This window comes from Lissotriton helveticus, chromosome 2_2, assembly GCF_964261635.1.
Source record: "Lissotriton helveticus chromosome 2_2, aLisHel1.1, whole genome shotgun sequence".
Taxonomy (NCBI): domain Eukaryota; kingdom Metazoa; phylum Chordata; class Amphibia; order Caudata; family Salamandridae; genus Lissotriton; species Lissotriton helveticus.
This window is the reverse complement of record NC_136060.1, coordinates 129,526,871-129,598,959: the sequence shown is the minus strand read 5'-3', so window position 1 is coordinate 129,598,959 and position 72,089 is coordinate 129,526,871.

Genomic DNA, 72,089 nt, shown 5'->3' with positions numbered 1-72,089 from the left:
CAGGTCCGTTACATGATGTCCTGAACGAGTTACTCCAGTATAGATGGAAAGGTTTAGGTACCGATTTAATTAGTGTCATTCTAGAACAGCGCCACAAATATAGAACGTTTTTAAATCCGCATTTGGTTCATGTCTCACCTCCAGAAAGTAAACCGTTTTACATAGATAGACAGCATCCGCTACGAGAAGTACATCCAGTTAGGACACCAGATGGTGAAATGCAACGAGTATTTGTTTACACCCCAGTTACCAAGATGGAACTCTTAGAGATGAAGAAATTAATTCCCTGTCACGACAAAGATCCAGCAGGGTTCCACCGAGAATTAAAGGACATGCTCCGTATGGGAGAATACACGTATCCAGATATTATTAAAATGTTAAAAGTTCTGTTGCCTGCGGGCACATATGAAAAACTCAAGGAAAAGGATTGGGAGGTGGGAGAGAAAAAGATCGATTGGACAGCTCTAGAAGCTGAAGATAAGATACGAGTACCAGGTACCGGTCTTGGAGACAAATGTAAAGAATTACCAGAACTGTTAATACAAGTTTTGCCTAGATTATTAGCCACTAAAAAGGAAGACTGGGATGCAATCTCAGCCTGTAAACAGAAACAAGACGAAGACACTAGTGATTTTTATTCTAGATTCGAGAAATGTTTTAGCATAAACAGTGGTTTGAAGACGAGTAGCGAGTCATACCCTCATCTTTTTGTTACTAAATTAGTCGAGAATTCAAATCCACAAGTTAAAAATCGAGTTTTGAAAGTCGAAAGTACTTGGCAAGCTAGTACCCCGTCCCAAATGCTCCAGATGCTCCAGTATCACCAGAATAGAATCAGAGAAGAGCAAGAACACGAGAGAAGACGTATGAAAGACACGAAAATGAAAGTACTAGTTGCACAATCTGTTCCACAAGACAGTCAGAAGAGGGGTCCGAATCAAGCCAGTCATCCTGCAGCTCCCGTTAAAGGGACATGCAATTATTGTAAACAGCCAGGTCATTTTATAAACGAGTGTGCAGTTCTGAAACACAACATAGCCACTGGTAAAACTAAAGAAAGACCACGTCCGCCTAGACAAGAACAAGTTTCACAGACTTCTCAGCCACAGAATGCACAACAGACAGTTCCAGCACCGCAGCCTATCGCTGCAACACAGCATGTTACACAGCAGATGTACCAGTATGCACAGACAGAGTATCCAGAGTATCAAGCGTATTCATGAAACAGCCTAGAGAGGGAGGTAGGCTTGCCTCTCATCGAGATTCCTGTAGATCAAGAAGGTCCCTATGTACACAGTCAAGTATTAGGGAAAGACAGAAAGTTTCTGATTGATACAGGGGCAAGTAGGACTACCATTAGTCACGACGAGGTTCCAGGGGCTCCGCTCTCAGGCTCTAGAAATGTTTCCCTTGGATTTTCAGGAAAGCCAATTGTTAACGAGATTTCCAAGCCAGTTACTCTAAAAGTAGGTCCATTGTCCCGAACTACGGATCTATTGCTTACAAAGTCATGTCCAGAAAATTTGTTAGGCATTAAGACACTGAAAGAATTAGGTGCAGTTATTTGCTGTTCCCCAGAGGGAATACGTTTGTTTTTACGTGACTTCAAGGGTCACTATGTTTTACGAGATTTTGATCCGAGATTGTCTAATGTTCCGCAGCATCTATGGGCGCAAGGTCCAACTGATGTTGGCTTCATGCAAATCACACCCCATCGTGTGACTCTCAAGCAAGGTATGGTCTTGCCACGAATCAGACAGTACAGATTGCCACCTGAGGCTGTAGCAGCCTTATCCAAAATTATTGACGAGCTCATTGCTCAAGGAGTAGTTGTAGAAACTGACTCCAATGTATGTAATTCTCCGATCATTCCAGTCATGAAACGTACTGATCCAAATGCACCCCCAGTATATCGATTAGTGATTGATCTTCGAGAACTCAATAAATGTATTATTCCCCAGTACCCAGTTGTTCCAGATATCTCATCCCTATTGACAGCCATTGATTCTGAGGCAATATTTTTTACAGTCATAGACCTCAAAAACGCATTTTTCAGTGTTCCAATTCATCCAGACAGCCAGTACCTTTTCGGTTTTTGTTTAAATGGAAGGAGCTATAAATTCACACGAGCTCCTCAAGGTTTCACAGAAAGTCCTAGTATTTACAGTCAAGCACTTAAGAGACAACTAGACAATATTCACATGCCAACTGACACTGCCCTGCTCCAGTATGTCGATGATCTACTGATCACAGCCCGTTCTGAACATGCTTGCGAGCGAGCATCGCTTACAGTCCTGTATTTCCTAGCCGAGATGGGGCACAAGGTGTCTCCTTCAAAGCTTCAATTCTGTGTCCAGCAAGTGATCTACTTAGGCCACTTACTGTCCAAGTGGGGTAGGCAGTTGACACCTGACCGTATCCAGTTAATAGCGAGTCTCCCTCAGCCCAAGACACAGAAGGAGGTACGTGCTTTTATCGGCCTCACTTCTTATTGCAGATAATGGATTCCTCAGTATGCATTTCTAGCTAAACCACTGATACAGTTAACGACACAGGAGGCAGCCGTATCGACTGTCCTCCCTTGGACATCTGAACATACACTTAGTTTCAATGAGTTAAAGAAAGCCTTATGCCAAGCTCCTGTCCTAGCTACACCGAACTACAATAAGCCTTTTACACTTTTTGTCACAGAACGTGATGGTACAGCATTATCTGTTCTTACACAAGATCAAGCCGGACAGTACAAGCCCTGTGCTTATTTTTCGAGCACACTAGATCCAGTAGCCCAGGCTCTCCCTGCGTGCCTTAAGTCAGTTGCAGCCACAGCACTAGCTATCAGACAAAGTGATTCCATAGTATTAGGACATTCCCTGACAGTACAAGTTCCACACTCCGTGGAAGTTCTTTTAAACCGAACACAGACTCAGCACTTGACAATTGCACGTTTGACAGGTTATGAACTGACACTGTTCCAGCCACACATAGAAATCAGACGCTGCAACGTTCTAAATCCTGCTACACTGTTACCGTCAGTTACTTCAAATCCTGCCACACATGACTGTGTGGAAGTAGTTAACACTATGACTAAGCCAAGACAAGACCTGACAGATATTCCATTACCAGATCCTGACCTGACACTTTATGTGGATGGTTCATGTATGAGAACAAGTACAGGAGAACTAGTAGCCGCGTATGCAGTGACTACTGACACTGAAGTTATTGAAACACATCGTATTGACACCCTGTCTGCTCAAGCAGCAGAGCTAGTTGCTCTGACTCAAGCCTGCATACACGCCAAGAACCTGAAAGTTAATATTTACACAGATTCACGCTACGCATTCGGAGTCGTACACGACTTTGGAGTGCTCTGGCAAGAGAGAGGTTTCATGACTTCTCATGGAACCAAGATTTAGCATGGTCTCCTGATTCAAGCTCTGTTAGATGCAATACATTTACCGACATCTATCGCTATCATGAAGTGCAAAGCACATACGAAAGTCACTGACATTATTTCCCAAGGTAATGATCTAGCAGATCGAACAGCCAAGCTTACAGCACAGACACCAGACATACCAGTTAACAAGACACCGACATCCACTCTAGAACAGACTACTTGTATGACAGTTAAGGACCCTACTCAGGATGTCATAGATATCCAGTTACATGCTACTCCCGAAGAAATCAAGAAATGGTCCGAACAAGGAGGGGTCCAGACAGACCAGGGATGGGTGACGAAGGGAAAAGCCACATGGTTTCTCCCCGACTCAATGGTTCAAGTCATTATCAATACCGCACATAGTCCTGCACACTTAGGAGAAAAAGCCATGTTAGACAGTATCCAGAACATTTGGTTTAACAAGCATTTACGAGCTGCAGCCAAGCAGAAAGTCCGTACTTGTATGATATGTTGTCAATTCAATCCAGGTAAAAGTGTCCCGGTGGAACAAGGTGGGTTCCAACCCCCTGACCACCCTTTTGAAGTCCTCCAGATGGATTATATTCAGATGGAGCGATGTCGAGGTTTCAAGTATGTCCTTGTAGTTGTATGCGCTTTGTCCAGGTGGACAGAAGCATATCCAGTCCCAGATTACACAGCCGCGACCACTGCCAAGCAGTTGGTTCGTGAATATTTCCCCCGTTATGGACTCCCAAGGGTCGTATATTCTGATAACGGCCAGCCCTTCTCATCTGAATTAATGAAGCACGTTTCCCTTTTGTTAGGGTACCAGTGGAAGTTCCATTGTGTACGCCATCCTGAAGCAGCCGGTCTCGTAGAGAGACATAATCAAACCTTGAAAATCCGTATTGCCAAAGTCTGTCAAGAAAAAGGTGTAGACTGGCTAGTAGCCCTGCCAGTTGCGTTGTTTTATATGCGCATGGTCGCACATTCCAGATCAGGTTTGTCCCCGTATGAGGTCGTATTCGGCCGCCCCCCGAACGTGTGGGGTACACCTAGACCCCGAAGTATTACAGATGTTTCCAGTAATATGCTGACAGATTACCTAGCTTCCTTGATGTCTGCCCTACACTCTTGTCGTTCACAGGTTGCCGCCGCATTTCCAGACAATACCGAGGTGAAATTGTTCCAGGAAGCTTGGTTCTTGTCCGGAATTTTGATCGTTCAAGTCCGCTGGAGCCTCGCTGGAAGGAGCCGAAGTTGGTCCTCTTAACCACCCGTACTGCCGTCAAGTTGGAAGGCAGGAAGGGGTGGGTCCATTTGTCTCATGTTAAGAAATTTCACGGATCCCGACTACAAACTGTTTCCAAGAACTTTGCCAAGGATTGCATTTTACCTAAAGACTGTCAAAATACTATTCTCAAGGACTGTCCCGCAAATGACATTGATACCAAGCCTCCCCTGTTAGAGGAAACTCCGCAGCAGGAGTATAAAAAGAAGTTACGGTCTAGTAAAATAAGTCAGCCAGTTTAATTGTCTAAGTCCTCCCCTAGGTGAAACGGTTAGACAGGTTTCTGACATGTATGAAATAGACCCCCATAGTGAGAGAGTTAGTCAAAACTCAATCCGATGTATCGTTTTTCTAAGTTTTATATTGTTTCTCAGCCTAATGATTACCTGCACGAGTTATGCATTTCATTTATGTTTTCCAATTTCTCATGTAAATAAGTCTTCTAATGCTACAGTAGAGCACACGTTTAGTGATCTGCCTCCTCATGAACTATCCTATCGTCTTGCTATGCGCAACAATTCATTTATCCGTATGTTACATTATTCACATCAGACCAGCAATGCCACAAATTGTTGGGTGTGTGGTCGACTCCCCCCTTTCCAGACACCGAAGGGAGTTCTGCCACTCTTTCCTTATCCGTTCTCACATAATGGCTCATGTGGAGCATGGTCCACGTTAACGTCATCCTCGACTGATATGTCCCTTCTGAACAGTACATGTTTTCCAGACAAGCAAGGTCTTCCCCACAGAACAGGGTTAGATCTAGAAAATGAAGTTTATAATTTAGGTAATTATTCTTCGAATTTTATGGTCCTGAATGTTCAGTCTGATCCTACTCCAGACTTACCTGCTATTTCAGTACTACCAGTCAAAGGCGAATTATGTGTCAGAAATAATGGTTCCGCACATGTAGGACATAGTGATTGTACTACTATTGTCGAGTATAGTGACAGTGGGAAATCTATTTTCAAAGCTTCACGTCATTCTTATTTTGTTTGTGGTCAGACCGCATATGTTCGTCTGCCCCTCGATTGGGATGGAACCTGTTACATTGCCTTCCTGCTGCCACCAGTTTTCCTAGCCCCGTCTGATTATCATAGAAACACACATCTAGTACACATTAGACATAGAAGGGAGATCGAGTCCCCGATTGTCGACCAAACTGAAACTGCTCTAGAACAGTATACAGATTTCAATAGAGGATTCTTTTTCTTTATAGGACCTATCCAGAATAGTAAGTTAATACGTAGATTAACCAGAACCCTTGAAGCAGTAGTGAATGAGACTGCTTCTGCCCTAGGTAATTTAACCGAAGAGCAATCTGCTATGAGATTTGTCGTGCTCCAAAATCGTCTCGTTCTTGACGTCATACTGGCCGATAGAGGAGGAGCATGTAGAGTCATCGGATCTAGTTGCTGCATTTTCATTCCAAATAACGCGCCGTCTGTTTATTCAGCTATAACCAGACTTCATAAAATTGCCCATCAGTTACACCAGGATCCAGGCACCTGGACATGGTCCGGTTGGTTTTGGAGTATAGTTTCTGCCTGGGGATGGAAAATATTGTCATTTCTAGGTATTGCAGTAGCGATCATATTCAGTTGCTGCCTCTGAATACAATGTGGCCCTGCGATTTGCGGCATTTGTGCTACCTCTTGTATTCCTAGTCCCAAGTCCCGTCCTAGATCCCGTTCCAAGAAAATTCGAGACGAGCAAATGATACTGTATGAAATGATAGATGGTATCATGAATATTGATGTTTCCTGATGGAAACGTAGTGACAAGGAGGGAATGTGGAAAAGTAAATTTTGCCATGTTCTGTGTCCCTACGTGTCCCCCATCTTATGTTGTATGTGCATGATTAATATGCATATGTATTCCCCATGATCGATTAAAGACGCAATTACAGTTGTGTCCATCTCTAGTATGCCAGTTTCCAGTTCTCGTGAAAGCTACGAGTATTAGGCCTATGTAAAGCTACGTTGCCACGTTTCTCAGTGTGCACGTTATTTCATTGTAAAGTCCCTGTTTCTAGGCCTCAAAAGGGCCCGGACTCAGATTCAGCTCCTGTCTCCTGAACCCTCGCTGAGGAGCGATACAGCCCCCACCTGTATCCCTGACCCTTCACTTACTTCCTGCCTCACAATGCCCGGCTCGGCCTGGCTCTGCCTGCCAGTCTGCCAAGAGTATGTTATGATTCCAGTTATCAGTCCAGCTCTCCTTCTCTGCATTCCTAAGCTACTGAATTGCATCAATAGTTTCAGTCATCGTCTAGCCTTTACGTCTCCATGTAAGAGAAATACTGTATTTATGGTCATTTAATATTCCTCAACACACACTACATGTAGAATAATTCATGCACCAGTCTTAGTGTCTGTTAGCCTTTGCCCTGATAACTTTTGGATTCTATCAACATGTTCTCTAAACATCAGATACTAGATAGTGTTTAGGTACATGTCGCTCTGACTCTCCAGACTTTCGTCTCTCCTTCTAGCTCAGAAGTCATAGCCCTCAGCTTCTCCTAGTAACACGTCATTGTCAGTTTGCGCGCACCACTAGGTTAGAGGTCCCGGCTCCTTAGGTAGCCCCCTCCATGTTTCCGCCCCATTTATGACATATTCTGTTACGTTTACATCACATGTCTATGTTCACGCCTCCTGTTACACCTACTTTCACCCTTATCTTTCGCGACTGTTACAGGCCCCACCCACTGTTCCGCCTATTGTATGTACTGTAATGTAATTGTTTTGATATATATACTTGTGTACTGCTGTCAAAAGTCAGCGCGCTCATTCCAGATCATACCCGACAGCTGTCGGGGCCCCCTGTTGGCTAGCCATCCCAGATCTTGCCCGTGCAGGTTGTCCTGTTCCTGTCCTTTATGCTGTATTAAACCTGCAAACTCCTACTACCTCGAATCTTGACTCTTATTTATTGAGCTATCTGTTATTGTTATATCTAGTCAAAAATAGAGGTATTATTTATTTATTTACCACACCCCAATGTTGCAAAGTGTCAGAATCCCTCAATTTGGATTGGTCCTAAGGTAGGATTTGGGTAACACACCAATCAGAACACGCTATTTGGATGCCTACTTTGCATCTCTGGGTACCGCCTAGCGAGATTGGGGTTCTCATGAGAAAGTCCAGGGAAATACAATGACAAGTTTACATTGTTTCAAAATGGGGACACATGACTCCGTCCTGCTGAGTTCGCAGGTCAGTTTCTCAGGAGCATCTTGCCCATCCCTGCCAGCTGGCTGAGTTCCACCAGCCAAGGTTGACTTCTCCCCAGGCGGACGGTCCTGCGCAGTAAGGACCTCCAAGATGGTTTTCGGCTCAGTCAGACCCCCATTTCCCGCGGTACACGAAAAGTAAGCGAGAACAAATAATACATAGAAATGACGTTATGAAAACACATCATTGGTGTTGTACTTTCAACTTATCACTAAAAATATACTTATGCAGTCTAAATGTTAGCTACATATACACGGGCACAAGAGCAATGGCACGAGCAGTACCACGTTACTGCCAAAGCTATGTATTACGCATGCGCAACTATTTCCCTCCAAACCTGCAAACACGTCAGGACACGTGAGTGTGACTGACGCATGCGCAGACGCTATTTCAAAGCAGCGGCCATTTTAAGGACCCAAATTAATCGTATTAGAAATACACATAGGCAAGCTTCATCGACCTCGTTTCAAACATGAAATAAAGGTTAGTAAGACGTACAAATTATTACTTTGTTACACATAAGCGAGGTTCATGAATACGGCAAGTCGCAAAATGCGAAGCTTTGCTTCATCAATATGTATCTACAAACATATAACTATTTAGATTTAAATAAAGTTGCTCTAACATAAAATATTTAAACTATAAAAATGTATATTTCCCTAAAACATGTCTATATGTACAAATATTTGCATATGTATCATTCATTATACATCGCATTGTAGTCGGCCACATGAAATACTCACAACATGGGCATAAACAAACATTAAACATTAGATGCGATAAAACAAGACTTTTCATAACACACAAGACCTTTTTGCAAATAAATATGGTATGACTTACCACCTTGCCTATGATCCTATTCCTCTAGCTGAGTGGAGAGAGCCAGCCATGCTGTTCTTAAGCCCCTCTGGTACAGAGGGGAGAGTCAGGGTTACCCCTTCTGGGGCTGGAAGGGTACCCCCCAAGACATCCTCCACTTTCAAATGTGCCCGCCCTGGAGGTCCACTTAAAGCTTGCAGCACTCCTTCAGTTGTGGGCACTCACTGCACTACAGCACGTGGCTATGGCCTGCTATATCCCTGCCTGTGCTGCAATTCTTCTGGGTCTCAGGTGCCCCATAAAGCTAAAGATGCTATTTGAGGACGTCCTCACCGATGAGTTCTAATTTATCTTGGGAATATTCAGAGGAAAAGAAGCAACAAGCTGATGGTGGACTGTCTGGTAGGCTTTGGATACCTTACTTCCTGTATGTCATATCCTGTTGGTCGCTGTGATGGAGAACTCCGCCCGACTGCGGAGTTTCATGCCTGTACTTTGTAATTCACTGGATGCATTACAGAAAGGGAGATATCCTGCAGATAGGCAGAATACATTGATATAATACTAAATGTAAAGAGAAACCAATGTATGTCGAATTACAAGTATCCCTAATGTTGTATGAAAATTAAATTAGATGTAGTAAATGCATTTAGAACGACATGCACGTGTTAATGAAGATGCATGTATGCGATTTAACTTTTTACTTTAAATTTTGTATATGTTCACATGTGGGGTGTCTCACTGTGACATGATTATGTTATTGTACGCGAATGACGTATACAGTACTCTACATAAGCGATGAGTTAGTAGTTGCATATTATAGAGATTTGCTAGTTTGGGTTTGACATCACAATGGAGCAACAGGGTCTCATGGTGATATATGTGGAGAGTGTCACAGAATATCATCCATTAATCACTGACTCAGCACTGTCCAGCCACTGGTATGCAGCAATCACGGTAGCAGTTCAGGTGAAAAATTAAGCCACCAGATAGTCAAGCACCTGCAGACCTTGACATCCATTCTATATCACCAGCAGGAATCTCACAATACAGGAGTTAGGTTTACACGTTAGCCCCGTCATATGACGATGTCAAGCAACACAAAACAGGCTCCAATTATCATGCACACTACTTCTGGGCAGTACTAGAGCATCACCTTATGATCAAAATATCTGACGCACAACTTGAGGATTCCAAATCTAAGTTCAATGATGGCTCAGATATGTATATGTGCCCTTTAGTACCTCTGTTAAAAATATACGGGTGGACTTTGGAAGCGGTGAGAAGATGGAGAAAGAGGGCATACCCAATCAGCTCCAGCAAAGGCATGTAATACATGTTACAATGTGGTACCCTACAACTTGATATACACACTCTACACAACCATCTGTACAATATTGTTAGTATGGATGTGTATTGGGATACTGTGAAGTTGTAAGTGATTATGTTTATGAAGCCATTCAGAGTTATAGATGATATCCAAATGTGACTTAGTAAACCTTACGTAGCAGCCACGTAACCGAAATACCCAGCAACCACCTAATGCCCAAGAGGTGACTCTCGGAAAATGTAGCTGCAGTGCATGCTGGCAGGAAAGGCACTGTACACATCAGTGAAGCAGTCCCTGGGATCACAGACAGCTTGCACACTGATGGAGTGCCAATGTTGTCTGCTTCACAAATGACATTCCTGTGGCATGGTGGCTCAAATGCCACATGTGTGCATTCAGTGTCATCTAGTACGGTGGGAAGCAGGTAATGGCATAAAATTCCCTTGCTACCCGTTGTCTTTCTGTCAGTGACTGCGGCATGGTTATAAACTGGGGCACTCAGCTAGTAATGCATCTCAGTGTTTGTCACCGGCAACATGATTGACTGCCTGCAAGGCGCCCCACGGTGTTGCTGCAGACCCCGTGGACAGATTCAGGGTGCGGAAAGTCAAGTGCAGCCAGTAATTTGACTGTGTAGGTATGTGATGGGAATGGTCTGTAGGTGAATTGAGCTCCTTATCCCTTTCTGTAACCATGTCAAGGATCACTTCAGGTGAGAAGGAGTATCTAGAAATGACACTTCCCTGAACATGCCATGTTGATCCTCTACTAGTAAATTCTCTCTCTCCTCCTCAAATAATTGTTCCTCAAAATGCGGTTAAGGCAACAAAGATATTCAACAACATGGTGAAAAAAGTTTGAAGATCTTTGTTTTGCTTTCTTATGTGACCAGCCTGTGTGTGGTTGGCCAATGTTGTAATGACTTTCATCTGTTGATGGTTGTGATCGAGTACTGACTGTTCACTCCCCCTGCCTTTGCAATAGCAGAATGCGACAGAATCACTGTGCAAATATGTGCCCCTTATTGTTAGCATTTCTTTATGTTGGTTTCTAAAGTATGCTTTTGATTTTCCTATTCTTTCCTATGCCATGTTAGTGTTATCCTCTGACTCTGTTGATTTCTATGAGAGAGTACTGAAGTGCCAGTGATTTGTCAAATGTGGCAGTTGACTTACTCAAAGTACTCCAAGGCTTGACATGAGTAGATTTGAGCATGTTTTGCCAGTAGTACTGTTGTAGAAGATTTAGCTGTTACTTAGATGTTTTACTCTTTTGTAGGTGTGCTTTAATATTTGTAGGTCACTTTCTAATTCCCTTAGTCTTTTCCCTTAATTCCATCTATTTTGTAGTAGATACTCACCATTTTCATACCTTCCCCTATAAGCCCCTCCTTGATTTATGCCAAAAACAGAGACCTCCTCTTATGGAATTTTCCACACTAGGGTACATAAGGCAGGCGGAGGCTGAGATCTCTGGCTGGAGTTTTGTGAATTACATTTGAGAGTACGTAAAGTAGTTGTAGAGGAGTACTATATTATCTAATCTAAAATGTTTTTGTGAAAAGACCCCATTGAATTTAGAGTTTTTGAACATTTTTGCGTATGGTGGAATTTCTGCCATACTATTCAACATTTAGTTGTACGCATAGTAAATTGGTTGAAATGTGCCTAGTCATGCCATTTGCATAGAACTCTAGAAAACGTTTGAGTTTGTAGTAATTCATATTTCAAAAATAGTAGGCAGTTTTCTGCATGCAACAAAATACAGTGCTCCCCTTTTCAGCAGTAGAAGCTGGCTCTTTGTTTGCTGTGGCACGAAAGCACAGTCAATAACTCTATGACTAAGGCAAGTATAATAAGTGAAAAGAATAATGCCCTGACGAGTAAATTGAACAATGGTGACATTTGTTCATTTGTTTGAACTCAAAATGTTGGCTAGGTGTATGGTTGAAGGGTGCTTAGTGAGTTAAGAAATTGCTGCTTCTATATTCAGAGATCTGCAAGTAATTTCAAATACTAACACGGCTAGCTCAGCCTTCTGTCATTCTGAGATAGGTTATCTGAGTAACATTACATTTTTTGTAATAGTGAAAACTATTATTTACAAGACTTAAAAATGGCAAACGTGGTATAAAGTGCAAAAATAAGTATTAGTATAAGAGTTTACACATTTTAGTAATTCTTTTGCAAGGGCATTTATTGTCATCCATCGATATTCCCAATTAACAATACAAAATGCTTTATCCGCATCAATGGATCAACTATATTCCTGGACACTGGAATTATGAGATTCTGCGGCCATAGTGTTTTCCACATAACTATGGATTTGACGCATTTGCCACACAACCCATCATCTGGTGGATACTTTGCAGATTTTAACAAAACAAATGAACAAAAAAATGTTGCTAACTCAAACGAGTCAAAAGATAATAAACGTTAGTGGAATGCCTTTCGCAAACATTGACTAGTCACCTTTCAGTTGCTTATTCCCTTTATTTGGGTGTTAAACAGGTACTAATGAGGTGAAACCTTTGTCCAGACTGTGTTAAAATATAGAAAAGTGACAAATTAATAAAGAAATGCTTACACTAAATGTGCTGCATGACACTGGATAATTTACCTTTCCTTGCTGCATACTTTAGTCAACCTTGCAGCATAGTTTGGTCTGCCCCTGCAACATAGTTCCAGTGGTCATGATTATATTATATAAATATTTTTTATTATTGTGATCAACAAGCATTTTACTGATTATATTTGTTAAGTTATTAGTTGTTAATCGTTGAAGCATAAATGGATCTACATAATTCCAATACATTTACTTTATCTAATTTTAAAGGCGCAACATATTTAATGAAGGTGATTCTTCCATACTGCCCTATTTCTCGCTCTTCTTCTATTGCCTACATACCAGTACCCTTTCCCCTAGTGTATTTGTTTCTTGTTGTCTTGTAAGATTTGTGTGAATTCACTATTAGCAAATGAATACATTCTAGTCTTGTTGGACAAAGGGAGCTACTCTGTTAGCCAATACTGCTAAGTATATATATTGTCGATAATATTTCTATAGCTTGAATGGACAACTAGATCATTAAGATCCTCCCTTTAGAACATCCGAATGTCCTCTGAAAAAGATGCAGAAAACACAAACTATGTGTAGCCCACAGTATCTATATGGAGAATTTTGACTTAACTTTCTCATACACAATGTTTGACCTTCTAACACTGGTAGCAATATATTCAACACCCTCGGCCCCCACCCTCATGTTTAGTCAATTTCTCCTGTTTTAGTGGCTTAATGATACAGCTTAATCCATTCTGCGCTTCTGCTTTTTGTGTGTGGTTGTTCTAAAAATGTTCATCCTATTTGTATAATTGTCTATATTGGGGCAGAAGGATCAGCATATGCAGTTGATCCTTTTCTTTAAAGATTATTGATTTCAAATAAAAAGAGTTAAACCTAAAGATTATTTATGCTACAAGAATGTCAGATTAAAGTTTATGGTTTTTTTTGTTAAACAGAGGTTTACTTAGAAAAAAATCCACGTACCATGCATACAACTTTACACATAACGCCACAATGAAAAGCAGGGCAAGACCTGTCGAAGGGGCAGGGTGGTTGATGTTGTATGGAACCTCCTGCTCTAGTCCCTGGTTTTTCTTGCAGTACCAATGCAATAGTTTCTAATTTAACAGTTCAACATATGGCAAACCTGGAAAGGATAGTCCCTTGGATGCACTGCTCAGTGTGTCCAATACAGCTTCAGACTCGTCTCTTCAATGACACAACTTCAGACTTATTCTTTCAAAATAAAAATAGATCTTTATTCAAACTTTATGAATTTTCTTTTACTAGATTTTGATTCAAATCCACAATAAAACTCTTACTTGGTCCTTTGATTTCTCGTCTCACAAATGATTCCCTCAATTCCACTGCATTTCGATCGATGGGTCCTTCATCACTGAGAAATGCAGTGTAATCTTGACAATCAAACTGGGGAGGATAATTAAACCAAAACACCTCGCTATGGGACTCCAACTGGTGAACTGTTGATCCGGACCCACACCCAACCCAAGTACCCATGCAAAGAACCTTAATAGTCGCCAACTAGCTCACTACGACAGGCCAAGTGAACACAGTCTCCCTCTCCGGTTTCCCCACATTTAAGATGGTCACCTCTTCAACACCTGCAAAACCATCAGCCATGCCCTCATCGCCAGGACGTTGGTGTATAGCAATGTGCTCTACGTAGGAATCAACATGCAAATGAGCAGAAGACTCCAAACCATACCTAATTCAGCTTCCATACTCACATTCAGACTCCCCCCCACTGCACCAAACCTGCCTGCAGCTCAGAGACCTCCACTAGCACCCCATCCACAAACGGGTACTCCTCAAAAAATGCCTCATACACACACAAAGCCTTGCACAACATCAGCCCCACCTACATTAACAATTGCTTTAACGTACTGCTAGAAATTGAATTCCTGGCTGACTGAGATATGCACCCAAGCCAGGCAAGAACCACCACTCTAATCAGGGTAAGCTAAGTACACATGAAAAGATAACCTGTGCTCACCCTCTTGTAGCTTGGCACAGAGCAGTCAGGCGTATCTAAAGAGGCAATGTGTAAAGTATTTGTGCAACACACATAGTAACACAAGGAATACACCACAAAAAAGACTATACACAGTTTTATTAAAATAGTTGTCTATATTATTAGCCAGAATAATAAAACAGATCCCTATAACAAGATCTAAAGTATCACTAATATAGCATTACCGTCTGCTATAGTAAACATATAGGAGGCAGTAAGCAACAAATACCTGAATATAGGTACAACAACCCACCAAATTAATTGATCACACAAATCCCAAGGTTGGATAATCAATAGTGCATTAATGTGAAGAAAATACACAGAACGTCAGAGGAGTACTGTAAAATACAATACACTAGAAAGATAATTCAAAGTTAAAAACTTCAGTTATTTATTATTAAAAAAACACAAGGCATAGCCCTGTGGACAATACATGAACAACACAATATACAAATTATTCGTAGAAAAACCAAAAAGTCGACGCAGCGTTTCTGTACTTGTGTGGATGAGACACCTTCAGGAGGGTTTTCTCTCTAGTCTCTGGGGACTAGTCTTAGTATTGAATAAAAAGAGGGGAAGACAAAGCTGCTTAATCATTTGCGCTGTTATCTGAAGTTGGTGTGAGTCTTTTAAGCATCCACCTGTAGTTGAAATTTCATTGATAAAAACGGAAGCTGTACCAAGGATGACCACCGTATAAATGGTTGCATGGTAATTCAAGAGCACAAAGCTTTTCTTGGGGTAAAAGATACAATCCGATCATGGGATCTGGCAGTGTATTAAATTCATACTGCAACTGGGCTTGAGGTCGGGAAACTTCTTTTTGTTTCTCGTGTCCTGACCGTCTGTTTCTTATATTCAAATAATACAATGGTCTTAAGTTAAATGGACGGCCTCCCTGTCATCAATCATCGGTACAGCTTCCTGGTATATTATTAGCCAAACAAGACCAAAACAATAAATGTATCACAAGTATTTCTCACGATATGCACATTTAAAGAATGCCAAGAATCTCAGTGTTCAATAGTTCTTGAGTGTCGAAAAGACACTTGTGTTCAAAACCTTTTGTTTACAGTAGGCAAAAATGCAAGATTAGTAATCTCTGGAGTGCCAAAATAACACTAACGTTCAAAGCGTTTTGTCTAAAGTAGGCAAAAATTCAATGTTAGCAAACTCTGGAGTGCCAAAAAAACACTCACATTGGAGCAGTCACGATATCGCTGACCGGTTTACAGTACCAGGCGCAAATAACAGAGGAGTTGGAACAGCACGGCCTGCTGCTGAGGCAGACGCGGCCACCTGTAAGTGGGAGCACTGAAGCTGCCGGGACCTCCGAGGTCTGATGTGAATCCGTACCTGCCCTGGCCTGAGAACAAGGGAAGCGGGTCTCAGGCATTGCATGGCCTAAGGCGGCTGGGAGAGGGTTGATGTAGCTGCACTGCGCATTGCCCAGGCAACATGTTTGAAAGGAATACAGCTGATCCACTCTGGAACCAACCAGAGGCACTGCTCTCATCTGGAGTCTCTGCTTACAGGGCACGGACAGGAGAGGGCATGGAGCATTGGCCTTCCAAGGTGGAGCACTGGTCTTTAGAGAAGGGAAGCATGGAGTATGAGGAGGTTTCATGTGCCGGACTCCGAGTCCCACGTCAGCACCGGTATATCAAAAAAGTCTTTGATGACCCTGAGATTTTTTTAGGAACAAGGGGCAAGCCAACAAGCCTTCGGAGAACACTCATAGCACAACAAAAGGTAGCAGGCCAGTACACAAAAGCAGGTCGCAGAGTGGCAGTCCCTCCTGCAGCACAGCAAGCAGCAGGACAACACAGCAAAGCAGTTAGCAAAGTAACAATCCCTTCTGGCAGCACAGCAGTCCTTCTGGCAATGTGCAGATGTAGAGCCAGCAGCATCTGGTTACAAGTTTCACACAGTGTCTGATTGTTAGGGGGTCAGTGCCCGGTACTTATACCCAAAAGTGCCTTTGATGTAGGAGGTGACGTCATAGGAATTCTCTGAAGTGCACAAGGGTCGCTTTCATCCAAGTCCTGTTTGCCAGGCTATTGGTGGTGGGTTATCAGTACCTTGTGTGTGGGCAGGACACTACCTATTCAAGTGGAGTGTGAGTCCCTACCGTCCCTCTCAGTCCCAGGAAGACCCATCAGAATGCAGATGAATGAAGATGCAGTTGAGTGACCTGTGTTGTGACTGTCTAGAGGGAATGCACAAATGTAACCAAACCAGACGTGTATTGGAGACAGGCCGTTGGGCACATAGAGCAGTTAGTGCTCTTTCTAAAAGTGGTATTTCTAAAATAGTAAAATGAAATCCAACCTCACCAGTAAGTAGGATTTATCAATACCATTCCAAACATATGAAACATCAAAATGATGCTCATCTCTGATAAGATATGACCACTTAAAAATGTATAAGGGAATTCCCAATGCTACCCAATGGGAGGGGTAGGCTTCCTAGTTGTGAGAAATGAAATAGGCTGATTGTTACTACCAGGACATGCAAACCACCATAGTACATATCCTACCTTTTACTTACATAGTACCCTGCCATTAGGGCTACAAAGGGCCTACCTTAGGGGTGACGTATATGTAATAAAAGGGAAGTTTAAGGCTTGGCAAGTAGTTTAAAATGCCAGGTCTAAGTGGCAGTAAACTGCACACACATGCACAGCAATGGCTGGACTGAGACAGGTTTGAAAAGCTACTTCTGTGGGTGGCACAAGCAGTGCTGCAGCCCATTAGTAGCATTTAATGTACAGGCCCCGGGTGCATGGTATACCACCTTACGAGGGACTTACAAGTACATTTAATATGCCAATGAGGTATACACCAATTGCACACATGTTTAGGGGAGAAGCACATACACCTTAGCACTGTTTAGCAGTGGTAAAGGGCTCAGAGTCCTAAGGCCAACAAAATGATACAGCAAAATGTGGAGTTGAAAAGCAAAACGATTGGTGGAAGACCCTCTACGGATGCCAGGTCTAACACTTACACATACCTACCTGACACCTCCACTCAGCCAGACTACTACTCGCTCACATAACATAACATAAAGTGAGGATACATAACTAATTCCACCAGGGTGTGTGGAAATGTTGCACCCTTAAATATCACCTAACTCAGCATCATTCCACATTCCAATATTGACTATGAGTTTCTCGCTACAAATCTGTGCACTGCGTCAACATTTTGCACAGTCATGGCACGTCTGTATATATTTACAAAACCGAAAACATAAAATAAGAACATTGGCTCGTATCAATATATTTGTATCGTGTTTTTGAGAGAGAGACCTATTAGGCAGCAGGAAGAAATGATACTTGGAATCTGCTTCCTTTTGCCCCTAGACTAAGAACTGGGAAAGGACTAAAGATCCTGCCCCTGAAGGTTCACTTCAGTTCTCAATTTTCCTGGACAAGGACTACATCCTGTTTCTTTTTTGATTTCTAAGACACAGGAGTACTCTTTCATAGTCTGCAAATTCAGACAATACAAGAACGATTTAGAAAAGAAATTGAAATGCCTTTTCATAATGTCGGGTGTTCAGATCAGCGTCAGTAGCTACAGCTGCAAGGAGCAGCAGGTGAGCAGGAGAACACACTAAACAAGAACAAATTCTCAAGCTCTGACAAATGCTTCTGAGTCAGTCCCACCCACCTCCCTGCGCCTGACAGTGGGCGGGTGAATGCTTCTCCCCACAGCAGCCAGCATCAAAATAAACATTTCTTTAAATAAGCCTCTTTTTGTTCCACATCTTTTTAAATTTTAGTTAGCTCAATATATCATTCATGTCATAAAACCAAATACTTTAAAAATACTATATTATTCGGCACTCCTGGTGTGGATCCACTATGAAACGATCGCTGGAAATAGCCCACTTTCAGATAAAAAATAACTTCAAATATGCTTTAGCCAGCACAAGCCATCAACATAGTTAGTACAGACTCGCAGCTCCCATGCTCCCTTAGACAACAGGTGAAGTTAAGTGGTCCCTCATTATTTTCACTTAGGCTTAAGGCAGCCATCTTAACCCGGGCAGTACTTCATCTGGCTCCAGATCCCACAGATACATAAAGTGTGTCACAGCACAGAGATGGACTGAGATGCCTAGAGCGACCCTGCCTGGTTTTCACCATTATGAATAGCATCCTCCTGCAGAGCAGATCACATGCATGAGGAATTGGGATGAATTTTATCTACCATGAATCAATCCACGGCGGCGTGGCTTGAGCCACCGCAAGATGGCCGCGACTCAGTGAAGCTCCACGCCTCGACCGAGACCATTGTTTTTGCATTATTCGGAGCAGCAGCAGACGTCTCCTGGCACCATGAAGTGGAGGCTTTGAGTGCACGGATACGGGGTCACAGGTAGCGGTCTTTTTGACTTCCAATTAGTCCCTGTTTCCCCCACGCCACGTTCTCCTCAGAGGTTCCGGTTGCAGCCGCCATTTTACCTACCGCGGAATGCGGCGGTGAATGGTTTCTTCAGGCACTGATGTGTAATCCTGGGGATTAGGGTATGCCCTGGAATTTACGGAAAATAGGCCTTAAATAACTTCTGGCGGCACTTTGGCCAAATTAACCCTCTTTCTGATGGCTTTATAGCCTTTCAGTTATATTGGGTTATCAGTGGTGTTACTTCATAGACTGCTTCTGCTTTTTTTCTGCCTTTCACCTGTTCTTTTTCTTAGAAGAAGAAGGAAAAAAGGAATAAAAAGGAAAGGAAAAATGGAAAGGAAAGGGAGGGAGGGAGTAAAAATTGAAGAAAAAAAGAAAGGAAGGGAGAAAGAAAAGGAAGGAAAGAAGGGGAAGGAAAAATGAAAAAACTTAAATTTTTCTTCACAAAAGTTTGCAATTCGGTTCCCAGCTGAATTATTGTCATTTTTTGGATTTCCTCTGGTGTTTTTTTTTAAGGTGCACACTTCATAACTGAGTGACTTTTCAGGCTGTGGTGCATTGTGGCATATCTTCCTTTTGTCTTTATATGGAGCCTCCCACCTTCCGCAGTCAAAAGGGTGCTTCTGTGAACATGTCCTCCCTCCACAAAGACTCCACTACTGTTACATCAAAAAGCCAAAAGAAGGAGCTTTGTTCTCCTGCAAAATCTCCATTACCCATAACGCTGGATGACCTCATGGAGGAAATAAAGCTTTGAAACCCTTTGTTATCGAAACCAATGCTACTCTTCATAGATTAGAGGAGAAATGGTCTAATTTAGAGTCAATAGTGTAGGGGGTAGAGCAAAAGATCAGTGATGCTCAAGACGTGATCCCTAAAGTCGACGCTATGACGAAAGAAATAGCTCTTCTTAAACACAAAGTTTCTTTGACTTCGCTGACTCGGTCGTCTGTCTTCCTTTGCGCGTTTTCCCGCCTCTTCATGTTGTTTTCTTCACACTTGTGTGGAAAAATACAAACTGGGGGGGCACTACCAACCAGAATATAAGATCCTTAATTATTGCCCGGCGATGTCGCCTCTTGAACCCACAAAGAAGTTAAACTATTGAAGAGGCAGGCGCTGGAGACTGGAAGGCAGGAAACAAGGTTTTTATTCGCTCCGGAGGAGAACACAACGAAAACGGACAGAAGGTATCGTTCTGAGGTGCTCTAACTGCATCCCGGAGGCCTGGCCTCTTATACACGAGTTTATCTCTTTATTACATGTAACACATTCTCGTTGATACTTTGATGTACGGAAAGACATCCTCAGAATCCCCCCTTCCCAGCCCGTTCCCATGCAAGGCTACAGTGGAAGTCCCCGCCCCGTTCACAACAGGTGATGACCATTGCGCAGCTGGGTATTCCGCCGATTCACGGAGTGTGCGGGTTTCGATCGGATCTCGTGGGATGGGGGGGGCTTTGATCATCTCGGGGGTCCTTTGAGGAGGGAAGCTTCCTATTGTATGGGGAGGGGCAAGAGAATGGTATCGGCAGAGCTAGGTGTCGGCCTGGGAACGGGGAAGACAGACGGGCACACGGGGAAAAGGGGTTTGCATCAAAAGGGCCGGAGGTCATGACGGGGAAGCAGGGAGATGTCGCGCTGGGAACAGGATGAGGGCCTGGGGCAGAGCAGCGCCGAAGAGGGGTTTATGACTCAAGGCAGGTGCAGGCAGGGGGGGGGGGGGGTTTGCCAGCGAAGTTAGGAGAGAGAGAGAGAGAGACGCGCTGGCTCTCGGCGAGAGCAGGGAAGCCATGGTGTCCAAAATGGCGGCTGTTTTACGCGCACAAAAGGTTTAAGGAGAGCAAGAGGGCGCCGATAATGTTGACGGTTTTCAGCCTAACTTTTAACAGTCCTCCCTTTTCAACATATCTAGCCAACTTGCTTACTCAATGTCAATTTTCATCAAATTCCTAACTTCGGTATCATATAATGCCCTCATATGTTCGCTTCCAATGTCCACAGTTTTGGGAAAAATACAACTCGCACATAAAGAACACATAGGTGGCAAACATTGAATTCCTAAGCATAGGCCACATATTACAACTACGGGAATCAGGATAATGGTGAGCAGTCTCCAGCCCCAGCTTTTGACGGTGTCCCAGAACCAACCACCAAGCGACCATTCTTCTTGCTCTTGGTGGACTTCCGAAGAGAGTCTGTGAAGATGTTCGATGGCTTTGTACACTGAGGGTGAGTTGTCCGGTATGTATGTACAACAGCTGGCCCCAATAATGCGGCATGCTCCTCCACGGTCCGCCAGAACTACATCTAGAACGAGGCGGTTCTGAAGAGCCACCAAACGGACCGCTTGGAGCTCGGCAGTGTTGTTGGCAAAGATGCCCGCTGTGATGTTCATGGTTGTCTCGACTGCCTGAGTCAAATGTCGGATGGCACGGCTGTTTGCCATCGGGCCCCAGAGGGGGACGAGTCCTTTCATAGCATCGAGGAACTGTGCTCCTGTTGAGTCGGCTTGCTCAACGTCTTTTGCTCGTTTTTGCCTGTGGTGATTCGCTGGGGCCACATAAGTTGGAGGAAGGACGAAGGAGATGTAGCAAGTGCCCCCCCAGCCTTTGGGGAGCCAGGTGTAGGCCTTCGTGCCACAGATGAAATACATGTTTGGGGATGACACAAAGGAAGGTGGATCCGTGGAGTCCAAAGTTCTGGTAAAGCGGCAAGCGCTGTGACCCACCAGCTGTGTCCCAAGTCCTTCTACACACATGTGGCCTGTGACGTTGATGACCGTCAGGGCTACAGTCAGAGTGGCAGCCGTTCGTTTCCGCAGATAGGAGAAGGTGGGTCTGGTTGGATTGTGGAACACCTGCATTTCGATTCGTTCTTTGGCCGGAATGTCCATTTGGATTGAGTCGCTGGGGGTCAGCGGGCAGAAGTGTGTCTTTGTCTTGTTTCGCCCGGCCCCATGAGAAGAATGTGCTGCAGCTCTGCTGGAGGTGGCATTTTCCGTATAGCTCTCTTGCAGGAGGATCAGCCAGGCAAGGCAGGAGCCGTGGACGGAGAAGGGTGAAGGGATGAATGGTATTGAATGTCCAGTGGCATGGGGTAGCAACCCACAGATCCAGCAGTTGGTGGCGTTGGTGGCAAGATTGTGCTGGTGAAGTAGCTGCACGAAAGAGTTGTTCCAAAACTCCTTTCGCCTCTCTCTTAGTTGAGGAGAGAGCGAAATTAGATAATGTTCCTTCATGGTGGTAGGCTGAGCAGTGGTTAGGAATGTTTCGTGAGCAGGTGTGTGTTCTTCCATAATCCAGAGCGTAGTCATGAGGAGAAAACAGAGGAGGATTACGATGAAGAGTGCAATTGTCTTTGAGCTATGGAGTCTGTCTGTTCTCGGATTTCTGTAGTGGGTATTTCCTGTTGTCTCAGTCGGCTTCTTGTTTGGCGCTTCCATCATCTTCTTATCTGGCGCTTCCATCATCTTCGTCTTCAAGGTGCTCGGTAGTGGGCAGGACCACAGACTCAGTTTTAGCTTCTCTCCAGGTAACCCTTGGTAGTTTGGGTCACCGTTCTGAGATTCTTTAACCTAGTCCGTGGCCTACTTAGCCGAAGCTCCCTCCTTTCGACGCAGGAAATACCCTTCTCGAGATGGCACAGTGGGGTCAGGATGTTTTGAAAGTTCAAGTGTCTCTGTATCAGGGTAGCAGCTCAACGATGGTCGGTCCCGGTTCAGGAGCTCTTCTTGGGTGTTGACGGTGTCTGTCGTGGCCAGGGCTGGAGAGACCTTTTTGCAGTGATGAGCGTGCAGCCAGTGTTTCTTCCCCTCCACTCGAAGTGCGGTCCGAGTGGTGATCAGCACTTGCCAGGGGCCCGTCCACCGGGGTTCCAAACTCTTTGATCGCTGAAAGTTTCGGATCAGCACGAAGTCCCCCGGCTGGATGGCGTGACCCGGACCCCTGGAAGCATCGGGGATGGCCTGCCGCACCTGCTGATGAAGGACAGACAAAGTTTCAGTCAATTTGTACAGATAATCAGACATTAGGACATCCGGAACGTCATGAATGGACGTTGGTTTCGGGGCAGACCAGACGCTCATGGGTCGACCGAAGACAACTTCATAAGGGGTTAAGTGATGTCGGGTGGGGGTAGAGCGCATCGATAGCAATGCCAATGGGAGGGCGTCTGGCCATTTCAGGCCCGTCGTAGCCACTATTTTGGCCAGTTTAAGCTTTAGTGTGGCGTTGTGTCGTTCGACCAGCCCAGCAGATTGAGGGTGGAAGACTGCGTGGAATTTCTGTTTGATACCCAGCCCATTTAGGATGAGCTGGATAACGTTGGCTACAAAGTGGGGGCCATTATCACTCCATAAAACACGACAGAGGCCATAACGGGGGAAAAACTCTTTTAACAGGACCTTTGCAGTGGCCATAGCGGTGTTGTCACGGGTCGGATATGCTTCCACCCATTTGCTAAATGCGCACACCACGACAAGTACATATTTCAGGCCTTGGCATCTGTCTAGCTGGATGTAGTCCATCTGCAGGACTTCAAATGGGTGGTTTGGGACCCCAAATCCCCCCCGGGGTACTACAGTTCCCTTCCCGGGGTTGTGTTGCAGGCATATTAAGCATTGTTGGACCAGGCGTTTGGCGGAATCTGGGATCTTGTCATTGTGCCAAACCCTGGAAACAAGTTCGATCATGGGGGCTGATCCTATGTGGGCTGGGGAGTGTGCCATGGATAATATGGGAATCAAGTATGAATCAGGTAGCAACCATCTGTTCGTGTCTTTTGTCCGCCAGCAGCCTTCATCGTCTTTCAATCCCACCCGTGCCCATTCAGTCAATTCGTGTTGTGTGCTAGCCATTTGTATGTCTCTAATTGTGTCCTTGGCGTCAGTCCAGTTTTCTGCTTGTGACCTGGTCACGTACATACGTGTTGTCGTTCTATTTTCAGCTGTCGTTCGGGCGGTGATGTCGGCTAGTGCATTTCCCTGTCCAATAATGTCAGTCACCTTCTTGTGTGCCTGGCATTTGATAACGGCAAGTTTGTTGGGGAGGAGGACAGCTTCGATTAAGGCGGAGACTAAATCCCCGTGCAGGATGGGTGTGCCGTGTGAGGTCAAGTATCCTCTCTCCCTCCAGAGGAGCCCAAAATGGTGAACCACCCCGAAGGCATACTGGCTGTCGGTGTAAATGTTCGCCGTGGTTCCTGTTGCCAGGATGCAGGCTCTCGTCAAAGCAATCAGTTCCGCTGCCTGGGCAGATCGCTGGGTGATGCGGGCTGTTTCTACTACAGTTCGAGCCGTGGTGACTGCATAGGCAGCGGAAGTGGTACCATCGGAGAGTTTGATGCAAGAACCGTCCACCCACAACTCCCCGTCGGGGTCAGGGAAAGCTGTGTCTCTGAGATCGACCCTACTCCTGGTCTGTTCGTCCGTAAGAGTCACGCAGTCATGTACGGGGTGCACATTGGGGTCGTTCTCTGGCAAGGGTAACAGAGTTGCTGGGTTCAGTGTGGTGCATCTTTTCAGGGTGATATGGGGGGCAAGCAAGGTTAGTTCGTATCCAGTCAGTCGTGCACTCGTCAGATGTTGCGTCTTGGTTTGGTTCAGGAGGGTGTCGACTGCATGGGGTACCAGTACCGTGAGGGAATTCGAGAGTACAATCCCCTCACTCTGTCGGATAGAGACTGCAGCAGCAGCTACAGCTCGAAGGCAGGCAGGCAAGGCTCTGGTGACAGGGTCAAGAGTGGCAGAGAAGTAAGCGCACGGTCGTTGCTTAGGACCGATGGCCTGGGTCAGGACAGATAAAGCGCACCCCTCCCTTTCGTGAGTGTAAAGGGAGAAGGGCTTTCTGTAATCAGGGGTACCCAGGACAGGGGCTGAGCAAAGGGCATCTAGAGAGAGCAGTGGTTTTACAACGAGGCTGAAGTTTGGCTGTTGCAAACGTTGCTAACCACTTCCTCTACCACTCCTGCGTCTATCAGTGACTGGATAATCATTACCAATGCCTTCTCGCCCTCTGGCGATATCCGATATTGTGGGAGTTTTGGGAGTGTTGCGTCTGGTCGGACAGTAATGTGCACTGGGTCAATTAACATACGCCCTACGTCCGAATCCGCTTTGGCCCACAGATACGGAGGCAGGGTGTCAAGCAGGGACGCGTCGACGTCGGTGATGGAAAACATGTGTCGGGGGGAACAATGTTTAAGCAGAACGGGGTTGTCGTAAAGAAACACTCGAACTCCATCTTGAGAACACCTAATCGTCGCTCGGAAGTGTTTCAGTAAGTCAAGTCCCATAATGGCGTCAGGGCTATTGGAGGAAAGCAAGAACGTGGTGTCGGTGGTGTTGTTTTCTACGTCAAAGAGAATCGGGGCAGACAAAGGGTTGGTGGAGGGCGTTCCATCGAAACCTGTCGATGTTATGAGTGAGCCAGACAAGGGTGCCCTTGGAATCAGTCGTTTAGATAACGCACTACGTGTTGCGCCAGTGTCTACCAGAAATGGAGACTTGGTACCCAGGACCTTAGCAGTGACATAAGGGCCCTGCTGGTCAACATAGAGCTCGACTGGATCCCTCCCTCGCCCTTGGCTGTCCTATGCAAAGGTGTGAGTGTCGTCATAGTCAGATTGTTGATATTGGTTCTGTCTGGGTCGATCGAACGTATTCGGTCTGCTTGATCTGTCACTAGTCGCGTCATTTGGGGGCCCTCGTTGTGTTCCCTTAGGTCTCGGTCCGTTTGCTACATCCCTGGGGTCTCTGTTCCTGATCATTTCCAGGAGAACTGGGCACTGGGATTTCCAATGGCCAGTCCCTTTGCAGAAAGCGCACTGGTCATCTCTAAGGTCTGTGCGTCCACTGTAGGGAGTCAGAGTGCGGTCCTGGGGAAATGCAGTCTTAGGGGCGTTTGTCTGGTAGTTTCCCCGGTATTGGTCTCGTCCTATAGTCACCCCTTGCAGTTTGGCAATCATCACCCTCTCTTTTAAGTCTTTCTTCTTTTTCTCTGTCGCCCTATCGTTTTCATTTTTCTGATGCTCATAATATTGGGCCATTTGAAGAATCGCTGTAGGTTTGGAGGCTGCCCAACTACTCTCGCTGGCCTGTAGTTTCTGGGAGATGTCCAATGATAGGCCCTTAACATAATTCTGGACAAACAGATGGTGTCCGGTTGCAGTGGTCATGTCCTGGCCGCTGTAATCGGAGAACACCGTTTCAAACCGGGAGAAGTATTCCGATACATCCTCCTGGGGTTTTTGGCGACAGGCTGTTACTATCGACCAGTCCACTTTCTTTTCTGGGATCAGGGTTTTTAATTTCTCTACAATTTTATCTGGGAGGTCTAGAATGGATTTCAACGGCTTTTGTCCTGGTCCCCGTTGTTTGTCCAAGTCATCGAGTTGTGGCCAGGTATGTCCGAACAGCTCAAGGTGGTCGACTTTCCGGATTTGCTTCCACACATCAGCTGGTAGACATAACCCGAAGAACAAGTCGATGTCAGCCAGGGTCATGATAGTTGAACCCAGGGCTGTACCCAATTCAGTATAGAAGGCAGTGGGGTTTTTACGTAGGTCGGGTAGAGATTTCCGGAATGTCAGTATCTCTTGCCGGTCCCATGGCTGGTAGACCCAGTTGTATACTACCCTTCCCTTCGCATCTTGGTTGTTTGCATCATCGTGAGTCCCTGTACCTCGAGGGGGAACCCAGTAAGGGGCAGCCTCACGTATCGGCATCATGGTGTTAGATTGCTTGGTTGGTGGTTCGGTCACTACGGGGGCCGTGGATTTAGCTCCCGGCTTTCGTTCAGTGAGGTGGCGGAAAACCTCAAGCGTACGCGTAAGGAGGTCCGACACATCACACTCGCCCTCATCCCCGATATCGACCTTCCGGTACAGAGTCCTTAGGCTCTCGGGACCTTTGTCTCGATATCGGTCCTCGTATGCATTCAAGACATGATAACACAGTCGTACGGTAAAATGTCGTCTGTGACTCCCTGTATACGAGCTGAACATATCTGTGATGTACTCTTCATCATCCTTCCTTTCTACCAGTGTCCTTGCTATTTTGTCGATCCCCGCTCGCTCATCTTTGTCTAGTCTGTTTGTTCTTGCAAGGCCAGCCCCTCGAGTCTCATGCTCGTCTAACGTTGCCGTTGGTGCGGGTTTTAATACCAGGGGTTCGGCTGGCACAGAGGCCATTGGGGCCGACGCTGCGGCGGTACCTTCGCTTGTACCTGGGGATGGCGCGTGCTGCGCCAAGGGTCGAGAAGGGGCATATGGAGGGGGCATGTAGATGATAGGGGGACCTAACAGCAGGTCCTCATTGGCTTGTCGTTTCGAGGGTAAATCAGGGTAGAGCATGGAGGGGGTTCTAACCGGACACTGGCTTGGCGTTTCCCTTTCTAGTTTCTGTTTAGCTTTCTCTCTTTCCTCTATCTCCCTTTTTAGTTTCTGAGCAGCTAGGTGGGCTGCTTTTTGCAGCTCTTTTTCCAACCTACTCTCAGTTTTCTTTTTACGCTGTTCAGTTTCTTTTCGCCACATGCCGAAGCTATCAAGCATAGTGGGTGTTGTCTTGTTTTTACCTAGGGCAGTTTCTAGCATTTTTATTTTATCATCATCGAAGGATCCTGTCAGGGGCCATTGACTTTCTTGACCCTGTTTTGTATATTTGTGCCATAGTTTACTATAGGCAATAGCGGTCAATCCATGCTTCATGAACATGTCCTTATTAGGGGTGCCCTCCAGTGGGGCTGGATGGTCCATCTCTAATAAGCGGTCCGGGCTAAACAGGCTACCAATCAGTGGGGAGAAGACAGACATGACGGCTCGTAACGAGGGACTAAAAAGTCAGCACTGCCTATCTTATCACTAGGTGCAAAGACTAGACAGAATATTTCTATTCTACGTTGTTTGCAGGCAGTGAATACCTCATGGATCACAATAACCAAAGACCAACAAATAACAATGGGGAGAATGAGTAGGTCCGCAAAGATCTGCGTTACCTACCTTTTTCACTATCTGCAAAAAGGGTGGTCTCTTCCCTGTTTGCAGACAGGGAATCTCCAGGGAACAATAATTTTGCGAACAACAGTTCAGTTTCAAGCAATTATAGGGTGAGGGGGAAAAAAATAAGCACGGCTGCTACCCTACCTATCCTCCACTGCTTGCAAAGAGAGAGACCTTTGTTCCTCCGTTTGCAGACAGTGAATCCCTCATGGATCAAGATAACAAAAGACCGACAAATAGCAATGGGGAGAGTGAGTAGGTCCGCAAAGATTTGCGTTACCTACCTTTTTCACTATCTGCAAAAAGGGTGGTCTCTTCCCTGTTTGCAGACAGGGAATCTCCAGGAAACAATAGTTTGTGAACAACAGCTCAGTTTCAGGTGACTATTGAGTGGGGGAGAAAAATAAGCACGGTTGTCTGCCCTACCTATCCTCCACTGCTTGCAAAGAGAGAGCCTGTTGTTTCTCCGTTTGCAGACAGTGAATCTCCAAATAAACAAAAAAGAGCAATACTAGTATTTAATAATCAAGCAATTTTTTTCGCAATTTGTCGTGGTAACACGACCTTACCCGGACCGCATGGACAGTTTCCTGACTTCCGAATCCAGCGCCCGATCGTCCTCTCTTCTTCGTTATCCTCGCGGCACTCCTGGTGGTTCCCAGTCAGGACCGTAGATCACTCGAGAGAGGTCTGTTCGGAACCAGTGAAGTTCGGATGATCGGCTGTCAGACGAGGGTCTATCGGACAGACGCGTTCCCGATCGTTGCAGTCGTTCACTTTGTCGTCAGGACCTCTTCCACTGGATCCATGGGTCGCTGATGGGCCCCACGCTTGGGACGCCAATTGTGGAAAAATACAAACTGGGGGGGCACTACCAACCAGAATATAAGATCCTTAATTATTGCCCGGCGATGTCGCCTCTTGAACCCACAAAGAAGTTAAACTATTGAAGAGGCAGGCGCTGGAGACTGGAAGGCAGGAAACAAGGTTTTTATTCGATCCGGAGGAGAACACAACGAAAACGGACAGAAGGTATCGTTCTGAGGTGCTCTAACTGCATCCCGGAGGCCTGGCCTCTTATACACGAGTTTATCTCTTTATTACATGTAACACATTCTCGTTGATACTTTGATGTACGGAAAGACATCCTCAGAATCCCCCCTTCCCAGCCCGTTCCCATGCAAGGCTACAGTGGAAGTCCCCGCCCCGTTCACAACAGGTGATGACCATTGCGCAGCTGGGTATTCCGCCGATTCACGGAGTGTGCGGGTTTCGATCGGATCTCGTGGGATGGGGGGGGCTTTGATCATCTCGGGGGTCCTTTGAGGAGGGAAGCTTCCTATTGTATGGGGAGGGGCAAGAGAATGGTATCGGCAGAGCTAGGTGTCGGCCTGGGAACGGGGAAGACAGACGGGCACACGGGGAAAAGGGGTTTGCATCAAAAGGGCCGGAGGTCATGACGGGGAAGCAGGGAGATGTCGCGCTGGGAACAGGATGAGGGCCTGGGGCAGAGCAGCGCCGAAGAGGGGTTTATGACTCAAGGCAGGTGCAGGCAGGGGGGGGGGGGGTTTGCCAGCGAAGTTAGGAGAGAGAGAGAGAGAGACGCGCTGGCTCTCGGCGAGAGCAGGGAAGCCATGGTGTCCAAAATGGCGGCTGTTTTACGCGCACAAAAGGTTTAAGGAGAGCAAGAGGGCGCCGATAATGTTGACGGTTTTCAGCCTAACTTTGAACACTTGAAGTATATTCTACCTACTTTGACAGAAGTCTCTTGACTTCCTGTCAACTTATCTTCCTCTATCATTCACACCCTCTTCTCTTCTATTTTTCTTTTTCTATTCTATCCTTGGTCTTTTTTTCTTATTCTTTATTCTTTGAATTGTAGTTCTCCTCTTCTCTCTTCTTTTTCCAATTTACTATCTCAAATTATTTTCATCTATCTTTCTTTTCTTGCTTTTTACTTCTTTAGCATCGTTTTTTTAACTTATTCTTATTTGCACACTGTTTTCCATGTTGGCCTAATATTCTTGCATGCTGAAATTCAGGGTATTACCAATATTAGAATGCTCATGGTTGCGCTTACTGCTCCTCTCTTCTCATTATGATGCATAATATTCGTATTGTGTCTTAGAATGTGAATAGTATAGTATACTCCAACAAGAAACAAAGAGTATTTACCCATCTATCTAGACTACATTGTAAGATTACAATGCTACAAGAAACCCATCCTAATGAAAATTATATTAGCTTTCTTAAAAAGCACTAGGTGGGACATGTGTATTGCTCCCCGGCTAGGGAAAGAAGAAAACGGAGTGGTGACACTATTTCATAAGTCCCTTTCCTTTACTATAGAAAAAGAGGAGAGCGAAGCTGATGGCAGATAGCTTCTTCTTCATATAGTTATTAATGGGTCCCCTATTTCTTCCCTGAGCATTAACGGCCCACTCGTACAGATTCACAGTTTTGGCAATCCATGTTGCATGTCTTGCATTCCTGTTCTAATTCCAACCTCCTGGTGGGTGGAGATTGTAATCAGGTTGTGGGCCCCTTCATTCACAGGAAACCCACTTTTAGATATATCCCTAATAAAATGTGAAAAACCTTTACAGGCACTATCCATTCAAAATGTTTGGTAGATACATGGAGGATTTATAATCCAGACACTTTGGAATTCACCTTATACTCTCCCACACATAATTCCAAATCTAGAATTGATTAAATGTTTTGTCTCCTTATCTTCTCACCAACCTACATCACGCTGAAATTGGATCCATACTTATTTCTGACCATGCGCCTGTTTATATTAATTTAGATCTCCCTTTTGAACCCTCCAAAACCCATAAATGGCGTTTTAACAACTATTTACTTAAAGATCCTATTTTTATAGAGCACATTAAAGCCTTTTTATCAGAATTTTTTCTCACTAACACCAACCTGGACATACCTTCCTATACCATTTGGGACGCTTTTACAGCGACAGCCAGAGGTTTTATTACTGACTACGTGACTGCTAAGAAGAAAACATCTGAAGGAATCTGCTTCCTTATTATCTTCCATTAAGCAACTCGAGCATGCTTACTATTTCTCTAATAATGAAGTTACTCTTAAACAACTAGTCCAGGCTAAATTCATTTTAATAGGAAATTGACTGAGGAAGCTTCTAGGGTGTTACTAAAAAATCAACTCTAAATTCTACGGTGGACGCAGTAGAGCTGGTAAATTGCTAACAAAGTATTTGAAAGTGAAATCTCAAATATCCAAAATAGTTAATATGATTGATGATAAAGGTATTAATCATTTTAAAGATGAAGAGATGTTAAAATGCTTCACAGATTTTTATAAGAATTTACATACACAATCACCTATCCTTTATCATGTCTACCTGTCTTGCTGGTCGATATCTAAAAAATGTCTTCTCTTGCACAACATATACCACACAACTTGCCTGTAACTATGAGGGGTGTTTTCCAATTTTGGAGCCAGCCTCAAGTCCATGGGTTTTAACTGGTGCTTTTGATCAAATGTAATTAAACTATTCCTCTTCAGACATAACCATATAGTGAAACTCATTGTGAGATCTTCGCAACCTCCCCTGTAAAATGACATCTAAAGTCTATTTAGTTTTCACCATTGTTGTACCCCTCAAATGTTTAAATTACACTGTTCAGCACTCATTTCCCCAAATGTTCTTGATGGATATGCTCCAAGCTCTCTGAAAAGTTATTGTAAATTAGTGTTGAGTGAAATTTTTTCTTCCCTTACGGCGGAACTATGAAACTTCACACTTCACGCAGCAGATGAAGTTTCATAACTTTACGCGAGGTAAGGTTTATTCCGGTGTGCCTTCCAGGTGTGATGATTTCCTAATGCAGAATGTCTCAGGTAGCCATCACCTAAGGTAAGAGGTGTGAGAGGGAGGGCTCGTGCTGAGGCCAGTTTTTTCAAAAAAGTACTTCATAAGCTTTGCATTTCACAAAAACAGTTGAAAAAATATACGAAGTTGTGAGTCAGACTACTTTACAACTTTACACCCTTCAACTCAAAACCCCATTTATATTGATAGAATTTAAAGTTGGATTGTGGAAACTTGATTGAGTGTGCTTTCATATCTACCTTAAAAATAATCCATGTATTCCTTCATATACAATCACATGGTGTGCACCCTGAATATCAAAACCAGAATATCGATGGCACAGAACATCGAGAACAGACTACTGAAACTAAAAAATCGATAGGTAAGTATAGATTTTCTATACCTTGCTCCAGATGTATGTACCTACGCAATATATATATATATATATTATCTACTGGCGGTCGCCAGTAGGGAGATATAGTTAGGACCTATTTTCCATAGGAAATCCGCAACATTCTATTTAGAATAACTTTGGCGCCGGTTGACGAATCTTCGCAAAATTTTCCGAAATAATTATCAGCTCCGGTCTGCTCCTATCCTGAAAGTCTCGGGGTGATTCGTCAAGCGGGGGCCAAGAAAAAAGGGGGATCCCAAAACGTGTTTTCCCCATGCAATTTTCCATAGGGGCCTTTTGACGCAGCTACAGCCCGAACTGCTGAATGGAATTGCATCAAATTTGGCAAAGAGGTAGTCCTCAGTTCAGACTCATGTCTTTTGCTTAAATGGTGTAAATCTGATCAGTAGTTCCTGAGAAAATGACAGTTAAAATAATTTATATATCTATGGCTGCGCAGGATCTGCATATCCTAAGCGCACCCTGCCTTGCACGAGCTGTATGCTAATTGGCTGTCAACACTCCAAATCAGGAAGTGCTGGGAGCCGTCTTGTGCCTCAGTAGAACCGAGGCACAAGAAACCTTAGAAACAAACGCGCAAAATGCAAAAAGGGGACAGGGTAGAAACACCCTGACCCCCTAGACCTGCTCAGGGGGTCCCACCAATGACCCCCAAGGCCCAAATGTATATATATATTTTTTTAAATCAGCAAAATCCGCACTTCAAAGTTAATTAGCCCCTGGGCACAAATCCCGGGGGCATTTTGGAAAACGAGTGTGATGGGGCCCCCACACTGCCCCGGGGACCGCCACCCCCGGGCTTATACTTTAATGTAGGGGGCCTCCCGAGCCCTGGGGACTGCCACCCGCCGGGGCTCAAATTCACTTTTATTTGCGGGGGCACAGTGCTCCCCCCACAGCACCGGGGACCGCAACATCCCGGGGCTTTTTAAAAGAAATATGTGTACCCTGTGTGTGGGGGGGAGGCTCAAGCTCCTCCACATGCCCCGGGGACAGCCACCTCCCCGGGGCACTAAATATTTAAATTGGGGGGTCCGCGACGGACCCTCCAGCCCTGGGGACCACCACCCCCCGGGGCTTTGCAGATGATGGGAGGGGGGCCATGCGGCCCCCCTCCTGGAGCCTTGTGATGGCCCTGGGGACCGCCACCCCCCAGGGCCGGCTCCTGCAGTGTCCCGGGGTGCCCACCCCGAGGACACTGTAGATTGCTATTTGGAAGAGAGCAGGAAACCTGCTGTCTCTTCCAAATACCAAAGCAAATTTATTTTCCACACGGGGAGTAGCATGTTAGCTGCTCCCCGTGTGGAAAAGCAATGCCGGCTCCCGCAGAATGCGGGGAACCAGCTGGGACCGTGGGGGGTTTGGGGACCCCCCACGGTCCCCAACGAAGAGAGCGAGTCCCGGGAGATGGGGTCCCCAGGGCTAGAAATGGCCCGGGAGGGTGGTCACGCCCCACCTCCCCAAAATGTAATTTTTATTAAAAAAATTAACTAAAAAAGGCCGCCCCGGGGATGGGGTCCCTGGGGCTATAAATGGCCTAAGGAGGGGGCAAGGCAGCCTCCCTCCTAGAAGTAAAAAATGTTTTTAAAAAAGGGTCATGCCCCGGGAGATTGGGTCCCCGGGGCCGATTATGGCCTCTGGAGGGGGTCCACGTGGCGCCCTTCCAGAATTTTTAATAAAAAAAAAATAAGAGGGCAGGCCCTAGGGGATGGGATTCCAAAGGCCAAAAAATTAGGAAAAGAAGGGGGGCACACAGCCCCCTTCTTAAAACAAAAAAAAGGAAAAAGACCAGCATTGTGCCGGAGGCCACGCTCCCTACCAGCATCACTCTGCAAACGCGTCCCTGGGGGCCAACTAGCCCACCAGGAATCTCCAGTATGCGCCAGGGGGCTGCGTTGCAGAGAGGTGTTATGAGGCCATGCTCCTTTTTACACCTCTCTGCAACGCAGCTCTCTGGCGCTTACTGGAGGTAGCTGGTGGTCTAGTTGCACCCCAGGCACCCTCAGTATTAAAGGGGAGTTAATCCCCCAATTTAAAATGCACCACAGGGCGCGTTTGAAACGTGATGAAAGGAGGGGGCGGACCTGCGTTCACATGTGTGCAAACACACCCTGTGGCGCGTTTAAGTTGGGGAATTCATTTTTTGTCAATCCTGAGGGTCCCTGGGGGCCAACTAGCCTACCAGGTACCTCTATTAAGCCCCACGGAGCTGCGTTGCACAGTGTTGTAAAAATGGGCATGGCCTCTGAACACCTCTCTGCAACGCAGCCCCCTGGCGCATACTGGAGGTATCTGGTGGGCTAGTTGGCCCCCAGGGACCTACAGGATTGAGGAGGAATTAATTCTCTAACTTAAAACGTGCCACAGGGCATGTTTGCAGACATGTCACCTCAGGCCACACCCCCTTCATTCACCACTGTGAAAATGCACCCCGTGGCGTGTTTTAAGTTGGGGAATTAATTCTCTTTCAATACTGAGGGTCCCTGAGGGCCAAATAGACCAACAGGTATCTCCAGTATGCGCCAGGGAGCTGCGTTGCTGACAGGTGTTCCGAGGCCATGCCCCTTTTTACACCTCTCTGCAACGCAGCTCTGTGGCGCTTACTGGAGGTACCTAGTCGGCTAGTTTGACCTTAGGGACCCTTAGGATTGAAGGGGACTTAATCTCTCAACTTAGAACAGTGACAGGGCGCGTTTACACAGTGGTGAAGGGAGGGGACGGGGCCTGACATGTTGTGTGCAAACACGCCCTGTGGCTCGTTTTAAGTTGGGGAAAAATTCCACTTCACGGCCTTGATTAGATGTGTGTATAGATCTAGGAATCACTGAGTGGGTTTTTAGAAACTTGTATTGGTGTGTCAATGGATTCAAATATGGTACTCTGTATTTTACAGTGAGTGATGAAAGGTTATACTAGTGTATGATGAGGTGTATCTGGTTGTCACGTGGATGATGTCATCAGTGATGCCATTTGAGATGTCATCAGTGATGTCACTGACCATGTCATGAATGATGTAATATGTGACATCATCAGCAGTGGATTGCTGGCGCGCGAGATATAGTTAGTACAACTAACTATATCGGAGGAATTTGAATGATTTTGTACGAGTGAAATGTCCACCCCTAAACCTTATGGTTTTTTCAGTGAATTTCTAAGGTTTTTTAAATGCTAATTACTAACTATATCAGGCCTGAAACCTATGGTTTTTTCAGTGAATATATATATATATATATATATGTATATATATATATATATATATATATATATATGTATATATATCCACCAACAAAGTTTGGCCTAATGAGGAGACTCCACACAACAGACGGTTGATGCCTTTAATTTGAAGAACCACAGTTCGGCAAAATAGCAGCTGCACCCCAGATTCGTAGCCCAACGCGTTTCGAGCACTCCTGTGCTCTTGGTCACGGGCAAAAGCAGGCAGACAAAGCGGCAGTGAAAGGGAGCCCTTGATAAGTAATTCAAGTCCCGCCCATGTGGGCGTATGCCAACAGGCATGCTGGTACTTGATGTTCCCTTAAAAAATGAAAACCAGGTGGTTGCCGTTGTTGTCCTTAAAATAAACGCAAAGTGTTACCCCAGTGGGTTAGGTGGAAACTGCACATATCGCCAAGCTGCATGTAGTACTTCATTCAAACTGGCCCATCTGTTTCACGGTGTTAGCAACATACCAACACCCGATCCGCATCGCTCTCGGCAGGGCGTCTCCGCGACCTAGGCCAGGCCGCTAAACATCCACCAACAAAGTTTGGCCTAATGAGGAGACTCCACACAACAGACGGTTGATGCCTTTAATTTGAAGAACCACAGTTCGGCAAAATAGCAGCTGCACCCCAGATTCGTAGCCCAACGCGTTTCGAGCACTCCTGTGCTCTTGGTCACGGGCAAAAGCAGGCAGACAAAGCGGCAGTGAAAGGGAGCCCTTGATAAGTAATTCAAGTCCCGCCCATGTGGGCGTATGCCAACAGGCATGCTGGTACTTGATGTTCCCTTAAAAAATGAAAACCAGGTGGTTGCCGTTGTTGTCCTTAAAATAAACGCAAAGTGTTACCCCAGTGGGTTAGGTGGAAACTGCACATATCGCCAAGCTGCATGTAGTACTTCATTCAAACTGGCCCATCTGTTTCACGGTGTTAGCAACATCCCAACACCCGATCCGCATCGCTCTCGGCAGGGCGTCTCCGCGACCTAGGCCAGGCCGCTAAACATCCACCAACAAAGTTTGGCCTAATGAGGAAACTCCACACAACAGACGGTTGATGCCTTTAATTTGAAGAACCACAGTTCGGCAAAATAGCAGCTGCACCCCAGATTCGTAGCCCAACGCATTTCGAGCACTCCTGTGCTCTTGGTCACGGGCAAAAGCAGGCAGACAAAGCGGCAGTGAAAGGGAGCCCTTGATAAGTAATTCAAGTCCCGCCCATGTGGACGTATGCCAACAGGCATGCTGGTACTTGATGTTCCCTTAAAAAATGAAAACCAGGTGGTTGCCATTGTTGTCCTTAAAATAAACGCAAAGTGTTACCCCAGTGGGTTAGGTGGAAACTGCACATATCGCCAAGCTGCATGTAGTACTTCATTCAAACTGGCCCATCTGTTTCACGGTGTTAGCAACATCCCAACACCCGATCCGCATCGCTCTCGGCAGGGCGTCTCCGCGACCTAGGCCAGGCCGCTAAACATCCACCAACAAAGTTTGGCCTAATGAGGAGACTCCACACAACAGACGGTTGATGCCTTTAATTTGAAGAACCACAGTTCGGCAAAATAGCAGCTGCACCCCAGATTCGTAGCCCAACGCGTTTCGAGCACTCCTGTGCTCTTGGTCACGGGCAAAAACAGGCAGACAAAGCGGCAGTGAAAGGGAGCCCTTGATAAGTAATTCAAGTCCCGCCCATGTGGGCGTATGCCAACAGGCATGCTGGTACTTGATGTTCCCTTAAAAAATGAAAACCAGGTGGTTGCCGTTGTTGTCCTTAAAATAAACGCAAAGTTTTACCCCAGTGGGTTAGGTGGAAACTGCACATATCGCCAAGCTGCATGTAGTACTTCATTCAAACTGGCCCATCTGTTTCACGGTGTTAGCAACATCCCAACACCCGATCCGCATCGCTCTCGGCAGGGCGTCTCCGCGACCTAGGCCAGGCCGCTAAACATCCACCAACAAAGTTTGGCCTAATGAGGAGACTCCACACAACAGACGGTTGATGCCTTTAATTTGAAGAACCACACCTGGTTTTCATTTTTTAAGGGAACATCAAGTACCAGCATGCCTGTTGGCATACGCCCACATGGGCGGGACTTGAATTACTTATCAAGGGCTCCCTTTCACTGCCGCTTTGTCTGCCTGCTTTTGCCCGTGACCAAGAGCACAGGAGTGCTCGAAACGCCTTGGCCTACGAATCTGGGGTGCAGCTGCTATTTTGCCGAACTGTGGTTCTTCAAATTAAAGGCATCAACCGTCTGTTGTGTGGAGTCTCCTCATTAGGCCAAACTTTGTTGGTGGATATGTATATATATATATATATATATATATATATATATATATATATATATATATATATATATATATATATATATATATATATATATATATATATATATATATATATATATATATATATAGTTAGGATTTTTTTCCTATGGGATTTTTGAAAATTCTATGTCGAATAACTTTGGCGTTTGAGGACAGAATTGGCTGAAATTTTCAGGAAAATGGAACATTTTGTTTCTGAGCAGCCCCTGAAAATTTGGGGGGGTTTCGTCAAGGGGGGGCCGAGACAAAAGGGGGGTCCCAAAACGTGTTTTTCCCATGCAATTTTCCATAGGGCGGTTGGCCTCACTTTTAGCCTGAACGGCTGAATGGATTTACACCAAACTTGGCAAGATTGTAGGGACTGGTAGCCCGATGTGCCTTTGCTATGTCTCAAGATATAGGCTCCAGTGGTTTTTACGAAAATTAACTTTGAAAAATATATATTGAGCTACATTGGGCTATATATATGTTGGAGCCCAAATGTAGCCCAATGTAGCCCAATGTAGCCCAATGTAGCCCAAAGATGGCCACCAGAGACAAAAAAAAACAAATGTAGCCCAAATATCAGCCAGATGTAGCCCAACTATAGCCCAATGACAGAATGTCCCAGAGTGTTCTAAAGAACAACTAGAGTGCTAACAGTCCTGCTTATTACAAAGGTATGGCACACCTGAAGCCATCTTGATTGGAATAAAGTGGTAACTCTTAAAACATTTAATTTAAAAAGGAACAAAATGAGGGGGTTCATTTTGCCATAGAAAGTATGATTAGCGAATATATGACGAAATCCCGCATACCATCAGTCCGCAAAAAAAATCCCGCATGTACTATTAGGCCGCAAATTAAAATAACGAAAACTTTTATAACGAATATGCCTTTAGCATACACTAAACAACTAAACTACCCTAAACCCTAAAACACTACCCCCAGCATGACCCTACACTACACAAACAGTACAACACTACCCTAAACCCTAAAACACTACCCCCAGCATGACCCTACACTACACAAACACTACAACACTACCCTAAACCCTAAAACACTACCCCCAGCATGACCCTACACTACGCAAACACTACAACACTACCCAAAACCCTAAAACACTACACCCCAGCATGACCCTACACTACGCAAACACTACAACACTACCCTAAACCCTAAAACACTACCCCCAGCATGACCCTACACTACACAAACACTACAACACAACCCTAAACCCTAAAACACTACCCCCAGCATGACCCTACACTACGCAAACACTACAACACAACCCTAAACCCTAAAACACTACCCCCAGCATGACCCTACACTACGCAAACACTACAACACTACCCTAAACCCTAAAACACTACCCCCAGCATGACCTTACACTACGCAAACACTACAACACTACCCAAAACCCTAAAACACTACACCCCAGCATGACCCTACATTACGCAAACACTACAACACTACCCTAAACCCTAAAACACTACCCCCAGCATGACCCTACACTACGCAAACACTACAACACTACCCAAAACCCTAAAACACTACCCCCCAGCATGACCCTACACTACGCAAACACTACAACACTACCCTAAACCCTAACACACTACCCCCAGCATGACCCTACACTACGCAAACACTACAACACTACCCTAAACCCTAAAACACTACCCCCAGCATGACCCTACACTACGCAAACACTACAACACTACCCAAAACCCTAAAACACTACCCCCAGCATGACCCTACACTACGCAAACACTACAACACTACCCAAAACCCTAAAACACTACCCCCCAGCATGACCCTACACTACGCAAACACTACAACACTACCCAAAACCCTAAAACACTACCCCCAGCATGACCCTACACTACGCAAACACTACAACACTACCCAAAACCCTAAAACACTACCCCCAGCATGACCCTACACTACGCAAACACTACAACACTACCCAAAACCCTAAAACACTACACCCCAGCATGACCCTACACTACGCAAACACTACAACACTACCCAAAACCCTAAAACACTACACCCCAGCATGACCCTACACTAGGCAAACACTACAACACTACCCAAAACCCTAAAACACTACCCCCAGCATGACCCTACACTACGCAAACACTACAACACTACCCAAAACCCTAAAACACTACCCCCAGCATGACCCTACACTACGCAAACACTACAACACTACCCTAAACCCTAAAATACTACACCCCAGCATGACCCTACACTACGCAAACACTACAACACTACCCAAAACCCTAAAACACTACCCCCAGCATGACCCTACACTACGCAAACACTACAACACTATCCTAAACCCTAAAACACTACGCCCAGCATGACCCTACACTACGCAAACACTACAACACTACCCTAAACCCTAAAACACTAGCCCCAGCATGACCCTACACTACGCAAACACTACAACACAACCCTAAACCCTAAAACACTACCCCCAGCATGACCCTACACTACGCAAACACTACAACACTACCCTAAACCCTAAAACACTACCCCCAGCATGACCCTACACTACGCAAACACTACAACACAACCCTAAACCCTAAAACACTACCCCCAGCATGACCCTACACTAAACAACCACCACAACTCTACACTACACTAACACAACACTACACTACACAACACTACACTACACTACACAATCACTAACCCACGAAAAAATTAACACAAACCCACTTACCTCTCTCGTCATCGTGGTTTTCACAACGCAAATGCATTTACCATACATGCCTTTAAAACGTAATTCTTTGTAAAGGCATGCGCGATAAATGCACATGCGTTTTAAAAAAATGCGGGATAATGGTATGCGAGGTCAATGACCTTGCGGGATAATGGTATGCGGACTGAAAGTCTGCGGGATAAAAAATGCGGGAAAATGGCTGCACACCATGATTAGCAGCAGACTTCCCTGGTGAGCACTAGCTTTACTACAGTGATCTAATGAGCAACTAGAGTGCTAACATTCAGAATTAATGGCAAATGTGTGACACATCTGAATGCCTTCTTGATAGAACCAAAGTAAACAAGCATTGAAAATGCAATAGATCTCGCCCTCGTTTAAGTTAAAGCCATTCTGTTTGTAATGAGGTGGCTTTTTAGCTTTGCTTTTATTAGTGTTTTTAAAACTTTCATGTAAATAACATGCATATGTATGCATATATGTATATGTATGCATGCATTTATATTTATATAGATATGCAGATTATATATGTTTATATATGTATATTACCTACTGGCGATAGCCAGTGGGTATATATAGTTAGGATTTTTTCTCTATGGGATTTCTGAAAATTCTATGTCTAATAACTTTGGCGTTTGTGGACGGAATTGGCTGAAATTTTCAGGAAAATGGAACATTTTGTTTCTGAGCAGCCCCTGAAAATTTGGGGGGGTTTCGCATTTTTCCCATTCATTTTTCCATAGGGCGGTTGGACTCACTTTTAGCTCGAACGGCTGAATAGATTTACATGAAACTTGGCAAAATTGTAGATATGGTTTGCCCAACGTGCCTTTGCTATGTCTCAATATATGTGCTCCAGTGGATTTTGAGAAATTAACGTTTAAAAAAATATATATATCTGTGACAGCGCTCCGGTTAGCGCCCCGGTTCGCGTACCTGACGCGTAAAGAAACTTCACGAAGCGAAGCTGATTGGCTCTCCGGTGTCTGTCAACATTCTAAACAGTCCGGAGCGGCCGCCATCTTGTCTCTCGGTACGATCGAGAGACAAGATTTGGTGAAAAACGAAGGGGGAAATGAAGGAAAGGGGGCAAGGTAGACCACTCCTGACCCCCTAGGATTGATGAGGGGGATATTAAAGTGCCCCGCGATTTTTCGCGGTAGAGGCGCTTCCCGGTACGCGAACCGGGCAGCTAACCAGCAGCGTAACGGGAGTCTGCCATCTTGTGTTTTTGGAGCGTCTGGTTCGCGTACCGGGTAGCGTCCCGGTAAGCGTAACAAGGGGAAAACCAAGAGAAACAGTAAAAAAAAAATTAAGGGAATAGATTTCCAGCAAAAAATAAAAAAAAAATTTTTTTGCGATTTTACGCCGTAGAGGCGCGTCCCGGTACGCGAACCGGGCAGCTCACCGGGCAGCTCACCGGGCAGCTAACCGGGCAGCTAACCGGCAGCGTAGCTGTCAACATTGTAAACAGTCCGGAGCGGCCGCCATCTTGTCTCTCGGTAGGTTCGAGAGACAAGATGTGGTGAAAAAAGAAGGGGGAAATGAAGGAAAGGGGGCAAGGTAAACCCCTCCTGACCCCCTAGGATTGATGAGGGGGATATTAAAGTCCCCCGCGATTTTTCGCGGTAGAGGCGCTTCCCGGTACGCGAACCGGGCAGCTAACCGGCAGCGTAACGGGAGTCCGCCATCTTGTGTTTTTGGAGCGTCCGGTTCGCGTACCGGGTAGCGTCCCGGTAATCGTAACAAGGGGAAAACCAAGAGAAACAGTAAAAAAAAAATTAAGGGAATAGATTTCCAGCAAACTTGGCAAAATTGTAGGGACTGTTTGTTTGATGTGCCTTTGCAAGGCCTCAAGATATGTGCACGTGTGGATTTTGTCTAATTAAGGTTAAAAAAAAAATATATATCTGTAAGCGTGCTCCGGCACGCTTACGTTACGGGTTTTGTTTGCGCTGCAGAGCCGATACGTCACGGTTATGCGACGCGTCATGAGGCGTCTCACGTGGCTACGTGATACGTCACGTAATAAAGAATATATTTTACAGCTATAGATATTAGCTTTTAAAAAACCAATGAAATTCACTGAAAAAACCATAGGTTATGGACCATATATAGTTAGGAATTTGCATTTACAAAACCTTGAAAATTCACTGAAAAAACCATAGGTTAGAGACCATATATAGTTAGCTGGACATTTTATTGACATAAAACCAATGAAATTCCATATATAGTTAGTTGCACTAACTATATATCGCGCACCCGCAATCCACTGCTGATGATGTCACATATTACATCATTCATGACATGGTCAGTGACATCACTGATGACATCACTGATCAGACCCTCCAGGATATCGCGATTTCGCGATTTGCAAAAAAATCGCGAAATCGTCACATTTGTAAAAATGCCGCGATTTTTACTAAAGTGCCCGCGAAATCGGCACTTTTGTAGAAATCGCTGCATTGTTACAAAAGCAAATGCATGCCGCTATATCCTGGGGGGGGTCTGTATTGTTAGTCTGAGTCCGGTAGCCATGAACAGCCTGGTATTGTGAGTCCTGACGGGGTGTTAATGTCCCAGCGGATGGCCGGGCGGTGCTGCTACACAGGAGGATTAACCCTAAAGAGCGAGTAATTAAGCAGGCCATCCGCCTTCCAATTTGCCTCTGTTTGTGTGGGTGACAGGCGCCGTATTGGAATGTGCCCAAAGCCAGCCATTTATTTGTTTGTATATAGGTGAAATGAGTACTAAATTAATCCGGCAGTGAGTAAGGAAAAAGTGTGTAGATAATCCTCTTCAGCAACTATGTTAATTCCACAAATGGAAGAGGCTGATTGAACAAGCCATTCTGCTAATCACAGGCCTGCAATAGTTGCCAGTCACTATCTTTAATTTATTTCGTACTTAAACTGCCATTAGCCTAACCTTGATAAATATTTACACACAACGCACTCATCGGTAGCTAGCAGGTATAAATTTTAACAAGCACCCAGATTCTATTGATTATGGATCCGTAGTCATTTCTGTGCATGCAGACCCCGCTACTTAATCTTAAGGGCAGCACAACACTGTATGCCCCCCGCCCCCCATGCATATAGGCTTTGAATTACAAAACTGCCCGCCTAATGCTTTCCTGGCTGCCCTATCTAGGCCTCACGTCACCTGCGCACATTGCACTTTAATTTCTGGCTTCCAGCAGGCCCAAGACACCCAGGTGCGAATTTTAACAGCTTTTATTTCTCTTTATTAATAGCGTTTCTTTTTTTTTTTATCCTGGAATAGCCACAGTTGCAATGTGTTATTACGTACTTTTACTATGAAAAATTGTGAACTGACGGATGTTTGTAATGGTTTTAATTAACTACAATAACATTACCTTACCATAAATGGTTAAACCAAGGGGTTAAGTATCAAAAGTAAGCAGCCAAAATTATAAGCCACCCAAGGAATGGAACCAGAAAGAGGGAGGGCAAACCTTCCCTGAGGGAACGCTCAGTTTAGGAACCTGCTCTACCAAAAATCTTCCACAAGTAGAATAATTTCAGATATTGTTACATGCTGAGTTAGTTAAAGAGTGCAGCTGCAGTCACGATGGGACACAGTTAGGCCATAATCATTAAATAGAAACTCAATCACCGGGGACCGCAGGTGCATTTATCTCATCTGAATAGGTCCCCCATGCAACGTGGGACGCTTGTAACGCTGTTTTGCTGCCCTGGGCTGCTGACGGGCAGTCTTTTGCTTTTCGAGGGAAACAAAGTGTCTACATTGTAGATAAACCAAATATACATAGCTTCAAGTTGTTAAATAACTAAAAAACTAAGATATCTGTGTTTGTTGTAGGAAAAATGGCCAAATACAATGCCGCAAAATTGCCGCTAAATTTCCATATTTGTGCCGCTAAATTTCCATTTTTGTGCCGCTAAATTTGCTAATCCATGCCGCTATATCCTGGGGGGTCTGACTGATGACATCTCAAATGACATCACTGATGACATCACTGATGACATCTCAAATGACATCACTGATGACATCATGACACACCAATACCAGTTACTACATACGCACTCACTGATTCCTACGTCTACACACACATTCACTCATTCACCCATACAATCACTCATACATACAGTCACTCATTATTACAACACTATCATATGCACTCATACACCTATGCAGACACTCACACACTGCCATTCATCCATGGAGTTACTCACACACCTAGTCAGTCCTGTAAAGAATCAATCACACTTCCATTTCCTCATCTATACAGTTAAACACAGAACACCATACTTCAGTGACATCACTGATGACATCACTGATGACATCTCAAATGACATCACTGATGACATCTCAAATGACATCACTGATGACATCATGACATACCAATACCAGTTACTACATACGCACTCACTGATTCCTACGTCTACACACACATTCACTCATTCACCCATACAATCACTCATACATACAGTCACTCATTATTACAACACTATCATATGCACTCATACACCTAGTCAGTCCTGTGAAGAATCAATCACACTTCGATTTCCTCATCTATACAGTTAAACACAGAACACCATACTTTTCACACATATACTAACACATACTTACTCTCTTATACAATCACTGATACAAGTACACATTGATATGCACAGAGTCACACACCTCCCAGCCAGCCACACACACACTCAGTCTTCCATACATCCACTCATTCTTCAATATGTAAAACATATTTAAACTTTACAAAAACACACAGACACTAGATGATGTCATCAGTGATGTCATTTGAGATGTCATCAGTGATGTCATTTGAGATGTCATCAGTGATGTCATCAGTGATGTCACTGACCATGTCATGAATGATGTAATATGTGACATCATCAGCAGTGGATTGCGGGTGCGCGATATTTAGTTAGTGCAACTAACTATATATGGAATTTCATTGGTTTTATGTCAATAAAATGTCCAGCTAACTATGTATGGTCTCTAACCTATGGTTTTTTCAGTGAATATATATATATATATATATATATATCTTCAAGGTATCTAGATGTGGAGTTAGGAATAGTAAAAATATAACATTCTAGATGCTCTTATCTTTCGATATTCTGTCCTTGATATTCGTATATTATGATATCCTGGGGTAAATATATAGTAGCACAATCAGTATTTGGGAAAGGATGCACCTATGGACCACAGCTTTAATGTTTGATCATAGCTGAGGGCCATGCCCCCTAAAAAGATACTTCTACCTACTGTCCTGCTCTCTCCGTTGCCCGCTCCCCACAAAAAAGGACTCTTCGGGCTTCGAGAGGGAAGAAGGGCGGCAAGACAATGTGATTCCACTACAGAGGTAGAGGCCAAAAACACTAGCAACATGGATGGACGCCCGGCAGGTCTGTGACAGAAGGTGGAGTTGGAGCATGACCACGTCCACCCAGTTCCGGAGCATCTGCAAGCGACCGTGAATAACTGCAATCCAAGGCCCACATTCAGATAATCAAATTAGAGGTTTTTTTTGTCTTCTTTGTTTACAGCAAAATGCCACACCTGCATCAGACTTTGAGGTTTTCCGCATCAAGACAGCAAGAACGCAACACTGAAATTAATATGTAATCATTAGTGATTTGCTACAGTGATCACTGCTAATTAATCATGCTTCAGAGTTATAAGATACGCACTCAACGTGTGTTCAGCTTAGGGTTACTGGAAAGCTGCAGCGCCGCTGCTCTGGTGCCACTCCCTGACAACCGCATGAGATGTGGTTAAAAGGACAGTGGTTCTTATCTGTGACTTGTTTTCATTAATGTTGATTTATATTCCAGGCACTCCCAGTGGCAGGAAGTTCTTCTTCTCTGTGTTGGGCAGATTAATAAGCACATCTTGAGATACGTTTGTATTTCCTCAAACGTGCAATTTGCTCCAGGGCCAGACAGGCTGTACCGGGCATTGAGCATTTCCCTGGGAAGCTGAAAGGGTGGGGTGCAGTTTTGCAGCGGTGGGGGGCGGTTTTGTTACTGGAGGCTGGTTTTGCCGCAGTACTGCAATATCGGCTAGCCGGGAAACAATAAGCATTTTCAATGCAATAGGTCTTGCATTATTAAAGTTTGAGCTATTGGCATTGCTAAATAATGCAACACCAATAGCTCAAGTTTTAATAATGCGAGATATATTGCATTGCAAATGCTTGTTGAGAATTGTCCCTTGTAAATGGATTTCCTTATTCTTAAAAATAAAGTTCATTAAAGCATGGTACAAGGACCCAAAACTATGTAATAAGCAACTAATGAGACCAATAAAATACAAATTAACATTTGAGTAATTAACATCTCATATAAGTGGACATAATTAACATTTACGTTCGAGAAATTATTTGGATGGAGTGAGAAGGCCATGTGATAAAAGTTGTACTACATGACAAATGAAGGATATGCACAGGCGTTTAGTGCGCTTTTCGAAGCACCTGGGCCTTGCAGCAGGGAACCGAGATTCTGAGGCGGCAGGAAATCTTCTTACAAGGTGCTTGTGTTACTGGAGTTCTGTTTCTTCTTGCCAAATCTATGGTGAAGAGAGAGGGCTGGGAGATGAGAAGTCTAATGCCTTCTCCCCAATAATCTGTCTTTGCCCCCCGCTCCTCCCCCCCCATGGTCAAAATTCGAATACTGGTAGATTCAATGAGCCTTTTATCCTTCTGAGTTTGTTAACCTGAGTACCACTGCATTTAATAACCGATTGCTTCATCATTTATTGGAGGCAGGAGTGGGGAGCAAGGCCTTAAACTGGCCCTCATGATTCTTGAGGGATCAAACCCCCTTGTTGCCCCTCTTGAGCTTTCACCCTGCTCTTCATAGAATGACTTGAGCCCTCCCCACCCAGCCCAACTTATTTTAAATCTTGAGTTGCATTTTTAGCACCCTGCATTGCGTCAACGCTATGATCCAATGCGGTCCACTGATTGGGAGCTGGCAGGTGACACCCGTCCTCGTACACATTTCCCGGGTACGGTCCTTGTTGGTCCAGAAGGGGGAGAGGTAAAGGCTTCTGGGAGCTGGAGGTTCTGGGAGACATGGAGGTCCTTCCACAAGGAAGTCCTTCCTCATGGGTCTGACCTCCAAGGGCACAGACCCATGAGTATTAACACTTCTATCTGTTCTCACAACAACTACATACACAATAAAATGAACATTGTTGTGACTAGGTGTGCCAGTGTGACTAGAGCCAATGTTTGGCAGACTTTGTTGAGCCTGATTTTCATGTCCCACTTGCACATTTCAATGCACCCCCATTTAATTTGGCTGAGGAGACTTGAATTTGCAAGACTTGTCCAGGGAGGAATGGCACGGTGCAAGTCGCCGCCATAGGATTCAGAGTCCATACCGCTCGCCAGTGTGTGACATCTCACTGGGAGGAACCCTCCTGGGAATCTGATTGTATCGTTTTGACTTTGGAAAGCTGGCTGTCATCCCAGGGACTGAGGCTCAGGCATTGCCTTCTTCTACCGAAGAAACACATAAATGTACTGGTTTTCAGCTCCGATCTTCTGGTGTATACGACAAAAGGGGAAGAAAATTAGTAATCAATCAAAAAAACACACAAAAAGTCTGATGTATGTGTTGTTTTGTGTCAGAGCCCTGCTCTTGTGCACGTGCAGCACTCGTGCAGTCCTGGGCAGCCCTGGTTTCTCTATTCTGGGCTCCAATCGCCTGTGGGTTGGAATGTTTGTCTTGGCACAAACTTTTATAGTGGTGGCAGAAGTCCCAATATATAGCGTAAATGGCAATGTGTTCCCACATGGGCACACGTTGGTGGCATAATGCCAAGTCATGACGTAGCATTTACTCCACCCTGTCATCCGGTTGACCGTCCAGCACCTACCTGAGCTGACTGGGCGCCTTGCACTGAACTTCAGTCACAAAAAGCACTCGATGAGATCTTTGGCATCGTGAAGGTTCATACGCTGTCTCTGATCCATCTGTGCACTGCGCCTACCACTGCCCCCTAGGCGCAGGCTCTCAGGGGCCCATGAGGGGCTAAGGAGAGGGCAGTGGTCGCTTGTGTCCAGCCTGGCTCGTTCTGGCCCTTGTGACTTACACCCACACTTTGTTGTAGAATCTCTCTTCCTGCTTTTACCGGATCGAGACAAAGTCTGCTCTCCCTGCTGGTAATCTAGGAGTGTCTCCAGGGTTGGATTGGGATTAGAATGCGGCCCAGGCACGATTAAAAATAATACCAAAGAATGCATTTTTAGGGCGAAACTACAAAAAATGGATATTAAGTTTAGATGCGGTTTCAGCAGTGATGATTAAAAAGTAGACAACTTTTTTTTCCTCCTGTTAAAAAGACAAGTTCGGACAAAAATTGTAACTTCCCTTCAAAATGAAATGATTAGTGGTATTGATTTCAATTGGTTTTAGTTACATTCATGAGAACAAGTCGTGAACACTTACGTGCACTAATAGTAATTGTATGTTAGGATCACGACAAGAGAGAGACTCATTACTAACAAGCAGCCCACCTCTCTTCCCTTCTTTCATTTAGTTGCTTCGCTGTTAAATGGATCCAAAAAAGCAGAAGCCCGAGAGTGGTGCGCGCGCGCCACAGTGAGCCGTGGTTTCAATTATCGTGCCCGTGTCTGGGCAGGGTAATTGAAACCACATGGCCTATTGGTGTCTATGAAGCACACCAAGTGCGTAATAGACACCAATAGGCCATGGGCAGAGCAATGCGCCCGACTTTGGCCACTTGCATGTAGTCTTTTTAAAAAAGACACACGCAAAGGCCAATCTCATAGCACAAAAGGAAAAGCACACGCACGAGCTTGTGCAATTCCTAGGTCAGTGCTGAAACCCCGTTTTTTCAGCTACTAAATGTCTCGCGATGCGCGACACTGCAACGCTAGGCGCCAGACCTAAAAACAGCAAGCAAGCTTTTCCAGCCTCCCATGGCCAGGTAGTGCTTCCTGGGGGCTGGTCCAAGAAAATTGCCAGGGCTGCTTTGGGCTGGCAGTCCGGCCCTAGTTGGTTCAGCAGGTTCCCTCATTTTCTAATCTAATCGAAGGCAACATGGGAAAACAATTATTTTTCTTCTGTATGTTATCAGTTGTTCAGTTTCTCAATCATCCTTAATGTGTTTCTGTAATAGCTCTCAAATCATGTTGACATCCTTCCCCACTTCTCCTGAAGAGTGTACTTCAGGGCTGGTCTTATTTCCACTTCCACAAGACACTGCAAAGTATTTTGGCGTTATAGAAAGGCGAATAACGTAACAGAGCATAAGGTTGCATTTGGTACAATTCAGTACTGTGAATTAAAGGAAATATACATTTGTGAACATTGTAGATCTGGAAAATAATTCAATTGGGGTGTTCATATTGAAACAATATTAAAAAAGTGACATAAGTTAAAAGATATGAGGGGCCATATTTACAAGGAAGTGGTGGAGGGCAGCGTTAGCCTCCTTGGCTTAACACCGCACTCTGCCACTTCTGAAAACGCAGGGCTGCACCGTCTTTACAAGGATATGGTGCAGCCCTGCGTCTCCCCCAATGCTGGTGCTGATTTAGCCACCTAGTGCCAACGCAGACTCCTTTGCACCATAGTGCAAGCATGCCTGCGTTGCACGGGAAGAATGTTTATTTGCAGGAAGGTGTCCCTTCCTGCACATAAACAATGTGAAATGACATTTTGTAACTTCTATGTGTCCTGCTTAATGCAGCACACACAGAAGTTCAAAAAGTCATTTTTTAATGATGGTTTATGTGCAGGAAGATTTCCCTTCCTGCACATAAACAATCATTAAAATATGGCCTTTTGCTGCTCCTATGTGTACTGCGCAATGCAGCACACATGGAAAGAGCAAAAACAAGGAGAAATTAAACATTTCTCCTCGTTTCGCCAGGGTAAGACCAGGGTTTCCGTGGTCTTAATTTTCGAGCTGACCCATATTTACCCCACCCTTGTAAATGTGGGGCAGCGTCAAAATCAATGGGTGTTGCAGTGAAACGCCCACCACAACACCCATTACCCACCCCTTTCACGCTAAGTATAGCATGAAAGGGTGCCCTATTCACAAGGCGGCGTGAAGCCACGTTAAGTGGCTTAATACCATCTTGTGAATAAAGCAAAGCCCCTATCGCCACCACAATGTCAGAAAAAGTGACTTTGTGGTGGCGATAGGGGCTTGTAAATATGCCCCTAAGTTTATGCATAGATAAGGTAGACAGCATCATTAGCCTCTCGTCCTCCTTGCAGCTCCAAATGTGGGACATCTGTGTCTAGAATCATGTATGGAATTGTCTATCACTTCCTCCCAAATACATATATATTTCAACAACAGGTATCAGGTAGCTCAAGTAAAAAAATATGAGCACAATCTTATTTTTAGAGAGGAAAAAGCAGACAGAGACAAGTTACTCTCTTAGGGCCTCATGCACAAAGCCCTTCTCTTATTGTTAATCCAGCGATTTGTACCATCACATTTGCAACCACAAAAAGGTTTTTCTTTGTATACAAAAATCCTTTCATGAGTCAGACAAGCATTGGAAAAGCCAATAGGTTGTGCCTTTGGGACCTATTGGCTTTGCAAATGTTTTTTAGTGATGCTGTACACCATGGATACTTGCATTTTGCCATGGGATAAAAAGTATGGTCTGCGTTGTCACATGATGCCAATAGGGCGGGATTCAGCGGAGAGGTGAATGTAAGGTGGGTGTAGGTGGAGCAAAGCATGTACATCATGGGTACTCACAAACTTTCTCTTGGGGGCCAAAGTTACAGTGTGGTTTGTGTCCGATGGCCATGCCGGTGGGGGCGGGGTCAGTAGGGGAGGGGGTGGAACTAGAGCAACAAAAAAACTGTGACCATGAGGTTGAACACAGGAACCTGCAGCGGACGCCTTCGTCCACTGATCCACCAGACCCGGCATACACACATCTCTCTCTCTCCCCCTCTCTCCATCTCTCTCTCCCTCTCTATCCCTCTCTCCTTCCCTCTCTCCCTCCATCTCTCCCTATTTCTCCCTCTGACTCACCCAGACTGTCTCACTCCCTCTCTCTCCCTCTCTTGGTCCCTGACTCCCTCTGTCTCACTCACTCTGACGGTCTCACTTCCTCTCTCTCTCTCTGTCTCCCTCTCTCTCTCTCTGTCTCCCTCTCTCTCTGTCTCCCTCTCCTTCTCTCTCCTTCCCTCTTCCTCTCTGTCTCCCTCACTCTGTCTCCTTCACTCTGTCTCCCTCACTCTGTCTCCCTCCTCACTCTGTCTCCCCCTCACTCTGTCGCCCTCCTCACTCTGTCGCGCCTCCTCACTCTGTCGCCCTCCTCCCTCTGTCGCCCTCCCCTCTCCCTCCTCCCTCCCTCTGTCTGTCACCCTCCTCCCTCTGTCTGTCACCCTCCTCCCTCCCTCATCCCTCCCTCTGTCTGTCACCTCCTCCCTCCTCCCTTCCTCTGTCTGTCACCCTCCCCCTCCCTCCTCCCTCCCTCTGTCTTTCACCCTCCCTCCCTCTCTCCCCCTCTGTCTTCACTCCCTCTTTCTCTTTGTCTCCCTCCCTCTCCCTTTCTCTGTCTCCCTCCCTCTCCCTCTCTTTGTCTCCCTCTGTCTGTCTCCCTCTGTCTCCCTCCCTCTCCCTCTCTTTGTCTCCCTCTGTCTCCCTCTCTTTGTCTCCCTTCCTCTATCTCCTTCCTCCCTCTGTCTCCCTCCTTCCTCTGTCTCCCTCCTCCCTCTGCCTCCCTCCTCCCTCTGTCTGTCACCCTCTCTCTGTCTCCATCTGTCTGTCTCCCTCCCTCTGTTTGTCTCCCTCTGTCTGTTTCCCTCCCTCTGTCTGTCTCCCTCCTTCTGTCTGTCTCTCTCCCTCTGTCTGTCTCCCTCCCTCTCTCCCTCTGTCACCCTCTCCCTCCATCTGTCTGTCTCCCTCTGTCTCCCTCCCTCCCTCTGTCTGTCTCCCTCTGCCTGTCTCCGTCTGTCTCCCTACCTCTGTCTCCCTCTGTCTGTCTCTGTCTGTCTCCCTCCCTCTGTCTCTCTCCCTCTCCCTTTCTCTGTCTCCCTTTCTCTGTCTCCCTCTCTCTGTCTCCCTTTCCCTCCATCTGCTCTCCCTCTGTCTGCCTCCCTTTCCCTCCCTCCCTCGCTCTCCCTGTCTTGCCTCCCTTTCCCTTCCTCCTTCCCTTCCCTCCCTCGCTCTCCCTCTGTCTGCCTCCCTTTCCCTCCCTCCTTTTCCTCCCTCCCTCGCTCTCCCTATGTCTGCCTCCCTTTCCCTCCCTCCATCGCTCTCCTCCCTCTTACTCCCTTTCCCTCCCTCACTCTCCCTCCCCCTCCCTTTCCCTCCCTCTGTCTGCCTCCCTCTCCCTCCCTTTCCCTCCTTGCTCCCCTTTCCTTTCCCTCCCTCCCTGTCTCCCTCCCTTGCTCTCCCTGTCTGCCTCCCTTTCCCTCCCTCCCTCGCTCTCCCTCTGTCTGCCTCCCTTTCCCTCCCTCCCTCTCCCTTGCTCTCCCTCCCTTTCCCTCCCTCCCTCTCCCTCCCTCTGCCTCCCTTTCCCTCCATCCCTCGCTCTCCCTCTTGTCTGCCTCCCTTTCCCTCCCTCCCTCGCTCTCCCTTGCTCTCCCTCCCTTTCCCTCCCTCCCTCGCTCTCCCTCTCCCTCCCTTTCACTCCCCCCTTGCTCTCCCTCTGTGTCTGCCTCCCTTTCCCTCCCTCCCTCGCTCTCCCTCTGTCTGCCTCCCTTTCCCTCCCTTGCTCTACCTCTGTCTGCCTCCCTTTCCCTCCCTCCCTCTCCCTTCCTCTGCCTCAATTTCCCTCCCTCCCTCGCTCTCCCTCTGTCTTCCTCACTTTCCCTCCCTCCCTCGCTCTCCCTCCCTTTCCCTCCCTCCCTCGCTCTCCCTCCCTCTCCCTCCCTTTCACTCCCTCCCTCGCTCTCCCTCTGCCTCCCTCTGTCTCCCTCCCTTTCCCTCCCTCCCTCTGTCTCCCTCCATTTCCCTCCCTCCCGCTATCTCCCTCCCTCTACCTCACTCTGTCACCCTCTTCATCTCACCCTGCCTGTGTGTGCCCGGGCTGAGACAGCTTCCGGGCACACACACACACACACACACACACACACACACACAGACTCACCAGAGCACTTCACAGGTCTTTAAAAGACCATTTGTATGTTAATGAGGCTTTTGTATTTCACCTCTTAGGGCCCCTGCAGCTCCACTCTGACTATCACTGGAATGCCCGGCCCCCACAGAGCAGCAGAGTCTCTCAGAGTGGTGGCCGCAGTGTTTGCAGACACTCTTTACATTTTTTTTTAAAACACGGGTAAATTGTCTGCAAGGTCCGCGGGGCGCCGAGGAAGGCTTGCCGGGCCGCTGGCGGCCCACGGGCCGTACTATGAGTTCCCGTGATGTACATGGTGTGGAAGCGAGTCATGGAGTTATTTTGAAGGCTTTCTTCCATACTGCCTTGTAAATTACGACCCTATACTCCAGAAGAGACACAGATTTGACAATTCCATGTTATGCTCCGTTATAATTGCTATCCCTCTACCGTAACCCAGGGTAAGCCTTCTTTGCTTGCTATCACTATCTTTAGCAAGTCAAGTGTGCAAAGGAAGCAACTTGATTATTACATTGGAATGAAATAGAATCTAGGGCCTCACAATCTCCTTTTTAGGTCTCGCGCCTAGCGATGCACTGTGCAGCAGTGCGCGCGCAGCAACAGTCCTTTTGTCCGGGGTTCAGAAATTAATCCTGGAATTGAACATGCTTGTGCGTGTGTTTTTCCTATGGTCTTCTCTGATTGGGCTTGGAGTGCATGTGTTTTTGTAACAGAACACGCAATAGGCCATAGGCGGTCGCGTTGCTCTGCCCATGGCCTATTGGTGTCTGGTATGCGCACCAAAGCCCATGTGGTTTGAATTATTATGCCCAGACACGGGCGCGATAATTGAAAGCACATGTTCGCTGTGGCAGGCGCACGCACACCACTCACATGCGTTTACAATCACGATCGCTTTCAGTGCCGCTTCTTTGGATAGGCGCATGGGCGTCGCTGCACAGGCACACTGTAGCATGGTTCTGAATCTCAGGAATTTCTCAGCTGCGGTTCGCAGGCTCCTGTTGGACGCCCCCACCCTTTCTCGCTGCGCTGCTGGGATTATCAGATTTACTATCTGCTGCAGGACCCGTGCTGCAGTGCACTCCTCCTCGTGCTCACTTCCGGGGCTCACCTTGCGGGCAGACTTCCCGGGTCGCCTCTAGCCGGAGGAGCCAGCGCACGCCCGGTCCCCAGCACAGAGAGAATCCTCCACCACCGCTGCCGGGTAGTGCGACCCACGCAGCTGGCGCTGTATAGTATGCGGACCCTACCGAGTATGACTAAGCACCTTCCGGGGCCCGAGCCCCACAACCCTGGAGGGGTGCGGCACGTTTAATCCGAATCTTTTTTTCCGCGTACTTTCAGTCCGCATACCATTACTCCGTGAGGTCTTTGACCTCGCATACCATTACTCTGCATTTTTTTTAAACTCAGGTGCATTTAACACGCATGCCTTTACAACGAATTACGTTGTAAAGGCATGTATGGTAAATGCACATGAGCTGTGAAAAAAATAGACTTCAAGAAGATGTAACCAGGAGGAGTGTGGAACCACGACGACGAGAGAGGTAAGGGGGTTTGGGTTAATTTTTTAGGGGTGGGGGGTCGTGCTGGGGTAGTGATTGTGTAGTGTAGTGTTTGTGTAGTGTAGTGTAGTGTTGTGGTGGTTGTGTAGTGTAGGGTCGTGCTGGGGTAGTGTTATAGGGTTTAGGGTAGTGCTGTAGTGTTTGTGTAGTGTAGGGTCATGCAGGGGTAGTGTTTTAGGGTTTAGGGTAGTGGTGTAGTGTTTGTGTAGTGTAGGGTCATGCAGGGGGTAGTGTTTTAGGGTTTAGGATAGTGTTGTAGTGTTTGTGTAGTATAGGGTCATGCAGGGGGTAGTGTTTTAGGGTAGTGTTGTAGTGTTTGTGTAGTGTCGGGTCATGCGGGGGGTAGTGCTTTAGGGTTTAGGGTAGTGTTGTAGTATTTGTGTAGTGTAGGGTCACGCTGGGGGCAGTGTTTTAGGGTTTAGGGTAGTGGTGTAGTGTGTGTGTATTGTAGGGTCATGCGGGTAGTGTTTTAGGGTTTAGGGAAGTGTTGTAGTGTTTGTGTAGTGTAGGGTCATGCTGGGGGTAGTGTTTTAGGGTTTAGGGTAGTGTTGTAGTGTTTGTGTAGTGTAGAGTCATGCAGGGGGTAGTGTTTTAGGGTTTAGGGTAGTGTTGTAGTGTTTGTGTAGTGTAGGGTGATGCTGGGGGTAGTGTTGTAGTGTTTGTGTAGTGTAGGATCATTCAGGGGTAGTGTTTTAGGGTTTAAGGTAGTGTTGTAGTGTTTTTGTAGTGTAGGGTCATGCTGGGGGTAGTGTTTTAGGGTAGTGTTGTAGTATTTGTGTAAGGTAGTGTTTTAGGGTTTAGGGTAGTGTTTGTATAGCGTAGGGTAGTGATGTGATGTTTGTGTAGTGTAGGGTCGTGCAGGGGTAGTGTATTAAGGTAGTGTTGTAGTGTTTGTGTAGGGAAGAAAAGTGGTATATGGTAGTGTTGGGGGGTCGTGCTGGGTAGTGTAAATGTAGGAAAAGGACTGTGTGTCGAGGGTGGGTTGTGCAGGGGTACTACATTAGCGTGTAGGGTAGGGCAGCAGCGGTGCGTCCATTAAGGGCGCTGGGGCGTTGCCCCACCAGCCGTCCGGACCGCAGCTCCCTCGGCTTTTGTGAACTTACATAAACTGAACTCTTAGTCAGTTCACTTAAGTTCAGTCTGAGATGCATCATGACAATGCCTGCAGTACTGAATGCCTGTGAGTTAGCATGACGTCGGGCCGCCCACCGGCGGCCCGACGTCATGCTAACTGACAGGCATTTACATTGTCAGACCAGGGGCAGCAGCAAGTGCGCATGAGTGGGGACGGAGGGCCAATTTTTCTCTGTGCCCACGCATGCGCACTAGTGCCTGCTGTGGCTGAGAAGAGCGAGGGTTGAGCAAAGGCTCAAGCCTCGGGCTGGGCGGGCGGGCAGAGAGTAACTGTGCCTTAAGGCGCTAGGATTGGCTGTGAGGGATCGCCGGATGTTCCTGTAGGCGGCTAGGCGCCAACAGCAATGGGACCTGGACTCTGGAGCACAGACGGCACGGACCTGGTAAGTTTTAAAATGTTTCATTTTAACCCCCGGCCCTGCGCGACATGACCCAGGTTAATGTAAGCATACGTTGCTTAACTTGCTTTAAGACTAGTGTTCTCCTGGTGGTGGGTGATTTATGTTAAGAGACGGAGTTTTGTGAGTGATTCGGCAATCGACCTGACAGTGACACCTGACTGACGTCTCCCGGCCCTGCCAGCCGGTCTGGGCACACTTCTGTTTGCTAATCCACCCAAAGGGCCAGTTCACTGTTGATAACTTGTTCCAGGTTAACAACAGCAAGGACACATGACGACCCCCAGGGCACGACGGCGAGTATTGCAAGAGCTTGGGAAGACGGTTCCGAGCGCGAAGGTGTGCACTTAGTTTTTCACCCTTCCAGAAAAGTCCCAACAGAATCGTCATTTTAGCTACCTCAAGGCGAGCCAGGTACCCCCGCTGGTGTCTGTCTGGAACGAGAAGTTTGAGGTTTAACACTGCCATATCATCCGTTAAACTAAATTCACATGTTAACTCTCCTTTGCTTAATTTTTGGAAATGATGCACCAGTTTTTCTCGTAAAAGTAAAGACTAGTTTACATTTGTAGGTACAAAGATGTTTCTGTTACTCTGCTGAATCGAATTGTTTGTCTCGTATCGTTGCTTTAAATGGAAATATAGAAGTTACGTTTAGTCAGAAGAAGAAAAGTGAGTATTTATTTGGGTGCTTTAGCATACAAATGGTTTCAAAATCCAAAGTACGAAATAGCATTGTCAAGCTAGGTGGTAAATAGGAAAAATAAGTGGGGTTTTAGGAAAGAGCTTTTGTATGCCAGCAAAGCATGTAGGGAGCTCACTACAGCTGTGAAGTGCTCTGGGAGCCATAAGGGGTGAAGAGAGAAATAGCTGCAAAGTATCGTCAATGCTTTGCTTGTGAATACTAGAGAGAAGCAAGGATTGTAATGGTGTGTGTGAAATCAAAATGAAGCGTGCATACCACACAAACGGACTTAGAGTGGATCAATATTTGCTGTAGGTGAAAAGCATTTGCGTGTGTAAGCTGCGAATTAACGGTATTAACCTCTCTTTACACATCTGCAAAGGGCTTCTAGTAACACAGCACACCCAGAGAGGAGAGAGAAAGTTGGAGGGGGGAGAGGGCGAGTCAGGGGAACAGGTTCTTTTTTGATGGAATACCAGATGAAAATAAAGCGTATTTAGATTTTAGCCCATTACTACCTTTTGGAGACAAGTTCATGGGGAGCCAGGAAACTTATTTGTCGATGTTTGTTTTGGTTTTCGTGGCTCTAACAGATGGTGGTTGAATGATGTCAGTCCTCGGGGCGCACACACGGCTGGGGGCAATTGCTGAACGTCTTCGCATGCAGTGACTAACAGCCTACAACAACTACAATATTGCCAGTGTCTGTGGGGAGGTTGCTTGCATTCTCGGGTCTGTGCTAAGCACCCCCACCTGCTCAGAGGCCCCAGCAGACGTGGTAGTCTGTCACCAGGCAATGTCAGGCCTAGACAGGCTGTAATAAAGGAAACCTATTGAGTGCAGGGAAGGGTGAGTGATGTCTGTGTTAGTGCAGGTTGAGCAGTGTGCCTGTGTGAGTCCAGGGTGAGTGATGCCTGTGTGAGTGCAAGTTGACCAGTGTGCCTGTGTGAGTGCAGGTTGAGCAGTGTGCCTGTGTGAGTCCAGGTTGAGTGATGCCTGTGTGAGTGCAGGGTGAGTGATGTCTGTGTGAGTGCAGGGTGAGTGCAGTGTGCCTGTGTGAGTCCAGGGTGAGTGATGCCTGTGTGAGTCCAGGGTGAGTGATGTCTTTGTGAGTGCAGGTTGAGCAGTGTGCCTGTGTGAGTGCAGGGTGAGTGATGTCTGTGTGAGTGCAGGGTGAGCAGTGTGCCTGTGTGAGTGCAGGGTGAGTGATGTCTGTGTGAGTGCAGGGTGAGCAGTGTGCCTGTGTGAGTCCAGGGTGAGTGATGTCTGTGTGAGTGCAGGGTGAGCAGTGTACCTGTGTGAGTCCAGGGTGAGTGATGTGGATGGGTGATTGCTGACTTAGTAATGTGTCAGGGAAGGGTGAGTAATGGGTCTATGAGTGCAGGGTGACTGTGCCTATGTGAATGCAGGGAGAGAGAGAGACGTATCTGTGCAAAGAGACTTGTCTGGCTACTCCCAGAGATGTATTCGCCAAGCCACCTCTTTCTCAAATGTGCTTGAGAATACACCATTTGCCCAATCTTTTTTCAAAATGTTCTCGTGGGAGAACCCCCCGACCCCCCATAGGTTGTTCGGCCTCGCTTGCTGCACTCGCTCGCCACAGTGCAGTATTTACGCCTCACCACTTTCAAATGTCACCAGCCGCCACTGGGGTAGGGTAGGGTAGGGTAGGTTAGGGAACTCATACTTACCTTTAAAACTTTTACAATGAGTATACCTTTAACATGCACGCCTTTGCGTTGTAATGGCATGCGTGGTAAAGGCATATTCGTTGTAAAAGTTTGCGTTGTGTTTTTTTGCGGGGTGTTTGTCTTTGCGGAATTAAAATTGCGGAGTGATAGTATGCGGGGAAATTGTTGGCGGAAAAACGCCTCATATTCCCCTGGAGGCGAGTACATCCATATTGACTTTGGGGAGCGCAGTTCCCCAGCTGGGAGCACCTCGAATCTTGACTATAGAGGCCGCTGGAGTCACTGGAGTCCGAGGCCGCATCCCCTCGAAGCCGGGGCTCCGGTCCTCACTCTCCTGTGCGACGGCAGCTTGAAGACGATGACTACACAGAGATGAGCTTCCCCACACCCAGCCGCGGTCGGTAGGGGAGTACCTACCGGGGCGGTGACGTGAGGGGGAAGGGACAGGGTGGGGGTTAGTAATGTATGGATAATGGAGGTTTGCAGGTAAGTAAACATTTAAATAAATCAAACGAATTTCGTTGCGCGCACTGCATCCCCAAAGGCAATGCAGTGCGCGCAACGAAATTCGTTTGATTTATTTAAATGTTTGCTTACCTGCAAACCTCCATTATCCATACATTACTAACCCCCACCCTGCCCCTCCCCACGTCACCGCCCGTCAGGTATTCCCCTACCGACCGCGGCTGCCCACACCACTGCAAACCATCTGTCCGAAGCCAGAGGCCGCAGCTCTGTTGACCAGCCCCACCCCCGGCGTCCAGCGTCTCAGCCTGTTGGACATTGCTCTGGCAGGTTCTGATCTGTTAGCCAGAAGCAGCTGCCTGTATAAGAATCATTGCGGTGAGGTCCAGCTGTTGGCATGCTGCATTGCCTTAACCGAGAATGGTGTCCGAAGAGGCCTCCACCAGCATCCAAATGGTTTACTGTGAGTGGTACACTTTTATAGCAATGTTTCCCACAGACCCTCTCGCTGTGTAACCGCCCAGGTATCCTTCCCGGCCTGCCGACTGGATTGTTCCTGCCTCCCCTTCCCGCCACAACCCCCCCGCCTCGTTCATTTCCGAAGGGGGCAGCGGGGGCTGCCTGTACCGACACCCCGGGTGCCACAGGCAGCAGTGAGTCGAGCATCTGGGGTTTCCCCAACATTTCATCTACATAATTCTCAGTAATAGTGGGGAGCGGGAAAGCGCCCCGAAATACACATTACAATTTTTTCTGCTTCAGGCAGTCTTCTCCGTGGACATCTTAGCCCCATCCTCGGTGGTAAGTGCCCATTCTTGTCACTGCAATAATTGTCTTTTTTTAAATTATTTGGGATGCTTTGATTTATAAAGGGTCGGCTGGGGCCCCGAGCACGGTATTTTTTTAATTTTGTTTTGCACCTGAAGTGTCTCTATATTTCGCGATATGTGCGCACGTTTGATATATGCACCAGACGCCCGTTGTATCAAGTTAATTTCAAGGCTGTGTGTACAGGAGGCATCTACTGCAGTGTAGATCCTGAGCAGCGCTGCGAGGCCCAATTGGCAACAATACAGAGTTATGCAAAGCTCGGCAACATGTAAACTAGCTGGAGAGGAATATATATATATAATGGTAGACTACGTAGCATCACATTATCATACTCTATTTTAGAACGGTGTGTCTGTTGTAGAGCATTTGATGTTCTGTTGTGTAATATACAGCTTGCAGAACGTACACAACGTGTTGGCACTCGATATAGAGTTGTGTAAAACATGCACCATTAGCTGTTGTAATATTGGACTTATGCCCTAACTTGGCAGGATGATTTTATATACCCGGGGGCGCGTGGAGGCTATGTTGCGTAATACAGGGCCTGCCAGACACAGAATAACATATTGGGGCCAGCTAGACCCATGTAATGTATGCAGCAGACAGTTGTGTAATAAGACATTTTTATTGTATGGATTAGTGACAGGGTATCCCTTCTTTTCCTATAAGGGGTTTTCAGTGTTTTTCTGCTACTTTATAATTTAGACATTATTGTAGTGTCCGCTTGGTGTGATATATGCAGAGGTTTCATGCCAATTGACAGTCATATTTTATGTATTCTCAGCTTTGCAAGGTAATTCTGCTTTGTTCGTCTATGTGGCATGCTGATCCTATTGTGTAATACAGAATATGTGCTCTGAAGCCATCTGTGGAGATCTAATAGCCCATATACACGTTCCAGTTTTACAAGGAGATGTGTACCTGTTGTGTGTACATCTGTGTTGCGGATATACATGCTTTGTCTGTGTAATATTGATTCTACAGAACTTGTTTGACTTACAGTTACCAAAATCCTCGGGTGCAGAAGTAACATTAGGCACCATTTTACTCCCATCACCACGTCATTATAACATTGCCACCTTTCCTTTGCTTTAACGCATCACACACAACCACACACACAACCACACACACAACCACACACACAACCACACACACAACCACACACACAACCACACACACAGACACACACAACCACACACTACCACACACACACAAGCACACACAAGCACACACAACCAGACACACAACCACACATACAACCACACATACAACCACACACAACCACACACACAACCACACCGTCAGTTCACACTTTCACCAGGCAGAGACACCATCAGTCATCAGTGCACGCTTTCACCGGGCACAAACACCACCAGCCGTCAGTGCACGCTTTCACTGGGCACAAACACCACCAGCCGTTAGTGCACGCTACCACCAGGCGTCAGTGCACGCTTTCACCGGGCACAAACACCACCAGCCGTCAGTGCACGTTACCACCAGGCACACACCACCAGCCGTCAGTGCACACTTTCACCAGGCACACACACACCACCAGCCGTCAGTGCACACTTCTACCAGGCACACACACCACCAGCCGTCAGTGCACGCTTCCAGCATGCATACACACCACCAGCTGTCAGTGCACAAATCAATTGTTAACGCATCCACAGTTAACTATTGTAGCAATCGCAGTATGGCGCACTTTACTTTTAAACATATTAATCTAAAGCGCAGCATGCCACCATTGCTACAAAAATAAATACACATTTTTTTGGCCTACAATTTATAGACTTTTGTTGCAATTGGTGTTGCAATATTTAGCAATGCCAATAGCTCAAACGTAATTAATGCGAGACCTATTGCATTGCAAATGCTTGTTCCTTTAGTCTCTTATCTGTGAACATTAGGAATGCTTAGAAACGGCCTCAGTTGAGGTAGCAAGTGCTATAAAACGTGTTGGCAAAGACCCCCGCTTTGGCGAGACCTGCTCTATATTTGTAATAACTTACTCTTTGAGTAACTTACTCATTTGTAAGTGCCTTTTGTGAATAACAAAATGGTAGTAAGTTTAGGATTTTGTCTTAAGTTACTTTTGTGAATCGGGCCGGTGTTCTACTGACCCCAGCAGGCCACCATCTCTGTGATAGTAGCCGTTCACAATGAGTCACAAATAGCGACCTGCCTCATGAATATTGATGAGGCAGGTCCATTTGCGAGCCACTGCGAATTGCTAATGAGTGTCAAACACACTGTTGTACATCACAGTTTGCGATTTCCTAATAGCGAAATGCTAAAATGTGCTATTAGGAAATCGCAAACATGCAATTTCGTACATCTGGCCCGGGTGTCTTGGGGGGATTAAGATGCATCCCAAAGCCCTACACATTCCCTGCTCAAAAGACCACTTCTCAGGCAGCTGCTGCTATTAGCTGCTCTCTCTGGTTCACTGGTGAAATGTTAATGAAAGGTATGCAAAGGAGCGCTACAGCACCATGCACCACGATCAAAGCACTATGGCTCAGTCTCAATAGTCTGTGCTTGTTGTGAGGCCAGAGTTCTTCAAACTCAGCTGTGCCAGCACTATCTATAGCTCCCTATTAATAGCTCAGGTGAAAAGAATTGTAGGTGTTATGCTGTCGACACTGCTCCGTGGGCTGAAACATCTCTCAGGTGCAACCCAACAGCTCTAATGCAAATGATCATTATTGGGTTTGGTAACCATTAAACTGGATGACAGTCCCAGCTGTTACCTCCAGCACTTACAACCAGAAGAGTGCGATGGATATGAAGAGTTGTGAAAAAAAGCATCACAACAAATTATATGCAGTGCTAATAAACTGCAATCCTGCGGCAGCAGCAAGCACTATATAAAGAACAACATTATTAACCATTTATACGCCAGTACGGTTTGATACCCGACCGCCACTTCGTTTATTAAAAATAAAAATGAATACTTTGCTTTGCCTTGAATTTTGAAAATGAATATTGCAGCTATTGCGCACAGCTCAGGCTTTCCGTCCGTGTCTCATACAGATGTTTTCAAGATCTCACAGACTACATGAGCCCAGCGGGTGTCTAGGCATTGTTGAGTCGGTCGTCGTTTCTCCCGCCAAAAACCAGCAGATGGAAGTGTATCTGGACAGAGATCAGTGTCACAGGCCGTAGCAGTCGCCACATGAGCAAACAGTCTGACGCCTACTGGAGCTTCAGAGGGGGAGGAGGCTGCCTGACGACCACGCCACATCTCCCAAACGTGGCTGATTTATTTATTTATTTGTGCGTTTTTATATAGCGTAGACTTTACCCGAAGGTGTCAGAGCGCTTCACAATAGGAACAGAACTGATACATGAGAACATTATAAGTGAAAAAAACAAAAGCAAACGTTACATTGAATGAAGCAATAATGGCAATCGTGAGCCAACTGATGAGGTACGGCTACTTCCACAACTAACCAGAGGGACGTCATGGTAAGTGAAGTGCAGTGAAAGGCACCTTCCGCTACACGAACAGGCAGGTCAACCAGCGGAATACAGCAGCAAAAGGCCAAGCTTGGGAAGCCAAATTTACAAGCCCCTAGCGCCACCAGAGTGCCACTTATTTTGACGCTCCGGTGGCGCTGTGTGCTGGCACATATTTACAAGGCCATGCAAAGCCACTTTGCGTGACTTTACACAGCCTTGTAAATATGGCCGTCTTTTACGCAGCACTCTGCGTCAAAGGGGCGTGGCATGGGGGTTGCTGTGGGGGTTTGCAAGCAACATCCATGGCTTTTTGACACTGCCCCAGATTTACAAGAATTTGTAAATCCGAGGCAGCGCCAAAAACAAACGCTTTTCCAGGGGAGGTGCAACGAAGAGAAATAATTTAATTTCTACTTGTCTTTTGCTCTTTCTCTGTGGGAGCAGAATGCCATTAATGATTGTTTTGGTGCAGGAAAGTGTTCCTTCCTGCACAAACACAAACACAAAGGCTGTTTGTGCACCGGTGCAGTGGAGAGCACAGGGGTGCGCCGTATTTTTGTAAATACGGCGTATCCCTGTGTTTCTGAAATGACACAGCTCGGCGCAGCACAATTGCTTTCGGCGCCATTTCATTGTAAATATGCCCCTCAGTGTGCATGGTTAGCATGACGAGGGACTGAGTCTCACAGGGAACCCCAGAAGGCAACTAAACCGAAAAACCGAGGCAAACGCACAGCCAGCATTTCTCAGAAGCCCTTGCCTTAAATCTTCTCCAGGGATGTATCTTCGGGAGGGTAGGGGGGTGTTTGGGGTGTAGCACGCCCCAATAATTGCACTGTCGGGTCAGACATTACCTGACTATCGGTCTTGTTCTTAGTGCAGGCAGGGCTGGGCAAAGAAATGACCCCAAAGACCTCATATGCAATAAAACACGATCTTATTCTGCCTCCATGTCCCTGCAGCAGTACTGATTTTTCCTATTTCAGGGATTTGTATGTCCCAGATCTTTACTGCTTGGTTTGAAATAGAAAGAATCCCTGCATGGCAGCTGCTTTTCTTGGGCTTTCCTGGGGACCTGTTATGGAAAGTGCCCCAGGCCACTTTTGTATTACAGAAAGGGCCGCAGACGCTTGTGCAAATACAGATAGCGCTGGTTCTGTTAGCACAATAGGGTGTCCCCTCATTCGCGTGGGGTGTGACCCCATGCAAATGAGGGAATCCTTTTGCTTCTGCGTTCACGCCATATTAGAGACGTGGTTGCAGAGGCAAAGAAGCTGTCAGGAGGCGCACTAACAGTGCTACACCTAAAAAGTGGTGCACTGACATTGAGCCCCCTGATGGGAGCCCTCTGGAGGGGGTGAAGAGGGCCCTATGGACCCCCTATACATCCTCTTACAGGCGGGTGCACTCACTCACAGGACACGCCTGCAAGGGGATCTCCCGCCCCTCTCTTAAGGGAAGGCCGGATTGGTGCTTGCACATTGAAACACAGAGCGGCTGCTTCAAAGCAGTTCAGTTTTTCACCTGAATGCTATGCCCCCCGGGCAGCAAGACTTGGCAGCTGCTCTCAGGGCAGCGCATTCAATGTAATAGGGCACGTTTTCTCTGTTTACGCCCAGCGCACTTGTTTTCAGGTGCGTCGGGCGCAAACACGGTAAGTCCACCCTATGTGTAATAGGCCTCCTGGAGTGTTACGCATCCATCCCTGTAATGTGATTCAGGCAGTAAGCTGGGCATACAGAGGCCCCAAGGACAAAGATAAACTGAGCATTTCCTTGACCGAGACAATTACATTTTAATTTCTGCATATTCACAGTATTTCATTTTCTGTAATAGAGTTTCATGCCGTACGCAGTGCAATTCTGAATTGCTGCATTATTGAGTGTGTTTAGTGTCCTAGGGTGTGTGGTACCTCAGGTGGATAATATGCATTTTAGAGGCAGAGAATTTTGTGTATAATCTGTGGGTACCTGCTTTACTGGTTTGGGGGGGGTATGCACTTGCTTTAGGTAACTGCACGTAAAATAGCACATATACTTCACCTAAGGCAGCAACCCTACCTACAACACACGAGGCACCAGTATCCTGTTCCTGCTGTAAGCTGATAAAGTGCATGTAAAATGTACCTATAGCCAGTGAGCTTTGCATACATTGTAACTATAGTCCGAGGTGCCAGAGTCTATATTTGAAATGTTGTCTCTTTCTCTACACCATGATTCATGCTGTGTCTGTATATTTCTCCAAGAAGCTTATACACTTTCTATGCCACCTGTAAGATGCCTGTATACTTGAGATGCCTGTATGCAACCTGCAGCCTGCTAGATGTGTTTACTCTGTGACCATATCAGGCAAGGTGCATGTAAAATGTACCTGTACAGAGTACGTTCAAACTCTCCTTGCCGTCTGTACATTTGGTCAGCTGTAGCACCTGATTGCCTGCACATCTCTCCCTAGCACTATATGGTTCCCTAGCCTGCGCTGGTCTCACATTCCCCAGCACAGAAGGAGCAGCCAGGGCCAGCTCCACTACCCAGAATTGACCATGCACATACAGGAAGAACTCTACACCAAAGTCTCTAGCCTGAACACACCTAGGGTGAAAGGTGAATTTTGTACAGGCTTGGCTCTTTGTCATTGACACTCTGCTTCTATGAACACATCATAGAGAAAAGTCTGATTTGTCTCTAACCAACTCCATTCTTTTAGAGTTATTTCCAACATACTTGTACTCCGAACCAGAACACAGTACTGCCTGTTCGCAGCAGACCCTGGTAAGAGAACTAGTGCGGCAGCGCTACTCAGCGGAGTTATTTCACATTTTCGTCCTCAAGCACCATACACAATAATGATGAGTCCTTCCCACCAATGTGACCATGTTGCTGCCTACTATTTTACCAAACTATAAAGGAGGCAAATTTTCTGCCAGAGTGAAAGTGTGATACTGACAGCAGAGTAGGGGAAGGGACTTGGTACAGTGGCGGCTGATGAGCGTATAGGTTTGGTTTGGTGTACTGTCTACAAATGTAGGTTCCAGCTTCAGGCACTCTGAATGGGTCAACGATCACGGAGGCGGACTCGGGTGTCTGTCCCATTGTACCTTTGTGGCTACCCTAGGTGCCTACTGGTGACGCCTTCTAGGCCGCAGTTTGAGTATTGTCGCTGACATTTTTGTCACATTCAGCACTCTGAAGTGACTTAACGGTCACACCTAGCACATTATACACCTCCTCAACAATATCTATATTGCTGTATACAGTAGAATTGCACTGTTTTTCATTTGGTTGAGTGATTGGCAGTTGAGCTGAGCCCATAGGACTGGGAATTGGAACATGTACATTTTTATGATATGTCTCAGCGTTGGATGCACTTTTAATATTTTATGTGAAAGGCTTCCTGTTATAAATTCAATCTGTAGACATATCTTTAAAATGGGCCTGTGGGATTCAGTATTTTGGTAACACTACACACAGGCCTTAACATGAAAGTTACCAATGGTTTGCAATAAAAGGTCCCAATTGTTTTATGCCCCCAACCATCAGTTTACAGTAAGAGCACCTGAAATTCTGAAAACTGTTCAAACACTACTTTTTTGGTTGGGGTCCATTGTGAGTTCTTTAGGTCCAGGTGCGGCTCCTCCACGTGGGCATCGGAGCGTAACCCCACTGCTTTCTCACAGTGCGAGACGCAGAAACGTAAAATGCTATAAATACCATTTAACGTTTCTGCGTCTCGCACTGCGAGAAAGCAGAAGGGTATGTCTGGTTGGGGGTGGGCGGGTCGGGGAGGAGTGGCTAGCCCAATGTTATGGGCGTTGACTGTTTTGTCGGCCCCAGGGCCGACCAAACCAGTCATGAGCACTCTCCCGTTTTCTCCATGTAGGCTGCATGGAGAAAACGGCCTCACCATAGACGCCTGTACGGACGGTGTACTAGCCAATCACAACACTGCCATTACAGCATTTTGATTGGCTTAGGGGAGGAGAGGGAGACTGCCTGCTTCTGCTTCCTGTGAGCAGAGAGAGGTCAGGAGATGCGACACAGGAGTACGGGACCGGAGGCAAAGGTAAGTCTTAAAAGAATTGTTAAATTAACACCACCCTCCTTGAGCGAACCCGCCGCCCCCCCCACACCCGAGTCATGCCGGATGCGACTGTTTAGGTCACATCAGCATTACTCCTGCCCATACAGATTTTTTTTCCAGAGAGTATGCAATGTAGTTGCGTCCTAACCCACCCTTGGATTTATACAGTTCGCCAGATACTGTGTGAGGCTCTCTGAAGTCTCCTATAGTTCACAAATTCATATTCTGTAAATACCAGTGCCTTTGCTCTAAGCGGAGGAAGCCAAAACTTCATGTGAAAACTACTACTAACCTAGCTGTTAGGAAAGGCTTTGATCTGCAGAGACCTGACAACAGGACAAAAACTGAGGAAAGTCAAAAGGCACACTGACGTGCTTTGATTCTACCCAATAGCTTCCAATCCCAAAACGTTGCATCACTCAGCTGACCTGCTACATCTGGGCTTGTTACTAATCTAGGGGCAATTGCATCATTCAAGAACACAGAGAAGACTCTACTTTCTCTCTATGATTGTGGTGAGAGGTTTATTGGTAGCTGAGTTGAAGATGGGTGACAAAGGCCCTAGAATATGCTTCATCGGGTGTTGCAGTTCAGATGGAGGGAAGAGTGTGGGGCAGAAGAGTCTTATAGTATTATGAAGATGTTCAGAGAAAGTATTGGGGGCTTTTATTTGGGAGTTGGCAGGGGTAGAGCGCCTCAGAAGAAGCAGGGGAGCACGATAGCCTTAAAAGAGTGTCTTTTCATTGCATAGAGTTGTAGCTCAGCCTAAGCAGAAAAACAGGACAAGATCTCCTTTACCAGATTTGAAAGATTGTACATCAGATAGTGCACCTGGACAGACACAACGTCAGAAGAGTTTATTTTCAAGGTATGATGGACTTGCCTAAATGGTGCACAGGTATGTGGTTGGCTTGTTTTTTTAATCTGGTTTCAAATTACCCAAAACTAATACCCTTTAAAAACATTAAGCATTCCCATTAACCATCCACTCAGCAGTACCAATCCTCCCTCTGACCCTTTTAGTTGGGTACACTATACTTAGTGTTCTTGTTGGGAAGTCTCAGACTTAGACACCCCCCTAACATTATTGCCTAAAATACGCCCCTGATCTTCATCCACCATCCAGACATACTGCTGCAAATGTTATGATTTCTTAACTCAACTGTGCAGACTTATGAAATGAAATGAAAATAGAATTTATATAGCGCAACGGCTACCCTTAGGCTTCCCAGCGCTGTGGACTAACGCAGAATAGCAGGGTAAGAACGGATTAGTTGCATTCATTGAAAATAACTGTTTTTAGAAGCTTTTGAAAAGAGACCAGGTTGCGCTCCTTCCGCAGATAGAGTGGGAGGGAATTCCATGAGTTAGCAGCATTATAAGAGAAGGCTCGCCTGCCCCATCTGGCCTTCCTTATTCCTTCCCAAGAGGGCTGGCCAAACAGTCATGCGCACTTAGAGAGTGCAAACCACTCCTCCCTCTGGAAAGCTCAGCCCCGCCCCGCCCTGACCCAACCTGACTTCGAGTCCTGCAAGGAAAAATAAAATGACAATAACGTGTTGTTATTATTATTTTTTTATATTTTGCACTGCTCAAAGAGTAGTGGGGTCCCGCTCCTCTGCCTTAGCGGAGGAGCCACCACTGGCTGCTACAACTGTAATTCAGAAAACAGCAACGACCAGGTGAGTAAGAAGGAACCAGGCTTGGCCTCTATGAGGTGTCACTGAAGGTGAAAATTCCCCTCCAGGCCTTCAGTGATTGCATCAATTGGCTTCCAATGCTACTACAAAGGTATGGTACTGCAATATTATCCAATAAATATCGTCTGACAAAAATATCATATCCTAAAAAAAAATAGGAAAGTTTACACTTAATGGAAAAATATTTATGGTAACGATATTTAGGCCATGATACTTATGTCAGAGGATACTTTTATTATTGATATTATGGTGTACAACCAATTGTCAGTCTTTTACAGTGGGTGTGCTGCAGAGGGAATATGAGGAGTGCTTGATAAGTGCTTGATAAGCAGGCAAGTTTCCATCGTGCAACCTAAGCATTCTAATCGCCTCCACAAACTCCAGTGTTGTCAGGCATTTTCTAATTTCACATACATCACTAAGCAGTAGGTAGATATTAAATGCTTCAGGTTGCCACCTCTATTTAGACAGGTCTCTGAAGACTAACTTATAGATGATAGACTCGTTCAACTAATGGCACTCTATTAGCAAATCGTGCACAGATTCCAATTGAATAACAGGCAGAACTTGCAAAGTGTATGATGTCATCTCGTCATCAGGAGCCACTGCTCACCAGGCACTTCCTGCTCTGTGGAAGAGTAAACCTAACTTCCGGGTTAACAAGCTCAAATAGGTACAAACACTAACCTAAGTCCCCTGGAGACCAAAAAGAATGGTACACCAAGGTACACACATCGAAAAGGACTCTCTTGGCTTCTTTACCTTAAACACCAAACTTCCGGTCGGTGCTCGGGGAACCTCAAACTCACATTTCTACGTGCAGAAGAGGTCTGCACCCATTATTTCAAGGGATTCAAGGGATGCAGTGATATGTTTCAATTATTCTGAAGGACTACTATTTTCTCTTGGGGCATTATATTCCATTGTCTTTTGGCTTTTTCGTGCCACTACAGACAGGTACCAACTACATAAAAGGACCCTCCAGCACAGTGTACTAGGTCAAGTCCCTTCCAAATGGGAAAACAAGAAATCCCAAACAAGTGTTAGCTTTGTTGGGTTCCTCAAAGATATACATCTTTGGTGTTTATGGCCAGTGAATCTCGGACTACTGTCTCAATATCAATTAGGAAAAACCTTACATAGCTCAACACTGGTGGATGGCAATGTTTAAATCAATCTATGTCAAGGATAATTAATCGAGATGCATACCTCATCATTCTTACCTCATCAAACCGATGACAGACATGGACCATCCATATGTAAAGCAATAGAGGCCCTGCCCGAACATGCAGCGTACAACTTCAGATGCAAAAATGAATCAGTTGCCCCAGCCTACGAGCCCACCTGTTAAGGGCTGAGGCAGGGAGCGAGGTGGAGACGGTCGGACTTATTGCTGGAAGTGTTTTCATAATGCCAAGTTGGGAAATCCATACAGTTCATTTTTCTGTGACTGAAAAGTGATAACATTTCGTTAAACAAAAACAAATCCATTCTAAAAGGGAGCACAAGCAGCCCCAAACGTTTAGTTGAAGTCCCTATGGAACCGCGAGCTTGGCACCTAGAGTGTCAGAGGGAAGCAGAAATCAGGGTCAGTCTCCATAACCAAGCAGTGTAAACAAAGAGAACCTGAACTAAGACAACACACAACACCTGTACTAAGGCTTCAAGTGGGTATGCACCCATACATTATTAAGTGGGACATAATTTAAGAGAAAAAGTCCTCATAGATTCCACTATTAGTGCGTCCATCAGAATTGCTAAAAGTCTGTAAAAAGAATCTGCCAATCACTCAAATTGGTGGTATAAAACGTATGTGGCGCATCTCTGGGAAACAACCAATAGAGGGCGCCCAGGAACAGCTTGGAGGGACTTGGTCGGTAACGTGGTTAAATGAGTTGGTGGTGCTGATCTCTACACTGATGTGCAGGTCACACATTTGCACCACAGAAATGCCAACCAGTTTTCAACAGTTACAAGGTGGGTCCATACATTGAATAACATTAAATGAGGTAAGAATAGCATTTGTTATTGCAGAGAGCCAGCAAAACTGCGGTACGAAGTGCAACGTAAAACATATTTTTAATTATCATTTACACCATGGTGGTATTGAGTAGAGACGGGTCACAGAGGGAGAGCTCTATAGCATACTCAAAATTTTTTCCGAATGTCCGCAAAGTATGGTCTGTGGTGAGCCCGAGGGCCGCAATGATGCTAGGGAGTGGGGCTTTGTGGATGGTTAAATGTTGCAGGATACTTCATTAGATTATTTTCCTTTACTTCAGTTAGCTTGCAAATAAAAGCTTCCCCATTTATTTAACATCTTTCTGAAGGTTAGTGCTGTCTGAAGTAAACAGCATCCCAGTGCTGCTGCTGAGCCGGGGGCCCC